Genomic DNA, 55,257 nt, shown 5'->3' on the forward strand with positions numbered 1-55,257 from the left:
AAATAAACTTTGCATATAAAACAGAATTAGGTTTCAGGCTAATTTAATTCTGTCTGGACGTAGTGGTGCATGTTTGTAATCCCAGCACTTGGGAGGCTGAGACAGGAGGATTGAGAGTTCCAGGTCAGCCTGAGCTGTGTAGAGAGACCCTGTTAAACAAATGAAAGGTAATTTTGAACAGGTTTTCATCCATATGAATGTCCAGCATGATAACCAAAGTCATGCAAGAAGTCAAGTGCTGTGGCATACACTACAGGTGCACACCTGCAGTCCCAGGTGTACTTGAGAGGCCAAGGCAGGAGGATTGCTTGAGACCAGCTTGGACAACATAGAAAGACCCTGTTCAAAAAAGGAAATACAAAAAAAAGTCATGGAGAATATGTGATGATTCTTTGCAATCTGCATTGCAGGAAAACGAGTATCCACTACCCATCCACTCAATGTCTGCAGCCATTCAGGTAACTAAAAGCATCTCTACACACTTCCAAAATGCCTGTGGAGGAGTGTAATGCCCTTTTGGGATTTTTCTAGCATTTGATCTCTGCTGTGTGATAGCACATACCATGTTGAAGCCTCAAAACCCGATGAGCAGGCAGTGAGTGCATGGCTTAACCTTGCATTGCTCACAGAGCAAAGTCCAATGACCTGCCTCATGTTGCAACACTAATGAGAGGATTAAAAGGCAGGTCTGGCTCTAATTCTAGCACTCTTGTCATTTCTGTTTTCTCCTTTAGGTTTGCACACTTCTACATCGAGATCACTGGTTTTGGTATACCAATGCAGGAAGTTTGCATCAACTCCAACTGGGAAAAGCCTAGTAAAGCCAGAGCATAACTGCCAGAACTCCCACCACAGCTGCTGCACTGGTGCTGAGAGCACAACTCTCAGCAAACCCTGCACAGTTTGCACATCAGTCACCTGATTCTGAAAATACTGAATGGTGGGGCTGGAAGTGTGGCTCAAGCAGTAGAGCACCTGCCCAGCAAGTACAAAGCCCTGAATTCAAACCCCAATGCCTCAAAAAAAAGAAAAGAAAAAGAAATAGACTGGTATCTCTAGTCACCAACTTTATTGACACCTCCATCTGCTGAGGATCAAACCCAGGGGTTTATGCATGCTAGGCAAGGGCATTACCACTGAACTACAGCCCTGGCCTTATTTTTTCTTTTTTCTTTTTAATATACTTAAGACTGGTAGTTTGGTGTTTTCATTTTGTCTTTGAGATGTTGCCCAACCTGGTCTTGATTTTTTTTTTTTTTTGTGGGTCTGGGGGTTTGAACTCGGGGCTTTGCGCTTGCAAAGCAGGTTCCCTACTGTTTGAGCCACATCTCCAGTCCATTTTGCTCTGGTTTATTTTGGAGATAGTGTCTCAGAAACAATTTCCCCAGGCTGACCTCAAACCTCAATCCTCCCAACTTCAGCCTCCCAAATAGCTAGGATTACAGGTATGAGCCACTGGCACCCAGCTGATCTCAAATTCTTAGGCTCAAGTGATCCTCCTGCCTCAGCCTCCCCATTAGCTAGACTACAGGCATGCATCACCATGCCTGACTGACCTTTATTTCTGTCAACTACACAGTAGAGCCTCAGTTGATCTAGATGTTGGTATCGGTATTCTGTGCTTGAAACAAACACATCAAGCATCCCAACTGGACAGAACAATGGAAAAAATACTGTGAGGTCAGGTGTGGTGCTGCATGCCTATAACCTTAGCACTCCAGAGACTGAGGTAGGAGAATCACAAATTTAAGGTCAGCCTGAGAAGGAAGGAAGGAAAGGGAAAAACGGAAGGAGGGCAAATGGAGGGAGGGAAAGAATGCATTGAGTCTAACCTTGGGACATTAGGTTTGTCCTAAGGGCCCAAGGTTGAAAGGATTAAAGGAAGCACTATATGAGGAACATAGACTGGGAGAGAGGGCCCTTTCATTTCCCAGGATTAGAAAGACGGACCTCTGTCAGTGGCTCTGTAGGACAAATATCTCAGCCTGCAAACTCCCGATCACAGATGTAGTGACCTCTGGTAGCTCTCACCTTCCCTACACCGTTGTGCCTCCCTCTAGGCCTTCCAGAATAGAAACACAGCAGCGCAGCAATGTGTCTGAAATAGGAGAGGGAACAGATCTGCCCCTTCTTCTGGTAGGAGAGCAGAACGTCAAAGAAAGCAGCTGGGACTAATGAGCTCTCCATTAACCGTACTCCATTTTTTCAACTGGAGTCAGATGTCGGTCCCCATTAGGCAATTGGCTTTGACAGGAGCTATGCTAATTTCCACTTACCAACCTTTAATTTCTGGGTAAAAGCAAGAAGGAAAAAACTAATGGGTTTTTCATTTTCCATAGAGAAAGGAATAAAATAGTAGTAGTCTGTTTTAAATATACATACTGCATTAACTAGAATTATTCATGTGCCTTTATTCACCAGATTGTTTAGCTGTTTAATTTCCTAATTAGCTATTCATTTTTTTTCCTTCAGAGTTTCTTTTCATTTTATTAGTAGAGTTTCACCTTGGGTTATTTTGGCTGGATCTTATGCTGCTTGAGGTTTTTAAGAACGCTGAAAATGATATTGTCCAAATACCCACCCACTACCAAATTCTCTATGCAGCTTCTATGGTGAGTTATCCAACCTGTTTGAAAGTTAGCAAGGCCCCCTCTCAACTCTCAACCAACAATCCAGGCTGGTGGTGCATGACAGTGATCCAAGCATAGGTCTCAGGCTACCCTGGGCAAAAAATGAGACCCTCTCTGAAAAACAACCTAAAACAAAAACCAAACCAAAAAGCCTCCAGAGACAGCAAGAGGCTCAGTCCCTTAGAGGCCCATATTTGCTCACGAGACAACACTGTGGAATTCCAAGGAAGTGAAGCAACAAGTTAATGCATAGATTCTGGATTTCCTTCAATATTTTTTTGTTTTTCTTTTTTTGCAGTGCTAGGGAATGAACCCAGGGTCTCATGCCTGTTACCAAAGTGCTCTACCACTGAGCTACATCCCCAGTACTTCATAAACATTGTTACCAAAAAAATTCTAGCTTTTTCCTCCAACATATAATTTCAATAAGGGAAGCACATGTATTTTTTGATCACCTTACATAATGAAAATGCAAAATAGAGGCTGGGAGTATAGCTCAGTAGTAGAATCCATGCTTAGTGTGTGAAAGAAAAAAGCAACATGGGAAGGATAAATTGCTGTTCTTATTATCTTTGAGAAGTTAAAAACAGAAAAAATAGAAATAGTGGGTTGCTTGGCTAGCCTTTGGCTTTTCCTGTCCAGTCTAGAAACAGAATTATTTCCTTCTTTTTGGGCTGGAGGCATGGTTCAAGTGGTAGAGTACCTGCCTGGCAAACACAAAGCTCTAAGTTCAAATCCCAGTTCCACCAAATAAAAATCTTAATTTTTAGTACCTAGATGGTTTCTCCTTTTCTGGTTTGTTCAAGATAGAATCCACCTCTTTACTGAAGCTGTTAGATGGTAAGATGTGGGGCATCCCATCCACAGGTGCTGCTGGAATCAATTATCTCCCTAGTTTATTGGCCCAAGTTTCCAAAAGCCTGGGATGCTTTTTTCTCAGCCCTGAAATATGAACATGATGAAGGGATTTCTGTGGAATGCTTATTATACTCAGTTCTTCCTTACTTAAGGATCTATTCTGGTGCCAAATACTGGAAGTTATAACAAGTGGATGAATTGAAGCTGTCCAGATCCTGATGAACCAGGTCCTTGACTGAACTACAGAAAAAATGTGCTTTAAGAAAAGTCTACCTGGCCTGGGATGAGGCTCAAATAGTAGAGCACTTGCTCAGCAAGTGTGTGGGCTTCAGTTCAATCCCCAGTACTGAAACAAGAAAAAAAAAGGAGATAGAAAGTCAAGTCCACCAAAATCCTGATCGTGGGAAGTTGCCAATTTAGTCTAATTTACTAATCATGAGCAACCAATGCCAGCTAACATGTCATTAAGTCCCCTGAACTAAGGTAGCTTGGACTTGATGGATTTCCTGGCAGTATCACTAGCACAGCCTTATCCTCTAATGCTACTTAGTTAAAAGGTAAAATCCCCAATTTTAAGGTTTCACGTGGAGGCCCCTGACCAAAACTGAAAAACAGTGAGTATGCTTTTCTTCTAGAAAAGTCTGAAAGCACCAAGTTCTGGAGATTAGTTGGCCTTTCTCAGGCACATATCTTCCACCAGTGTACTGACCCCATTCCTAGTCTCCTGAAGCTGCTGTGCTAGGAAATGTGGATGCTATTAAGTCTCTTTCCTCTCGTTAGCTTGTACTCAGCTAGTAATTATAATATAGCTCAGCTCTGTGGAAAACAGAACAGAATGGTCAGCAGTTACACTTGGAGAGTCTGCTCCCCTGGTGTCCAGTGTCCTCCCGCCAGCCTTGACTAGTTTTCCCAATACAATGACCTTCAGAAACTTTCCGGAACTCCAGATTGGATCTCTCAGCTTTAAGCTTTAGCATCTAGGAAGCTGAGCCCAGTCCCTTGCCCCACTGCAAGGCCCCATTGCAGTGGTCCCTCCTGTATCCATTGCCATAGCCTGTCTTGAGTAGTTGGCCTTGCAGACTTTAAAGTTTAGCACTGCAAGCCTTCACAGTGGATGTTTCCTTTAGAGCCTAGGACTCAAGAGTCACAAATATGTATAATCAAGCAAGGATTTCAGTGCTAGAGGGAAAATTCAAGTGTGATGAGTTTTGAAACTGAGCAACTTGTTTGCCCCTAACTTCAATCGAGCAGACCAAAATCCTGCTCAATCAGGGACTGGGTAGTTGCTCTGAGTCACATGTTCTTTGTGCTAATGGAACTCCCCCTCACTTAGCCATTATTTACCGGAAATTACTGAGGAATGGGGAAACTGTATGACAACTGTACACAAAGTACATATCCATTTGTCATTGAATGAAGTCTGGATGAGACTTTAGACGTCCTTGTCTTAGAAGTTAAGGCAAGCAGGCTAAAGGCCGGGCAGTAGTGCTGCTCAGTGTATCTTGTTTGAAATAATAGTTTTATAAGTCAATGTCTTTCCTCACAAAGCAAAACTGAAGCTATAATCCATGAAAAGAATTATAACAAATTATTAAGTTGTTAATTAAAACTGGTACATAACAGCATATTTGAATATAACTTTTATAAGCATGTCAGCATGATGTCTGTTTAATAGCATATCATTTGTTTTAAAATTAATTTTAGGGCTGGTAGAGGAGCTCAAGTGGTAAAGCGCCTGCCCAGCAAGGCCCTGAGTTCAACCCCAGTACTACCAAAATAAATAAGTAAATAAAATAAAGCAAAATTAATTTTACTAAAAGCCAAGGAATAATCACTTTGCTCTTTGAGCACAATGTTAAAAACTTGCTTGTAGAGTTTGTGGTGCTAGGGACTGACTCCAAGGCTTTGTGCATGCTAGGCAAGTGCTCTTTCAACTGAGCTATACCCCCAGCCCAGGAAATATTTGTTAAATAATTCATACCAAAATAAATTGAAATAGAGCCAGGTGTAGTGGAACTGACTGTAATCCCAGCACTCAGGAAGCTAAGGGAGGATAATGACAAGTTCAAAGCTATGCAGTGAGGCCCTGTCTCAAAAAACACCCATTAAATTTAAAAACGAAAGAAAGAAAAAGAAAACCTGAAATAAGATGCTATTTTTATTTTTTTTTAGGGGGGGTGAAACTGGGCTTGAACTCAGGGCTTCACACTTGCAAAATTCTTACCACTTGAGCCATACTTCCAGCCCATTCTGCTCTGGTGATTTTGGAAATTGGGGCGGGGGAGGGGGTAAGACAGAATCTCACAAACTATTTGCCTTGGCTAGCCTTGAACCACAATCCTCTCAATCTCAGCCTCCTAAGTAGCTAGGGTTACAGGTGTGAACCACTTCACCTGGCTTATTGAGAACTCTTAAATATGCAGCCTTTAGCTATTTTAAATCAGAAGGAAGACAAAACCTTAATTTTTCACCACCAGAGTGGAGGTGGGAAGGAAGTCCAGTGGCTGCACTGAGTACAGTCATCAAGAACCATGGAAACCTTTATCAAATGTTCTCTTTGGGTTCCATGTTACTTGTTTCAAAATATTGTTGGCATTGGGTATTATTAAAATTTAAATGTAAACTTCACAGATGACATAGAAAAGAGAAGAAACCGCCTCAAGAAGAAAGATCCCTGCTGCTTAAAACACTTTATTAGGGTCCATCATTGCATTCACAGGCATAACCAGGGTGAGGTTTATTTGCAGGAGGAGAAGGTCTTCCAGAAGAAGTTCTTGCAGGGCGTTTTATCTCGGTGTGGGGACTGCTGAAGGGGTGGGCCTTCCTGCTGCTTGGACACCTTGCTGGCATCCCCTCTGACAAGGGGCCTGGCACTAGCCTGGGAGGTCCACTCGCGCCACCAAGCGAGGAAAGTCAGGAGGCTGTTCTCCTTTACTTCTGCCCCTTCCTGCATATGCTTTTACAGAGAAGCAGATGACAAGAAAAAAGTCAGCCACCAGACTCAGCAGGCATTGAAAGATACCAGATCTCTTCCTTACAAGAGGAAAGAAAAGGTGCTCATTGACAATAAATCACATTTCCATTTAAAAGATGAGAAAGTTAAGCGAATACCTTAAAGAAATTGCTCTAACTAGAGAGAAGGAGAAGTTGATAATTTTCAGACAACAAAAAAAAAACCTGCTGGTTCTGCCCTATCATGTTTGCTGTGGTCCTTAATTAGAAGAGGCCAGGAAATCTGTCAAACCTCCCCCAACCCCCAACACACACACACAGGTGACTGACAACTAAGACGCACTGACACAGGGTAGTTAGCTTTTTTTCCTCATCTCTGGACTTAATCTTGGATGGCCATAAATTGCTCTCTTGAAGACAAATAAGATTGAGATGCTAAATTCTGGTCTTTCATATTTTTTAGGAAGCTTGTAGGAGTAATAACCTGATGATAAATGACTCCAAAACTCATCTGGCAATTTCGGAGAAAAATCCATTTTTAATGGTCAACTTTATGTACTTTTTTCTTGGAACTTTTTCAAAATGGGAAAAAGAGAAAATTAATCACCTCATGAAGTTCCAAATTCTCATGATGGAAAATGTAATGATGTCAATTAATCTGAGCCAGTGAAAACATAGCTGTGCCTATAAATTAAGGCTCTGGAAGTGTGTGTGACAAAAACTGGCAAGAGCCACACACATCACGAGTGCAGTGTGACAGCCTGGAGCAATCACTTAGTGTCTCTCAGATGACTGAGGCAGTCGCTAGCTCAGAGAGGCTCTCCACCCCTCTACCCCTGAAACACAGAGGTCTCTAGCAAACATGGTTGGGACAAGTGAAGGAAAATGAGTATCAGAGGTTTGAGTGGGACATCTAGGGCACACACCTGCACACACACTCTTTGCCATGCAGATGCAGAGGAATCACAGGATGGTTAAAATGCCCTGGAATGAAACAAGCTGAGAACAGCATAGCGGGTAGCCAAATGGGGTCTGCACTCACCGTGCTGTCCTGAACAGCTGGGCCACCCTCCAGGTCAGTGGCTGTGGTGCCCCAGATCAGCAGCAGCAGAGTTCCGCAGATAGCCAGCCACTTTCCTCCAGTTTTTCTGCCGCCCATCCTTGGCAGCCCTGAAGTCAGTGTTCAGTGGACGTGCACCTCTTCTTTGAAGACTCTTTTAAACTCCAGCACCAGCTGTTTTGGTGTGTATCCATGTCGGTCAAAAACCCATACGCCTCTCCTCACACTCATGCATTGACGCACGAGCCCAAGCAATCAGTGCCCACAAAAGCATTCTGGGGCTGGATTAAGCCCCTTAATTAAAGCTTCAGGTCCTTTCCTGTGTTTAGAGTGATTCTGCTCTCATTTTGGATGCATGTGCACTCGCTTCTGAGGAAGTTCGACTTCCTTGTGATTATGCCTATAGCAAGCAGGAAGCCATGAGTACAAAACTAAGTGATTTAACATAATATAAAATTAGCCCTAGACAAGGAGCTAAAAATGTTAAATTTTGTCCATATAAAAGTATGACTGATGGGCCAGGATGCAGCTTAGGCAAGCGTGTGCTTAGCATGCATGAGGCCCTGTGTTCCATCCCCAGGAAGTGAACGGGCACATTTCAGTCTTCCAAAATCCTGATTCACAACCTTTCCCTCACAAAGGAAATCTCCATCTTGAACTTCAGTTGTCACAGTTTTTGCTTATTTTAGATTCTACTTAAACTAACATGACCTGTGGCCTTTTCTTTTGACCTGTGGCTTTTACAACGTATGTTGCTTAGTCCTTTCTATTCCAAAATAATTTTTTTTAAGCGCTCCAAGACTAAATGCTCACATCACATTTATTGTTCTGATGGCTCCCGCCACACCTTAGGTCATCAAGGATAACTGCCATCAGAGCTGCTGCAAGAACACACTTTTCACTGGGGTAGCTTCATAGTTAATTTCTCAGACAGAAGACTGAAAGATATTATTCCCATAAACTAACCAATAAATTTTACAGTCTGCCAGAGTGCTCTCTGAAGAATCTTTTTCCATCCCCACCTCTTCTTGAATCCATATTTTTTGCGTTCGTAGAATAGATCTGTCTGAGAGCTCCCCAAATTGACAATCTTTGGGCAACCGTACCTGTTTTTCACACAGTCCTCCGATGGCAACACCAGCCTGCTTGCGGCAGAAGATCAAATTTGGATGCTGTTTAGCCAGAACTTCTACACTAGCCAGCTACCGGCCAAAATAATTTTTTGCTTAAAGTAATTCCCACAAATGACAGTGCAATTTTAAGGCATTTTTTTGTGTGTGTGTGTGCTGGAGATTGACCCAGGGCCCATGCATGGTAGGCTGGTACTCTAGCACTGAGTCACACTCCCAGCCCTGAGGCTCCTTATAGATTCCATAATTCAACAAAAGGAGTAAACGCATCCTAACGAACCTTTCTTGCTCATCTTGGCCTTAAGATCTCAAATGTAAGTTGCCCCTAACCATGCTACTCGGCCACCTGTGTTTATTTCACACACCTGCCTCTCTACAAGGTTACTCATCTGCAGGTCTAGCGAAAGTTCAGATGAGCTTCTGGGAGCAAGCCACCAGAAAGTGAGCCACCGGCACTTCCGGCCCTCTGTCACCAATGATGGGGTCACAGAGGATGGTGGACATCGCCATGGACCTTAATGAGTAAACTAAAGCCTAGCTGCAATGCGTAGGGAGAGAGGCAGCTCAGGAGAGTATGGGGAGTAGATTCAGCTATTTCCTGCGATGTCTGAGCAGCCCTGTATTGTAATCCCTGAAAACTATGTTACAACACCACTCATTAAGAGCTGCTGGAGTGGCTCAAGTGACAGAGTGTCTGCCTAGCAAGTGCAAGGCCCTGAGTTCAAATGCCAGTACTGCAAAAAAAAAAAAGCTAAAATAGAAACAGTTCATGTGTAAACATGCAAACGAACCAAGAGGTTACATGAATATCAACTCAGTTTCTCATCTGGCCAGAAAAACATCACATCAAAATAGCCCTTCCTTCCTCCTCCCCAGTGCCTTCAGTCCTTTCATCAGACAGGCACACCATTTCTAGTCATGCAGCCTAAGTTTTGGACACTACTAAAATCTGTAAAGGTAACATGTGCTGTAATGATCTTACCCATTTCCTTTTATTATCAAATACAACCTTATTGCAAGTTTGGTTTTGTTTTTCTTTTTTTTCTTTTTTTGTGGCACTGTGGTTTGCACTCACGGCTGCTTGGTGCTTGCTAGTCAGGTGCGCTACTACTTAAGCCCTGCCTTCAGCCCATATTTTGGTTGCGGGGGGAGGGCTGGGTATCAAACCCAGGGCCTTGCGTATGATGTCAGGCAAGTATTCTACCGCTGAACCATATCCCAGCCCTTACAAGGTATTTTTAACACTACTTCTCTGATAAAAAACATAAAAGTTAAGTCCAGTGTGGTGGACAGTAATCCAGCACTAGGGAGGCCAAGGAAGGATTTTGAGTTCAAGGCCAGCCTGGACTACATAGCAAGGCCCTATCTCAAAAACAAAACAAACAAAAAACCCCACAAAAGTTTCAGGAAGTCACACAGCTACTAGAGTTGTTAAACCAAGAAACAAATCTAGATCAGTCAACTTTTGGAAAGTCCACAGTATCCACTCCCTACACCACAATCTATTTATTTATTATTTATTTATTTATTTATTTTTATTTATTATTTTTGAGACAGGATCTCGCTATGTAGCCCAGGCTGGCCTGGAACTCTCAATCCTCCTACATCCACTTCCCAAGTGCTGGATGACAGGCATGTCCCACCATGCCTGCCTCTATACTCTTCTTGATGAAGAGTTTATTTTTATTTGTTTCACTGTTGCTGTGGAAGAGGAGGAATTTCAAACTGCTACCTATGGAATGTATGAGAATGGAGGCTTTATGACTCATTTTTCTCTCACTGAGATGTTACCACTCATACACAGAACCAAACAATGACTTATTTGCAGAACCTAAAACTGCTGGGCGCTGGTGGCTCATGCCCATAATCCTAGTTATTCACAAGGCAGAGATCAGGAGGACTGAGGTTCCAAGTCAGCCCAGGCAAATAGTTCCCAAGACACTATCTCGAAAATGCTTAGCGGCTGGTAGAGTGCCTGCCTAGCAAGTGTGAGGCCCTGAGTTCAAACCACAGGACCACCAAAAAAGAAAAAAACCTAAAACCATCACATTGGAGGTCAGTGCTTGACTCTGACTATAGCCTAGCACTTTCCTTTGAAATTCATATTGTGGGGGTCTTCTGTTGATCATACTGGAGCGTGGATTGTACAAATTCTGCTCTAAATGCTTGCCCTGTCTCTCATGACCACTCAAGAGTCAACACCCCTGAATGCAAATGCCATCTCTACAGATCAATAGCCTAGTGGTCCTGGACCACTGGTTAGCCTCGCCAAGCCTCAGCTTCCTCATCAGTAAAATGGGGACAGTCGCACAGCTATGAAGATCCAGGGAGACATCACAGGAGCACTCAGTGGGAGGGCTTTGCAGATGCAAGTCCCTTTTGTTCACTCCCATCACCCCATAGGGAAAGGCAGGTCCTGAACTTCTGGGAAACCCCAAACACATGACAAAATAATAGAATCAGGACCCTTGGAACATCAACTCTCACAAGCCAAAGCAGAGAACACCACACTCAAGTGTTTTGGAAAAAGAAGACAGATTTTCCCCTCAAGCAAATCTGCCCAGTAGAATCACTGTTTAATTACAAAGTAGCCAGAGGAAGGCCACATAAACTGTATTCTGGGAAAAAAAAAAATCACCTTTAATAAGAAACACCATTACCAAACATCACCTTTCAATCTGGCAATTAAAGTGGCATGGGTTTAAAACAAATAAATAGTGTTATTGACCTAGCCTAGACTGTTAAGAAAATGTCAAACAATGAAGAAATAACTGTGATGGTTGCTTGAAAAGACTGATCATTTTTAACTACTAACACACTTTTATTAGTGGCAGTACATATAAGTCACAAGATACAGCACTCAAACACATCCTTTTCCATGTGCTTGAGTAAGACATGGGAATATTTCGCTGGAATCCCCAGCTCTCTGTCCTTAACTTACAGAATGCAGGACAAAAGGTTGTGTCGTCCCTTCAGAACACCTTTTGTGGCACCACTCACTTCTAGGTGGCCCCACCTGCTGCAAGCTGCCTTTTCCAGGTGGTGAAGGCTTAACCCTCACTCTCCACCACGTCAGCCTCAGCCGACTCCCGGGAATCTTTGTTTCCATCCTCCAACTTCTTTTTCTTCTTTGCCTTTCTTTCTAGGTTAAACTGAGCAATTTCTTCATTTTTCTCTGTGATGTATTTTAGCTATAACACAAGGAGACTATATTTAAATCTGGTTGTAAACCATTTTATAAACAAAAATAATAATAATTACACCCTCTCTCCACTATTCCCACCCAAAGAATCTGAGTGGAAAAGTATGAGTTACATTACTCAGAGTTAAATGCCATTTCAAACTCTTTTCTGGGACTAGGTACAATGGGTCATCTGTGTGATACCAGCTACTTGGAAGGTGGAGGTTGGGAGGAAGTCAAGAGGATCTCAGTTTGAGACCATACTGGGCAAAGAAGTTAGTGAGACCCCATCTCAACAAATAAGCTGGGCATGGTGGTTCATGTCTGCAATCCCAGCCATACAGGAGGCCACAGTTAGGAAGATCATGGTCTGCGCCCAGCCCTGGGCAAAAGCACAAGACCCTATTAAAAAAATACTAAAGCAAAAAGACACTGGGGCTCAATAATAGAGCACCTGCCTAGTAAGCTAGAGGCTAACTTCTAAACCTCAATATTGGGGAAAAAAAAAAATTCCTGGAATCAACTGCAAAAATTAGCTCATGGCATCCACGTCTTCCAAGCAGTATATTTAATGTAAAAGTTCCTTGATGATCAGAAGAATTTAAAATGTGAACCTCAACCAGTCCCAGTACTTGGGAGGCTGAGGCAAGAGGACTGGGAGTTCCAGCTCAGCCTGGGCTATGCAGGGAGACCCTGTCTCAAAATAAAAAGCAGGGAGGGGAGGTTAGTTTGTAGAAGGCACTGCAGTCACACATACACTACAAAAGTACATGTGGATTTCCCCAACTACAGTTTGTCAAGCAACAACCACACAGCAGGGAGAAAGGATTCGAGGTAGCTCAGGACCAGGTCCTGGCCTCACAGGGGACTGCATCAAATGCTAGCTTTAGAGAGTTATACACCTCTCTAACAAGGTCTGTCTGATGGAAAAAATGTGAGAGTACAAAATAACAACAGTATTTTAAGGTGCAGAAACATTCAAGTAGACGATTTTCCAGTGAATATTCTTAAGGGGTTGAACTGACCATTCCTTTGCAACAGAAAGAAATGTTCGCTGAAGAAGACCAAGTAACAACTGTGCACTACAGAACTTAGGAAGAGAACAAGAATGTCTGCCCAATGACACAACATACCCTCCTGAACCCTGACTTAAACTTGGAGAAGAGATATTAGAAGAGGAGAGGAGAACAGAAGACAAGAAGGAAATAGCAGTGGATTCTGGGGTAAGAGGTTGAAGGTTCAGTTGTCAGTCGCAAAGCTGCTGCTTCTTATTCCTTTTCTTTTTTGTTGTGATGCTGGGGATCCAGCCAAGGCCTCATGCATGGTAGGCAAGCACTCTACTACTGAGCTACAGCCCCAGCCCACAGCACTTCAATATTTAATGTTGAGAAGACACCTGACTTCAGTTACTTAAGTCCTCGTAAAATGAGAAAAAAAAACTGCATTATTAAGATCCATACAGGGCAGGCCGAGTAGCAAGCCTACAGTCTCAGCTACTCAGGAGGCAGAGGCAGGAGGAAAGCTTGAGTCCAGGAATTTGAGGCCAGCCTAGGCAAGAGAGATTGATCCTGTCTCACAAAAAAAAAAAAAAAAAAAGCAAAAATAAGAAAGTCTCTGTGAACTGTACAGTGCTACACAAATTCATTTATTAAAAAACTATTTTTTGTGTATGCAAGGATGGTTCTGATGACGGAGATGGAGCATAGTGCAAAGAAACAAAAAACCCTGCCTCGTGGAGACCACACCATAGAGGAGGGCTGGCAAGTGTTTTCTCGGCTAGTGTTAGACTCAGGCAGGACCTGCCATCAGGTAGTCATTACCTGGGATGATCACAGCACTGCTGGGTGTTAACTCTCCTCACCTGGAAACTGAAGACCTAGTCCAAGTGATTTTTACAATTGAAAACATAGAGAATGAGCTTTTTCCTGTACATTTAACCTTGCTTACCTGGTCCATCAGAATTGTGAGTACCACAAGAAACCATCCCTGCAGGCCAGACTGTAACCAGTGTCTGATAACATGTTGTAAATGAAAAAGGGGATCAAAGTTTTGAGATATTACAAAAAAGGCAAATTATGAAATCCAGAGTGCTGATTAGAAAATTTCAAATTGGCTTCACAAGATCCATCATTATGGAAAAAAAGATCGTAAATTACAGGCAGGCCTGAAGAGTTCAACCATCTCCAGTTTTTAATGCAAGGTGCCCTAGGGAATAGCTTCATGGCTTCGAGTGATTAATTGGGAATAATGTATTCTGAAGGGAAAGGGGAGTAAGAAAGAGATTCATCTCTCACCAGTGAATTACTCCTCCTGGCTAAAAGCTTCACATCTTCAGTGTTAATTGTGCTTCTTTTTGCATGTCTGTGGAAAGGGCAGATACAAGTCACCAAAATGTTTGGTGTTATTTAAAGTTTTGATGAAACAGAAAAGTTCATGGTCAGTCTTCAAACTCTCAAGGATCTATAAGTAGCCCATCTTTTTTTTATGAAGGTCATTAAGCAACAATGACACAAAAGTGAGTGATGTTACTAGCCAAGATACCAACTATACACAGAGACTGAGAGGAAGAAGAAAGCCATCATGTCCGCTTGACAATCAACGGTGCTGCAGAACAAGGAAAGGAGTCTAAAGAGTTCAAACCCTTCCAGGGACAACACAGAAAGAGCGAGACAGTCGGTGCACAGCTAAGATTTAATCTCTTAGAATACAAAGATCGCTTCTGCTTAAGCAGACAATAAACAGACCAACAAAGAATTTCCATGAAGCACTGCTTTACTTAAATCAAGGTCCCAAAGCTCTCCTCCAAGGGCTAAGTTACACACAAAGAAGACACAGATGCCTCCTCATATCCCACTTCCCTGCACGCTGTTAATGTACTCCTGCTACAACAGCCTGGGCAGAACAAAGAACAGCTTCTAAACTGGACCCAAATTCTCATTCTAGTCCTCTTATCCTTGCTACAAAAGATAATTTGAAATAAATTCTATTCAATAATTTATTACTCTGATCACACTCTCTCATCATTACTAACTTCTGCCCAACACAAATAAGAACTGTGTAAGCAGCAATAAGTAGGAATCTTTGTATCCTTAAGAACTAGCCAAGTGGTCAGCACATGTTAGTCCTCACTGAACATTTGCTGAGTTAAAGACAAAAATCACACACAAATTAGACTCCATTATACTCTTGACAGTTCCACCTCTGTCTCTGGAGTAAGGCGATTACAAGTGTACCCAGCTCATTTTAAGACAGTTTCTAATTAGAACCTGCAAGGACCAGGATAGATATAGAAGGTGATGTAATAGTACGAGGCTAAGGCATAGTTGTCCTGGGTGGAGCATATCAAGTGCCCCTGGGCCCAGTGTGGCCCCATTTCAATCACACAGTCATGTTACTCTTTATTTACATACTTCTTTTTTTTTTTTTTTTTGCGGTACTGGAGGCTTGAACTCAGGGCCTTCATCTTGAGCCACTCTACCACCCCTTTTTTTATGATGAGTGTTTTGAAATAGGGTCTCATGAATCATTTGCCTGGGCTGGCTTTCGAACCACGATCCTCCTGATCTCTGCCTCCTGAGTAGTTAGGATTACAGGCGTGAGCCACCAATGCCCGGCAGTATTTACATACTTCTTAAAGTACAGTAAAGGAATAAGGAAAAGGAATAACCCCACTGCCTGTTAATAGAGTGACCGCATCTGCTCACAGGAAGTTTGGGGGAAACAACAAACTCCATCCTCTTTTTACCGCTTGGTTTAGCTTGGTGTCTAGTATCTGTGCCAGATTTTAATGTTCACACTGTTGGCTGAGGGACCAGTGGATACCATCCCACCACCTAAGTTACATCCTCAACTCCAGAAGATTAGTCCAGGGAAAGTAACAGCAGCTTTTCATGCTACACTTGTAGCAGCACAAATTTACATTTTAAAGACCATTCCCAAAATGTTTCTAGAATGTATTTACAATAGAATATCTATTTTAAATGTTTTCATCTTTGACATGTTAACAATATTAGAAGGCTAGGGATTTAAAAACCTAAATAAAGGAAATTCACAACTGAAACTGGATCATGGTTTTCTGAAGTCTGCAGCAGAACTGATTATTTAAAATCTAACAATGATACAATAATTAAATAATAAATAAAATTTAACAATGTTATAAACACTGGTTAGGTTCCCACAGCAGGCTGCAAAGACTCTTTAATATACAGTGGGCCTGAAACAGTATGTTTCTGATTTCTCAAACTGTAGTTACCATAATAATCCTGGGATGAGAGACTGTTACAGGGAAAACTCAAAGCCCCAGGATAAGCAAAGTTGACCTTTTGGGAATATCAATTTTATTCAGTGATAAACTTTTTAAAACTGAAGTATCATGAAAACAAGTATAGGGCTGGGGATATAGCTCAGTGGTTTAGGGTTTGCCTCACATGCACGAGGCCCTGAATTCAATCCCCGATACCACAAAAAGAAAGAAAACAAGTATAAAATCCAGACAAAGGATTTTTTTTTTTTTGAGATAGACTTTCGCTATGTTGCCCAGGCTATGTTGTCTGGAGCTCACAATTCTCCTGCCTCAGTAGTGGGATTACAGATGTGTGCCACCATGGTCAGTAAAGGATGATTCTTGACAAAAAATCTTCACTTGTGAATTGTGCCAGGAAAAAGGGGGCACATCCCATCCTCTGGCGATGCCCCACACCTATCAGGGCCTCTCCGCAGAGCACTGCACCACTCAGGTGCTCAGAAGTCGGAGGCACCCAGAAGCACACAGAGGGACCTCAAGGACACTCAAGGTGACAAGGCATCCTTTACAGTAAGGAAAGCCTCTGACAGCCAGGCTCAGGAAATAGCTGCTGATAGCCTTTCCAGAAGCATTTAACATAAAAGGTGATGCCCTTCCTTCTGGAGCCTACAGTTTCTAAGTCACACATACCATCTCCCCCAGTACTCAGCAAACAATTAACCTTTTGTGTAATTATAGAAAACACTAAAGCCAATTAGTGAGATTCTACAGCTGTAATCCCAGCACTCAGGACACTGAGGCAGAAGGATCACAAGTTTGAGGCCAGTCTGGGCAACAAAACAAAACCCTGTCTAAAAAAACCAAGCTGGGCACCAGTGGCTCATGTCTGTAATCCTAATTACTTGGGAGGCTGAGATCAGAAAGATGGTGGCTTGAGGCCAGCATGGGACCCCATCTCAACAGAAAAAAGATGGATGTGGTGTCACATGCCTGTCATCCAAGTAACGGCAGGAAATGTAAAACAGAGGAAGACTGAGGGCCAGCTTGGCCTGGGCAAAAAGGAAAACCCTATTTCCAAAATAACCAGTGTAAAAAAGACTGAAGCATAGCTCAAGTGGTAGACCACCTGCTTAGCAAGCACAAAGCCCTGAGTTCAAACTCCAACACCACAAAAACAAAACAGAAAAACAAGCTGGTGCTGGTGGCTCACGCCTACAATCCTAGCTATTTGGAGGCAGAGGTCAGGAGGATCTTGGTTCGAAGCCAGTTGGAGGCAAATAGTTCCTGAGACTCTAAATTGAAAACACCCAACACAAGAAAGGGCTGGCAGAGTGGCTCAAGTGGGAGAGCACCTGCTTAGAAAGCTTGAGGCCTTGAGTTCAAACCCCGATACTGCCAAAAAAAAAAAAAAAAGTCTACCAAAACACAGAGCCCAGTGTGGTGGCAATTTTGCAGCCTGGGCTGTCTTAAAAAAAAATCAAAAAAAGCCTTACACACACAGAATATCTAAAAGTTTAATGTGTTACTATGCTAAATATTTCTAATATCGTTCCCTTTTTTTGTGTGTGCTGGAGATTAAAACCCACGGCCTCCCACATGCTAAGCAAATGCTGTACCTCTGAGCTACACCTCCACCCTCTAATTTCATTTATATTCCTGTAATTTTTACAAAAGTATTTTACATTTTTCATTGACTTTCACAGCTAACGTGAGCATGGGAAGTAAAAGTGAAAATGACAAATGTACGTCATGGGGCCTCATGGGGGGCTACCTACCAGGGGCACCTTCCTGAATTAACAGTGATGAAGCCACAGGAGCTATCAGCACCCCATAATACTGCCTCATTCCATTTGGCCATGCTGATGATGCTAAGCGGTTTGCAGGGACTGATACATACAGGAGTAGGAAAGATTTAGAGGTTGTCCTCTGAGAACCTACTGCTCTAATTCATTTGAAATATCCACCGGAGAAATGAGGAGCTAACAGGAGCAAGGTGAAAAGTATGGGTGTGGGAGAGGCTGGCACCAGATCAGGAGTGGTAGCAAATTAAAAAGCATCAGCCCTTTCCAAGGAGTCATTCCAACTGCTGCATAAAAGCAATTCTCTGCAACTGTTTCCAGTTACCTCTGGTGCTAATTGAAGAGACAGATGAGCGTAAATCACCTGTAAAAGCTCAAGCTCCACCAGCTGAAATCAACCCCCCCACCTCCCCACCCGCACTTTTCAGAGCATGTCTTCCTCCTAACAAATGTGGCAGTGAAAGTCTCTTCTTGTCATTATCTGTACACCTGCAAGCAATCACAGCTGCACACACAATGTGTGCACCCCATTCTCAGACCCTGAGCAATCAAACCCGCCCCAAGACATAATTTTAAAAATAAGCCCCACACACATTCAGAGTTCTGGAGACATCATTCAGACATTTTCAACCTGTAACTGAATAACTTGGGTTCTTTAACAGAAAATACTTGGAGAACTTCAAAAAGACCAAGACAAGTCTGAATCAACGTGATTACAGCAGATGTTATGTTCCTGCAGAATAGTGATTATCCACAAAACTCCCCCAAAACTGAAGAGCCAAAGCATTCCTGAAATACACCATCAGATGGAAAATATCCATAAAATGTAAACTCAAGTAATCAAGTTCCCTACCTACCTGGCAAACATTTCAAGGTCTTTGGCAAAATTTTCTGAAAGAGAAAAAAAAGATACATTTTAGCCACCCATGCCTGGAGCTTGTCTCACAAGGAGGAAAAGTGAGATCTCTACTCTACACTCAGTGCAGTGACTAATATGGCAAAGCCTTTTAAAGGTGAACAGAGGCACTTCAGGCAGCTCTGTCATCTGATAATAGCCTTAGCTTTTTTAATCGTCATGACCTCCCTGTCTTTCCCAGCACCCTCCACCTTTTATTACAAGTCTTCCGTTAATTGTGACTACACCTCTGGCTTCTAGCAACTATCCTTTAACTTTAAATTCTGCTACAAGTTAGTGCTTGCAAGGATATTAATCTCCTCCAAAGTCAAGCAAGTACCAATACCACAAGTTCAGCTGCCAAATAAACTATGGGTGATATAAAAATGTTATAAAGCGTTGAAATAAAAAAGTTAATGCCTAATGTTCCAGACCCCAGGGCAGTTTAAAACACAATAAAATAAATGTGTTAATGCCCCAGTGGCGTGGTGTAACAGGAAGAAAAACCTACTAGTTCTTTCCATAAAATATCCAAATCTTAAAGCCAAGAAATGAAGTATTTCAAGAGAATGGTGACAATGATGTTTTGTGTGTGATAAGACATGCTACCGCTCCCACCCTCAACCTTTGGGATTTACAAACACAGAGGAAGACCAGGGCTTCATACCGCACTGTCGAAAAGTCACTTCCGAAATTGCTGCAACAGTTTGCTTGCTGAACGACATCTCTTTGTCCAATGCAACCTCCTTGCAAAGACAGCCAACTGTGTAGTGGACTGCTGCCTTCAGCCTCTGGGGAAAAAAATCAAAATACTTCAGTGTACAAATAAGAGCTTTCCATGCCTTAAAAAGTTAAGACCAGGGAGAATGGAATTAGGTCAGTCTAATTCCATTAGTGCGTTCCATAATGGCTGAGTGACTCTTCGACTGTGCTAGTCACTTGAGACCCTCTGGAGTGTGACTTGGAGAAACATTACATGGAAGCTACTGGTTATGATTTGGGTCACATAAAGTTAAGAACCTGTGATGGCAGGTCAGCAGGGAGGAAGCCACACTGGTTTACCTCAGTTATTTCACAGCTATCTACCCAGTTCCTGCAGAGTAAATGGCCCATACTAGATGTCTGGGGAACATGATGACAAACCAGACAGGGATTGTGTCCTTAAGGCAGTTAGTCAAGTAGACAGAGGACCCCAGCTCTCTGCTTCAAATCCCTGCCAGCCCCAGGCCTCCACATCCCAAAGGACAAAAGTACAGGACACAGGACACCACCAAGCAAGGCTGGTGAGGGCACACCTGAATCTCCATTTTTTTTTTTTTTGTTTGCTTGCTTGTTTGTTTTTGTAGTTCTGGGGTTTGAACTCAGGCCCTTCACCTTGAGTCACTCCACCAGCCCTTTTTCCTGAAGGGATTTTTTGAGATGGGGTCTCGAAAACTATTTGCCTGGGCTGGCTCTGAACTGCAATCCTCCTGATCTCTGCCTCCTGAGTAGCTAGGATTACAGACATGAGCCACTGGGGCCCGACTCTGAGCCTCCTTTGACTTGGAGGTATGTAAGCCCACTTCTATAGTCCCCCCTAGTTCTCAGCAATCTCCATCCCCTTTTTTAGTGCTGGGGATCAAGCCCAGTACCTCACATATGCTAGGCAATCACTTTACCACTGAATTACATCGCCAGCCCTTAGCAATCCTTTTTTTTTTTTGGTGGAGGGTTAGTCCTGGGGTTTGAACTCAGGGCTTTGCACGTGCTAGGTAAGTGCTCTACCACTTGAGCCACTCCACCAGACCTGCTTTAGATATTTTTCAGGTAGGGTCTTGCGTTTTTGCCCAGGGCAGATCTCAGACTTCGATCCTCCTACCTACTGCCTCCCAGGTAGAAGGGATAACAGACATGCATCATCATGCCTGACATATTGGTTGAGTTGGGGGTCTCAATAACTTTTTGCCCAGGTTGGCCTCAAACCTCTATCCTTCTGATTTCTGCCTCCCAAGTAACTGGGATTTTAGCCATTAGCCACCAGCCCTTGCTAACCATTTTAGATACTGAAAAATATCTTCCCCATGCACAGGAGTAAAGTACCAAGAGAGAAAGGGGGAAGAAGTTCAGAACAATCTAAACAATGGCCTCGGTCAAGGGTCACAAACTTTTGTCAAGCTTTTATGAGTGCTCTGTCTCTGTGCTGAAGAGGACAAGGGGACAGCTGAACCCAAGACAGCATCATCTACCAGCCAAGTGTCTACTACAGGCAAGATGAGGACAAACTGCAAATACACAAGTCCAAGGACCCCTTGTTACAGGACAGGCAGATGAGTAAATCATCTACTTCTTCAGTTTCAGACATCACAAGATTAGGTAAATTGAGGTCTTTGGCAGGAAGAACCAAAGAACCATCAACCTAGAGGAAAGATGACCCACCAAGATCTTTTTTAGTATAGGTGGGCATGGGAACATAAGACATGGATCCTCCTGAATTCATACAGCTCCAAGAAATTTTCTCTGTCCTCCTCCCCCCGCCCCAACTTCCTGCACTGGACTAAGTGTCTTCTTCCATGCTGCAGACACTGCTGCACTTGGAGCCTAAACCACCAGATTCTAAACTCCTCAACGGCAGGGCCCTGTCTGTTTGTTCACTGCTGTCTACCTAGTGCCAAGAAGAGTTGGTTAAGTGAGCAGTGGGATTCGTTATCAGTTCAGTAGAGCTGAGGTTCAAATTTCATTCCATCTTTGAACCTCATTTAGTTCAGTAAGCATTTATTGTCTAATTAAGAATCAGATTTGTTCTAGGTGAAGAGAATACAAAATAAAAAAAGACAGCCCTGCTCTCCCATTACACTTCTGCCATGAATGGTTACAAAAAACAAAACAACTCCACATCAATGTCACAAAGAGACAGGATTAACCTAGCCCATTATTGGATCTTGGATGAAGGAAAAAAAAAGCAAAACACTAAAAGATCTTTGGCACAAAAGGGGATATTTGAATATGGACTGAACATTAAATAACAGGATTTAATCAATATTAAACTTTCAAAGTGTGTGATTTATTGGATGTAAGAGAGCACCCTTGTTTGTAGGAGACATTTAGTAAAGTATTATAAGTTAAAGGGTCAAGCTATCTGAAATAACTTAGAGCAAAAAGACCAAGGGGGTCTTCGGTAATACTACCCTGAACTTGGTGGATCTCACTTGATCTCTCTCTCTCTTCTCCTCACATAGGCAATTGCTCACCTGATCTCTAAGCAGGGTCTCCCGAATGGGAGACCACCTGTAATACCGGGTGCTGAAGCTAAAAGGGAACAGAAGGAGCAAAATGCTAACAGACAGTGAAAGAAAGCAACCACTTCTGGGTGCTCCTGGAACTATTCTTGCATCCTTTCTGAAGGTTTGAGCTTCTCCAAATAAAAGAGGATGGGGCACACAGCCGCTGAAAACCACCCTCTCTAGGGAGGAAACTTCCAGCCTTGTACTTGCTCACACTTGTGTTTTCCTTTTAAGAGGCTGCAGAGGAGTAAAGTCTGGCTTTCCATCTCTTCACAACACAGTAAAATTCCCATGACATCTTATTACCCTGCAATCCCAGTGAGCGACCAGGAGAGGTGGCTATTCCTAGCCCAATTTTGCAAAGGCCAAAGTCAACACAATCACAGGTTAGAGGAGCTGAGATTCGAACCCATGCACCACTAGAGCCACGTCTCCAGCTGAGATTGGACTCTGGAGCCTGGGCTGCCTAGGTCTGAAGCCACATTGCACACCTGCGTTGTGGAGTGGACGGTTAACAGGTGGGGAGCGGTAGCATTTCCAGGTGCTCGCCTCATACTGTGCACTGCATCCAGTGACTACTCAGATTTCTTGGACTTTCTTTCTTTCTTTCTTTCTTTTTTTTTGGTGGGACTGAGTTTTGAACTCAGGGCTTCGCGCTTGCAAAACAGGCTCTCTACCACTTGAGCCACACCTCCAGTCCCTTTTGCTCTGGTTATTTTGTCGAAGAGATCTGGCAAACTATTTGCCCGGGCTGGCCTCGAACCACGATTCTCCCGATCTCAACCTCCCAAGTAGCCAGGATTACAGGCATGAGCCACCCGAACCTGACTTTTTTTTTTTTTGAGACAGAGTCTCATTACGTAGCTCGGGCTGGTCTTGAACTCCTGCCTCAGCCTCCGAGAGCCGGATTCTCTCAGTAACGCCCACATTCCACCCTCACAACACTGTGGGAAGAACGAGGCTTAGCTCAAAAGCTAAAAGGCAGCCTCCCGCCGCTGTACTCCAAACGCTGGCCCTGCGTCGCAGTCCTAAAGTCGCCGCACGTCAGCCCGCCCCATCCCCAAGTCCCAGCCGCGTTGCCACAGAAACGGCCTCCCAGCACCCCCCGCGGCAGTCACGCCGGCGCGTGCGCAGAGCAGCGGCGGTCAGCAAGGGGTCGGACCCGGAATTCCGAGACCCCGCCCAGGCTTCAGAGCCTTTTCCTATCCCAAGAAATTCGACACCGTCCTTGCCTAGCCGGAACTCCGTTTATGTTGTACCTGCTGGTAAGAGAATCGCTGCTGCTCCTCGGCGTCCGCTTCCTCCTCCATCACGGTGGGCCGCACCAGGCAGGCGAGCGAAGGCAGAAGGAGGCGGCAGCCGGGATGCTTTGGCCGGATTGTCCCGCCGCGGAGCAGGGCGACGGGCCGCGCGGAAGTTCAAAGCGCGAAGCTCCTCCTCCCTGCCCTGCGCACGCCCCCTGGCGGCGGCTGCGGGGAGGAGCCTGGCTGGCCTTCTCCAGCCGGGGAAGGTGGACGGGCGAGGGTGGGGACGTGGCCACGAGGTCGCTACTGTACACGTGCCTGACAGCGAAATGTTTGTGTGTGGGTGTCAGTTTGTTACAGTAAATAGTACCGAGCAAAGGATATAGAGCCCACAATCAACAGCTGACGAAATGCAGTCCTCGGCTGGCGGAGTGGCTCAAGCGGTAAAGCAAGTGTAAAGCCCTGAGTTCAAACTCCAGTGCCACCAAAAAAAAAAAAAAAAAGCAATACTCTGTATGGTGTGTACCTGTGTAACTTTTTGTGTGCCTTACAAAATTCACGAATTTTTATAATTCTGTCGCCAACAGTGGGGTCACAAAAATCAGGCTGGGAATCATTATGCAGAGGTGTAATTTTGACACGAATGTTGAATGAGGCTACTTTATGTTAAGAAGTGCAGTGAGAGGCCTCACTTGCCTCACCTGTAATCCCAGCACTCAGAAGGCAGAGGCAAAAGGATTACAAATTCGAGGCCAGCCTGGGCTACATAGTGAGACCCTGTCTTGGAAAAAGAAAAGGAAGTAGTAAGTTATTTCCCGTGCAGTTTCTATGGCTTTTTGTTGTTGTTTGTTTGTTCTTGTTTTTCTTTGTTATTTTTCAGGGTTTTGTGTTTATGCCAGGGCCATAATCTTCCTTCCTGTGGCCTCCTGCATAGGAGGTGCCACACCCAGATCATGGATTGAGATGGGGGTCTTACTTTTTGCTGGACTGACCTTGAACTGTGATCCTCCTGGTCTTCATCTCCCAAATAGCTGGGATTACTGGTGTGAGCCACTACACCCAGCCAGTTCCTACACTTTGTACCTTGCATGCTTTCTGTTCTAGAGCAGTTGCTTCCCAGGGTTAATGAGCGTCATTGTGGTGACGTGTGTGGAATATATAGGCACTTAAGGGTCTGAGAGAAAGGCCTCCCCCTGCCTGAAGTACGGTATTACATTGCAGAGCATGGATCTACACTTGGCAGAAAGTATGCTGACTTGATGAAGTGGTAGTCCTATGGGCTGCCACCAGATGTCTCCATTGATCCACAGTGTAAATGACTGCTCTCTTGTACAGTAGGTCACAGAGGTGCCTCCCGGCCTTTTGTGGTGTGTCCCTGCTTGGGAGTGAGAGCTCTGAGTCCAGGTGGGGTGAACCTCCTCCCTCCTGCAGGGTGATTGGTCTACTGCTGGGTGGGATTTTTGAGTCTGAGACCAGCAGGAAGAATGTGGGGTTGCTTCATTTGTCCCCTCCAGTACAGTTCTCAATGCTGTTTGCTTCCCCTGCTCCCCCAGGCACTCGAGGACACCCCTAGACTTGAACATTTACCATCCCTGGGTGTACAAACTGCGGGCCTCCACAGGAAGAGGGACCTGCCTGGCTCTCTTGCAAAGCTTATTGTGGCCAGTATAGCGGAAGGGAACTTCCAAAGTGAGTGCAGTCCTGAAGCTGAAGGCCTGAGACAGTGCCCTGGGCCCACTGCAGTGCCTGTGTCAATAGTAAGAACTACTGGGACTCCAGCCAGAACTCTGTCCCCACAGCTGGCAGACTCCAGTCTTAGAGGACTCCAATTCTTTGTCCCTTTTTAAAACTTTTTTTAAAAACTTTTCTTATTATGGTATTTTAGTAGTTTTTACTTTGTTTTTAAAAAAAAATCTTTTATCGTTTTTAGGACTGGCAGAGTGGCTCAAACGTTAAGAGCACCTGCTTAGCAAGCAGCAAGTATGAGGCCCTGAGTTCAAACCCCAGCGCTGCCCACCCCCCCACTGCAAAAAAATCTTTTATCTTTTTAAAATTCCTCTTCTTAACTTTATATAATTTTATTTGCTTTTTTTTTTTTTTTTTTTGGTATTTGGGGTTTTGAACTCAGGGCCTCATGCTTGCCAGGCAGATACTCCGCCACTTGAGCCCCTCCATGAACAATTTTGTAATCAAATTTTTTAACTTTTTTTTTTTTTTTTGGCAGTATTGGAGTTGAACTCAGCACTTCATGCTTGCTAGGCAGGCATGCTACCACTTGAACCACACCTCCAGCCCTATCTCTTGCCCTTTTCTCTTCCTCTTCTTCACATCCTTCTTTTTCTTTTCTTTGACCTTCTTTCTTTTTTCCCTTTCCCCATTCTGTTTCTTTCATGTATTATTATTTCTACTTTAGTGTTTAACGTCATAGTTTATCCTACATTATTCTTAACATTTTCTTTTCTAGGACTATCAATGGTATAATACTTGGCTTTAATTATATTTCCACTTCTGGTTTGTTTTGGCGTTGTTGCTGAGATGGAGGTTTGTTTTCTCCTTTCTGAATGGTATTGGGGATTGATTCTCCAAGAGAAAGCTGCTCAATAGGAAGACCCCCAAATAAAACTGGAGGAGATAGCCATCTCAACAGAAGTGCAAATCGCAACTTAGAAACACAAGGAATGCAACATGACTCCTCCAAAAGTTCACAAATCAGGACTGGAGGCATGACTTAAGTGGTAGAATGCTTACCTATCTTCAATAACTGGACCCAAAGACAATGAAATGGTTGAAATGCTAGGCAAAGAATTCAAAAATCTCAATTTTAAAACCAATCAATAGCCGGGAGCTAGTGACTCATTCCTATGAATCCTAGCTACTTGGGAGGCTGAGATTGAGAGGATTGTGGATCATGGCAAAGCCTGGGTAAGAAAGTTTGTGAGACCACATCTCAATGGAAAAAAAGCTGGGTTGTGGTAGTTCTGGCCAGTCATTCCAGCAATGACAGGTAGCTTAAAATAGGAAGATTGAAGTCAAGGCCAGCCTGGGCAAAAAGCAAGACCTCCATCTCCAAAATAACCAGAGCAAAATGAACTGGAAGGCTGCTCAAGCAGTAGAGCGCCTGCCTTGCAAGTGTGAAGCCCCGAGTTCAAGCCCCAGCATCACCAAAAGAAAAAAAATTGGCATCCATGAGGAGGCCCAGATTGTTTAGCAACAACCTGCAGGAAGCAGGTATTAAATAAACCCTTAAATAACACTTACCATGTGACAGGCACTGTTTAATCCTCCAGACAGCTATGTGAAATAGGTATTATCATCCCTTTTTTTTTTTGCTGGTGCCAAGGACCAAACCCAGGCCCTTTGGCATGTGTGACAAATGCTCTACCAATAAGCTTCATCCCCAACCCTTGTTTGAGATGGGGGTCTCACTGGGTAACTCAGGCTGACTTGTAACTCCTGCCTTCTCCTCTAAGTGCTGGAATTATGGGTGTGCACCACCATACCCAGTTTATTATCTTTCTTTTCAAAGATGAGAAAATACATGTGTAAGTAACTTGTGAAGCAGCAGAGATTTTGTGGTGGAGCCAAGATTTGAGTTCACACAGGATAGATTCAGAGTCCAGGCTCTAGTCATTAGGGAAGTCTTTACTAAAGCTATCCAAGTGGTAGGTTTTAATCAATGCATTTTTGAAGTAAGTCCTAGGAGACAAAAGCATGTTTAGTAAAAATAAAGTCTCCCTGTCGAGTACTTAAATGGACTATTCTGTTGTTTAACTACAAGAATAGCTTCCACTTGTTGTAACCTTACCCTGTGCAAGTACTGAGTGCAGCACTTCACATTACCTAGTCGTCTGTCCTGATCAGTGCTTGCCATTCACACCAAACCCTCTATATACAGCAATACACTGCTGTCAGTTGGTACGTTTGTTTTTTTTTTTTTTTTTTTTTGGCATTTGTGGGGATCGAACCCAGGAGCTCACACACGTTAGAGAGTGACCCACCACACTCTGGTACATATTGTGGCACATGCAGAAAACTGCATGCCTTCCACTCACAAATTTATTGCTGGGCACAGTAACTCACACCTGTAATCCTAGCTGCTTGGGGGGCTGAGATTGGAAAGATTTTGGTTCAGGTCCAGCCTGGGAAAAGAGTTTAAGAGATCCCTATCTCCAAAATAACTAGAGCAAAATGGACTGGAGGTGTGGCTCAAGTGGTAGAGTGCCTGCTTTGTACTTGCAATGTGCAAACCCCTGAGTTCAAACCCCAAGCCCACCAAAAAGGAAAAAAAAAAAATGCCTTTTCTTTCTTCTTTTCTTTCATCAGTGATCTGGCTTGAACCCAGGTCTTCATGCCTGCTACGCAAATGCTCCATCACTGAGCTGCATCCCCAGCTCTTCCATCTTAACTAAGCAACATATCACAATGCTGTGGTAACTCTTACGGTTGAGGTATGCCAGATTTCTCTTCCCTTCAGTTTCACAGACAGAAGACTCATTACCATGGATTGTAGGCACCTCCATGTGTGATTTTATTTTTCTTTCCTTTTAAGTTGAAAACTTTCACCTTTTCGTTGAAGTGAAGTGTTTTATAGCTTCTCTTTGGAAAATCCAAATTGCCAAGTCATTCCTTTTACATTTTGGGGCCATTGTGAAGTAAAACTAAGGGTCACATGAGCACAAGAACTTCCATATTGCAACAGTCAGTCTGATAACTGAGACAGCTACTTAGTGACTAATGAGAGGGTGGCATTCATCACACTGGATTATAGGCGTATGTCACCGGCACTCAGCTGCTTTCTCTTCTTGAAGTATCATCCCTGCCTCAGAACAAGGACAATAGATGATCTTCAAGACCCATTGGCAGCCCTTAGAGGAATCTCAGGTTTGCAGCTGGGGCAGGAAGGGGGAGGTGAGACCTGGTCTTGCTAAGTCCAGGCAAAATGTTTAAAAGCTGATCATTTTGCTTGGGCATACTAGGATATGCCTATAATCCCAGCACTAGAGAGGCTGAGGCAGGAAGTTAATTGCCCATGACAGTTTAGGCTACCTAGCAAGACCCTGTCCCAAAAAGCCAAATAAATAAGTTGATTTAATGACATAGGTTTTCTCCCCCATGTCAGCTCCACCTGCCCCTGCAACTCACTCTTCTGAGACAGCGGCCAGAGGTCAAATTATAGAGACCAGCGTCCAAACAGGCACTATTTGCTGTCACTGTCCTTAGGACTCTTGAAAGATTCAAGAAAAATCATTATGGAGTGGAGTTAAACTGCTTGTATAAAGCAGGCCATGGCCCCAGGGCACATAACACTGTCAGTAAACAAGGCTAAGTGAAAAGGCAGTCAGGAGCAGGCCCTGACTGAGACAAAGCTAAGCCCAACATTTACATGTAATTCTCTAAAAAGTTTATTATGACAGACAAGAAGGCATAGTTACAGTGAACATCCATGTACCAACTGCTTATGAAAGAACACAAAACAACACATTAAAGCTGCTGCCCTCCCACTCCCAGCTGCCTCCTCACCCCCAAGACACAATCGTGATCCTTGATTTGGTGTTTCTTGTATTATTTGCAGTCAAAAGAAGAAAAAATTAATGAGGCTTAAAGGAAAAAAATTGATTTGAATATAACAAACTCACAGCACACCTTTCTCTGGTGGGATAATGGCCTGATGTGGCCAGGTGAGAGCAAGAGTGTGGAAGAAGTGCACGATAGTATGTAGCTTTTACTGAGAAGGGGAAAGGGGAAGCTGCATGATACAAGGATCCAGTGTGATCAAATCCTACAAACCCCCTCCCCTCTGTGCTAGGAGCTGCAGCCTCACTGACAGCTTCAAGGAATGGTGGCATGATCAGTTCCTAGGCAGTCCCAGGAGGCCAGGTTCAAAAACACAGTGGCTCATAACCACTTTTCTAATAGGCCCTGTGTGACTTCTTCAGGAGTCGCTTCCAACACTTGCAAAGATCTAACCAGGAACTAGGGCAAATGGCCGTGAGGAGTGCTGTGTGGCACACGGAATGTTCGGTCTTTGGAGTCAAAGGGTGAGCAATGCCCATTAGGCATTGTATGAGGAGGATGACACACTGCCACCGTGGCCTGTCCAATTAGTGTGGAAAAACTGTCCCGGTTTGGCTAAGAGTTCATAGGTGTGAGCCCCAAAGTAATCTCGCTGAGCCTAGAAAAGAAATTTATTTGGTTAGGGGAATAAGTAGTCACACAACCCTCAGAAACCAGCCAGGTTAAAGTTCACGACCTGCTTACCTGGATGAGGTTGGCTGGCAGCATCTCGTGTCTGTATCCGTCATAGAAGGAGAGGGCAGTGGTGAAGCAGGGCATGGGAATGCCTGCCTGGACCCCGGTGCTGACCGCCCGCCGCCAGGAGTCCTAAACACAAAGCAAAGCCAGGGATGAACGGCTGGGTTTGCCCCAGAGATGCATCGGTTCCATTTCCACAGGCATCAGTGTGGGTAAATGGATCACAGATGCCACCGGGCAAAACCCACTGGGAGAATTCTTGTGCCACCTGGTTCTTGGTTACATACCTGGCAGTTTTCAACAGCAGATTTAAAGAAGTCATCTAGCAGTAGGTTCTGAAGTTCTGGGTTTCGATCAAATGCATCTTTTATCTTTCCCAGGAATACACTGAAATAGAGAGGGAAGAAATCAATGGATCCTAACTTAAGCAGGCTGAATGCCTGGACAAAGCAGGGGAAATAAGTCAATGTATAATATAGAGAGGCTCAAAGTTACAGTCCTCATCCCTCAGTTACCTGAATGAAAGTGCAGAGGGAAAGGCCAGAGGCAAGACCAGGGGCGTGGCAATTCTCACAGGGCTACTTTAAAAGGCATGGTGTAGACAATCCAGTTAGAGTGGCTGAGTAATCAGTCTACACAAGGCCGCACCCCAAATCCACAGCCACTCTGTTCTTCTTATGAAAGTAACAGTATAGTATTTGCACATCACCTACACAGATCCTCCTGCACATTTTATGGGTTTTGTCTTGTTTTGGGTTTTGTGTGCGTGGTACTGAAGATTAAACTCAGGGCCTCATGCTTGCTAGACAACTGCTCTATGAGTCACACCTCCAGTATTTTTTAAGTCATCTCTAGGTCTCTTGTAATACCTGATACAATGTATATGCTATGTAAACAACTGTTACACTGCATTGTTTAGGAGGTAAGAAAAAAGAACACCTGTGTGTATACAGTACACACTCGGGCGTTTTTTTTTTTGGTGGTGGTGTTAGGGATTGAACCCGGGGCCTTGCGTACAACAGACAAGTACTCTACCACAGACAAGCATCTATACCTCCAGCCCCAGACATAGTATTTTTCCAAAGATTTTCTATTTGCAACCAGTTGAATCTGTGGTGCCAATACAGAGGGCAAGTGCATAAGATTAAAAGTGAGCCACGACAATGTTGTTCCCAGTGTCTGGTGACAGGGCTGTCACCAGTTACAGAGAATTGTATGAGCAGGTGTCCTGAGATCAGTTATCTGGCAAGGCAATACAGTGTGCCTATGGTACCAGACCCAAGACTGCCTCTCACTTACCTTCTTATGATGCAGCCCCCTCTCCACATCAGGGCAATGCCACCATAATTGAGGGTCCAGCCAAATTCAGCAGCTGCCTGTCTGAGCAGCATAAAGCCTTGAGCATATGAGATTATCTTGGAAGCATAGAGGGCCTGCAGAGAGACACCCAGACAAATGAGAGCTGCACTTAGCTGAGCAGCCTCCTCCCATCTTTTCCTCACCTTATGGAGACCCCAGGGAGGACAGTATAGGAAAATGCTGGAAATCAGATCAAGGGAGAGGCTGAACTGTATTCTGCCTGCCACCCCAGGGCCTCAGAGCTCCCCCACAACCCCTACCCACTGCCTTCCAAAGGGCCAATGAAGCCTATGGCCAAGGACTGCCTACCTTTCGAATGTCTTCAAGGAATAACGTTTTATCACCTTTAAACTGGACCTTCTGAGGGCCCTTAAGCTTTCTGCTGGCTTGAATTCTCTCATCCTTTAGAGATGATAAGCACCGAGCAAAGACAGCTTCTCCTACATGAAGATGTTGAAGGAGAGATGGTCACAAATCACCAGAGTTCACACAAAACTATATGAAATGCTTACACACAGCTGGAGCATGGGGAAAGGAGAGGGGGCAGGAAACCCAAGCTTTAGAAAGAGCTCAAAGTTCCAACCTGAGGCCACAAAATTTAATTGAGGTCAGAAAGAAACTTTTATAAAAGCTCTAAACAATTAATTTGATAGCTAAAACTCCAAGTCAGTCTTTCAGCATGAATTCAGGTATTCAGCTGTAAAGATATACTAAAAAAAAAAAACCCTCAAAATTCAAAGGAAGTTTGAGGGAAAACATAACTATTCAGAATTATTCAATATTAGTCTATAGTTAAATTTTAAGTTTCAATTTTAAGCCCTTTATTTTTTAATTTTACTCATTTTTGTTTATTTTTGCATTACTGGGTTTTAAACCCAGGGCCTCACTTCCTTGCTGGAGCTATACCCTCAGCCCCTTTATTTGTTTTGGTGCACTGGAGTTTGAACTCAGGGCCTCAACTTGCTACGCAGACACCTTGTGCTTAAGCCACTCCACCAGCCCTTTTTTGTGATGGGTTTTTCAAGATAGGGTCTTGAGAACTATTGAAGCCAGGCTGGCTTCAAACCAAGATCCTTCTGACCTATGCCACCTGAGTAGCTAGGATTATAGGTGTGAGCCATCGCACCTGGCTTCCTTTTGTTTTTTTTTGTTTTTTTTTTAGATAGGGCCTTGCTAATTTTGCCAGGCCTGACCTCAAGCTCTTGGTGTGTGCCACCATACCCTAGAGGACACTAAAGACTTTTATTTTCTTTTCAAGCACTAGTTTCATAACAACTTGAAATAACTAGTACATTAAGAAGTTATTCACAGGACTCCCCACTCAAAATTTCTTAATTCTGACATTTTACAGTTTTCAGTACACCTACAATCATTAAGTTTCATAATTTTACTTCATGCAAATAAACATTTCAATGTATGCAGTATTTTAATATTAAGACATTTAGTATCTTCAAAATTCCCTTTTAAGAGACTATTTGCTCAATTGAGAACTTGTGTAGTAAGAATCTAGCCTGCAGCTGGTGGCTCACACCTGTAATCCTAACTACTTGGGAGCCTGAGACTGGGAGGACTGCAGTTTAAGACCAACCCAGGGAAATAGTTCCTGAGACCCTATCTCCAAAAATAAGCAGAGCAAAATGGACTGGGGGAGTGGCTCAAGCAGTAGAACTCCTGCTTTGCAAGTACAATGTAAGCCAAGTTTAAACTCCAGTTCCACCAAAAAAATAATGGTATTATTATTCTCTCTCCTTCCCTCTCCCCCTAGACAAAATGGGTTGAAATCTCTGGGAACTAACAGGACTTCAGTTTTAAATAAAAGATGCCAGTCATAAACTAGAGAATACAACTGAACTTCACACATGCCAAGAGCAAATGTCTTCCTGCCATTACCCAACCATTGTCCTTCCCTGTGACAGAGGATGACTGGACATTTGTGGAAGGAAGCACTGTAAGACAACTGTGCAAGAAGTAAGTGTGGCAATCCCTCCCGTGTTACGTAAGGACGATCAGACTAGGACCAGCTTCCCCTGAGTTCACCAAGAATGACACCACCCAGGGACGGTGGGCCTGCCCTGGCAGGAAGGGAACAGAGTCTGTAAAATAAAGGAGTGGAAAGGAGCATGCTTCTGGAGACAGTAATACACTGATACAAGTCAGAGGGTGGCTAAATGCTCCTTGCTTACATTGCCATTTGGATTGGCTAAAAACCAGCAACTTCCTTCTACACAGAGCAGGACTGAAAAGCCTGTTTCCCTCTTTATATGCCTTACACCATGAAGTGCAAACAGAGTGAGGCATTACTAATCAGGAAGTCAAAATGAGGAAGGAGAGGGAGGTAAAGGCAATGCGCACCCTGAAAAGCGAACAGGAAAATGAGTTATAGGGAGAACCATTTTGCCAGGAGCAAGGTCTGCCTCTCAGCAACTGTGTGAGGCACCTACTTTCATTCTCTTTTTTCCAGTCTTTTCAGAAGTGCATCTGTTTTATTGTTTTGGGCTTTTTTTGGTATTAGGATTTGAACTCAGGGCCTTGTACTTGCCAGGCAAATGCTCTACCACTTGAGCCATACCCTAGTCCTTTTTGCAATAGTTATTTTTTGACTAGGGTCTCACATTTTTTCCTCAGGCCAGGATCCTGGACTGTGATCCTCCATTTATGCCTCCTGAGTAGCTGCGATCACAGGTGCATACCACTGTACCCAGCTCTTACTTTATTCTTAAAAGAGCAAGTGCCGGCAGAGCATCAGTGCCTCACACCTGTAATCCTAGCTACTCAGGACGCAGAGATCAGAAGGATCCCGGTTGGAGGCCAGCAGGGGCAAATAGTTTATAAGACCCTATCTCAAAAACCCATCCCAAAAAGGGCTGGTAGAGTGGTTCAAGGTGAAAGCTCCGAGTTCAAGCCCCAGAACCACAAAAAAATAAAAATAAAAAAGAACAATAGCTGGGCACTGGTGGCTCATGCTTGTGATCCTAGCTATTCAGGAGGCAGAGATCAGGAGGACTGCTGTTCAAAGCCAGCCTGGGCAAATAGTTCCAGAGACCCTATCTGGAGCGAGCTTTTTTCTCACTCCCTTGTTATTACTGAACCTAACTGGGCAGCAATGGGAGATGCAGAAAGGACACAAGATAGACAGAGAGTTGGGGCCAGGTGTGTTGGGCACTTGGGTGGAGCTGCACAACCCTCATTACTTTATTCTCTTCATTTACTTTGTTTTTTTTCTCTATCTTTACTCTTTAAGGCCTTACTCCTTTACAATTCTTTAAAACCTTGCTTCCCTATTCTTTAAAACCTCTTTTCTTAAGACTCACACTGTCCCATGTTTTCTTTAGCATAATCTCTCTTAAAGTATTTGCCCCTAGACTTGCACTGTCCCATGTTCTCTCTTTAGTTTTCTTAAAGCCTTGGTGCTCAGACTTGCACTGTCCCATTTTCTCTTTAGCTTTTCTTTAGCTTAGCTTTTCTATGTATAAAGTTCTCAGTGCAGACTTTCTATCAACCCCTCTTTAGCAATTCATTCCCTTCAACAAACCTCCCTTCAGCAATTGATTTTCCCTTCAGTAATCCTTTTCCCTTCAGCCAAAAGCCTCCCTTCATCAAAAAGCCTCCCTTTACCCGAAAAGCCTCCCACATCCAAAAGCCAAAAGCCCAAAGCAAAAGCCTCGTATCCTCCTTCAGCAAATCTTTTATACACAATGGTAAACAAGGAGGTGGAGCAACAGTTCTTGGGGAGGGCATGACACTGTAACAAGAGGAACCTGCATTCTACTTCTCTGAACTGAAAATAAACATCTTAGGAAAAACAGCTGTTCTGCATCTTATTCTCACCTTATTCTGTGGCCAGGGCTGTGCCGAACTCAGCCTACAGAACATTGGGTACAGCTGTGCTAATGTCTAGTTCTCACAGGCTTCTCATAATCCACACCTATCTCAGAAAAAAAATCACAAAATAGGGCTGGTGGAGTGGCTCAAGGCAAAGGTCCTGAGTTCAAGCCCCAGTACAGCAAAAAAAAAAAAAAAAAAAAAAGCTTTTTATTTCTGTCTGAGTGTGATACTTAGTTCATTAATAGAAGATAACCTGAGTAGTGGTTTTCCTGTAAGTGACAAAAGGGAAGGAACTTAAGAATGTTCAGAGACTTCAAATATATAGGTTATGTTCTATTTTTTTTTTAGCATCTTGGGGAGAACCTGCAAAATATTAACAAATCCTGAATGTATAAACAAAATGTAAACTTTTCTATGAAAAATTTCTCTCTGGTTACTTCCCTATTAAAGAGATCTTAATATCACTGACTATAATTAAATCATGGAGCTAAAATATTCCAAAGGTAATACCAGACAGGAAGGATGGTAATTTCTGCCTTTACCTCCAGGTCCATAAGAACCATTTTTTCATGTGCAGAAAGACCAAGGGCACTCGGAAAGCTAATTGAGATTGAACGGATTGTCCTTAAGACCCATCTAGATCGATACTCCAGGACATCAAGATCAGAATAGTGGGGGCTGGTGGAGTGGCTAAGTGATAGAGCACCTGCCTAGCAAGCATGAGGCCCTGAGTTCAAACCTCAGTACTGCCCAAAAAAAAAAAAAAAAAAAAGAAAGAAAGAAAAGATCAGAATAGTGGGACCAATAGGGCTCAGGTGAAAAGCAGACCATTACCAATGAGCGTGACTGGAATGCCATACTCCAGGGCTGAGATGGCAGTCCATTTTCCGGTGCCCTTCTGCCCTGCACTGTCTCTGATCTTTGGCAGCAGGTGTTGGCCATCAGTATCTCGGAATTTGAGAATATTAGCAGTGATTTCGATCAGGAACGAGTCTAGCTCTGTCTTGTTCCATTCCTCAAATGCCTACATGCAGAATGGAAGAAAGCAACGTGAGAGGCAGGTCCTGCAGTGCACGCCCCTCATCTGCCTCAGGTGCTCTGATTCACCTGTGTCCTCTGTAGGTTGACCACTATGAACACCTGGGGCTAACAAGCTCTTCCCAAGGCAGTCTGTGGACTTCATTCTGATCACTGAGTCTCATGCACACCAGGTCAATCAGCTGTATATGGTGTCAACCTAGTTAATTTTCTCTTCAGCAGAATTGCTCTCTCGACACCAAGAGCCTCACTTCATTTGGGTCTCTATGTGCACCCTACCACCTCCCTGGAAGCCTTCAGTGATCACCCGATCTAACACCAACTTCTTGGGGTTTGGGGGTGTATGTGGCAGAGCATATGCTTAGCGAGAATGAGGCCCTGGGTTCCATCCCCAACATGCAAGAATAAAAACATAAAAAAATAAAACCTAAGCCAGGTGATGGTGGCTCACGCCTATAATCCTAACTACTCAACAGGCAGAGATCAGGAGAATCGAGGTTTGAAGCCAGCCCAGGCAAATGGTTCATGAGACCCTATTTCGAAAAACCCATCACAAAAAAGGAGTGGTTCAAGGCGAAAGTCCTGAGTTCAAGCCCCAGTACCACAAAAAAAAAAAAAAAGTAAAACCTATCACTTCTCAGCCTTTTGACTAAGATCAAGTGTAAAAATAAAACTGTTATCCCAGTCTAATTTTCTTTGTAATAATTATCACTGTTATAACTAGTATTATACTATGTATTAATAATTATGCCTATTTTCCAGCTCATGAGGGCAGGAACTTTTGTTTTCTTCACTATTATATACATTTTTTTTTCTTGTGGAGCTGGTGATCAAACCACTGTGCATGACAGGCAAGCACTCTACCACTGAGCTCTATTCCCTTCACTGTTATACTTAACATTTAGAACAGTGCCTCACATACAATACTCATGTATTTGTTGAATGAATACATTACTGTATTCAATTAAATATGAACACAAAAAAAGTTTCTATGAAAACTAAAACGTTTTAGACAGAATAAAAGCAAGCCAGTGAAACATACTGCTGTCAAGATAAATAAGGTTGAAGGACTGGAGGAGTGACTCAAGTGGTAGAGCACCTGCTTAGCAAATATAGGGCCCTGGGTTCAAACTCCAGTACCACCAAAAAATAAAAATAAAAATAAAAAAAAATAAGGTTGAGGGCTGAGGATGGAGCTCAATGGTAGAACACATGCCTAGTATGCACAAGGCCCTAGGTTTGATCCCTAGCACTGCAAATAAGTAAATAAGGCAAAATAAAATAAAAAGAGAATTCATTTTTTTTCTTTTTTGCAGTACTGATGTTTGAACTCAGAGTTTCACACTTGCTAGGTAGGTGCTCTACCACTTGAGCCATACCTCCAGCCAAAGCAGCAGAATATTTTTGACAGGACACAGTGCCTGACACAGCAAGGCTCACTAACTGAAGGCAGTGACTGCTGCCAAGTCTCCTTGGGAATGTACAGCCTTGGGACTGCTATCTTACTATTTATTTATTTTTGGCCGTACAGTGGTTGAACTCAGGGTCCTGCACTTGGTAGGCAGGTGAACTCAGGGTCTTGCACTTGGTAGCAAGAATCCTATCCCCTTTTGCTTATTTTTCACATGTGGTCTCACTTTTGCCCAGGGCTAACCTCAGATCTCAATCCTACTATCTACAACCTCCTAAGTAGTTGGAATTACAGGCATAGGACACCACACCCAGCCTGGCTATCTTATTTTATGGTTCCATTAACTGATAGCTTCTCTTAAGTTAAGCTGAGTCCATGCAGGCCGTCAGAAAGCCAGGGGAACAGGAAAGAAGAAGGACTAATTGTCAGTAGCAAGTCCCTTTTCATCTGAGTGTGGTTACTCCCTCCAGGTGGAGGCAGTGTCTGGGGCTCACCTGGGCCATCTCCTCATGCCCCATGCCCAGAACATCCTTCATCAAGTGGTAAGCCTCGCAGATCAGCTGCATGTCACCGTACTCTATCCCATTGTGCACCATCTTCACAAAATGTCCGGCTCCCTCATCTCCCACCTGCCAAGGCAAAAAGCACCTTCAGAGAGGCAGACTGTGCACCAGAGAAGTTCCATCGGACCTGATGGCAACCTTTGCTAAGGCTCTCTCTTCACAGGAAAACAACAACTGTGAAGCAAATTTAGTACTTGTGAACAAGACCCTCTCAATGTACCTGCAGGTCTTCAGTCTGTATTTTCCATTGTTTTTCATCATTCTCAAATCCATTCCCTACCTCCCAACCCCATCTGAAAGTTTAAACTCTTCTTTTGTCCAGAAGTCACCATTTTTCTAGCAACTGCAGGTTAAATAAAGTGGTCAATTAAGTCACTTGTTTTTTTCTAGATACAAATGTATTATAGTTGTTCCTAATGGCTGAGAGCAAAATGGCCTTAGCACCAAGGTCTGGCCCAGCCCTTCTAAGTCCAGAAATGCATTCTCCCAAGGCCTATAGTTGCACTTATATAAGCTGGCAAGATACAAAATCAGAATAGTTTATGGGTTTATGATGGGATATTAATGGCTACAAGTGTTCTATGACCAACACATTCTGCCCCTAGAGATAAGCTACCCGGGAAACCAAATCTTCTGAAAATTGTCCAGTGGGCAAGGAATCAGAACAAAGTGACAAGAGTCAAATTTTTCATGGCACCAGGCTCTACAGTCATTGCAGCCATCTCCATGACGGGGATGTACCTGCTTATGGGCATATTAGTGACCAGGAAATTCTTTCCTGACAGTTACTGTAGCATTGATACTGTGCACATTTACACCAGAGATTTCCTGCTTGAGTTCACTGTTACCACTATGACTATTGCAGGTCTGTGGCTGATAACATCTTACTTCACCCTTCCTATTGCCTCAGCAGTGAACTAAGGAGCAACTGCTTTTCATCACAATACCATTTTTTTTTCAGTGACCTCAGCCTAAGCCTGGAGGCATTGGAAAGTCAACTCTGGCTTGATCAAAACACTAAGGGCAAGTCTGCTTTTTCATCATGACATTGTCATTGGTGGATCAAAAGGGAAATGACTATTACTGCACTTTTACTGTAGTAATCTACTATCAAGGAATAAAGTCCCTTTCCAGCCCTTTAGACTAAGAAAGATTGAGCAGCCCTTCATGTCACAGCCTTGGCCACCCTCATCAGAGTCTGACTGAACTCCATGCTAACCCCTGGGGAAAACTAGGCACCAAGTTAGCTGCTGTAGTGACAGCAACTAGGCCTGGCAGGCCTGGGGGAAGGGCTTCCCTGTGCCTCATGTGCCTGAGTCCTTATTTCATTCCTACTCTTGACTGCATAAAAAACTTAAAATAAGCATATAAAACAGCTGATATTAAAAAAAAAAAAAGAGGACTAAGAGCTAGAGAGCTCTTGGAGACCATCCAGCCCAATTCCCACATTTTTCGGATAAAGCAGCTGAAGTCTACATGGAGAAGTAACCTGCCTCGTGTCACACTTAGTGATGTTTTTCCATCCATAGTATGGGTAGAAGTGAGAGTTTATTCTCACAGCAACACCAAACCCAGGAGAGCAGGTATCTGGGAACTGACCCCAGCCTCCTGTTCTTCCATGATGGTCCAAGCACTGAAAACTTGAATCCCAGACTATAGGTAAAAGGAATTCTTCCATAATTGTGGCTGAACATGTGACATAGCAAAAGTCCATTCAATCCTTTTCCTTCCACCCACAGAGCAAACCCCACTTTGATTTCAACAATCTTTGGCCATGAAGTAACATGGCTAAGAACATCTTACTTCACCTCATCCTTTCTACTCCTACTTATGAACATCATCTTTTAGCTAACTGAGGCTAGCTTCTGCTAGCACACTGACCTCCAAGCTCTGGACAGTCAATTAAGACACAAAGACATTAAGACACACACTTTAGGCACAGCTTGGGTAGCAAGTTAAGACTGAGAAGCTTGTCACAAAGCTAATCACTGGGACTAAGGTGGTCTTTGCTCAGCTGTGCATTTTGTCACTTAGATGTGCCCATGTGGCCAACTGGCTTCAAAGGGCAGCCCAGCTACTTAAAAAGCTGGACATTGATCTACCATTTGATCCAGTAATACCATTCTTGGGGATATACCCAAAAGACTGTTACTCCAGAGGCACCTGCACATCCATGTTTATTGCGGCACTATTCACAATAGCCAAGTTATGGAAACAGCCAAGACGCCCCAGCACAGACGAATGGATTAAGAAAATGTGGTATCTATACAGAATGGAATTCTATGCAGCCATGAAGAAGAACGAAATGTTATCATTCGCTGGTAAATGGATGGAACTGGAGAACATCATTCTGAGTGAGGTTAGCCTGGCCCAAAAGACCAAAAATCGTATGTTCTCCCTCATATGTGGACATTAGATCAAGGGCAAACACAACAAGTGGATTGGACTATGAGCACATGATAAACGCGAGAGTACACAAGGGAGGGGTGAGGATAGGTAAGACACCTAAAAAACTAGCTAGCATTTGTTGCCCTTAATGCAGAGAAACTAAAGCAGATACCTTAAAAGCAACTGAGGCCAATAGGAAAAGGGGAACAGGTACTAGAGAAAAGGTTAGATCAAAAAGAATTAACCTAGAAGGTAACACCCACGCACAGGAAATCAATGTGAGTCAATGCCCTGTATAGCTATCCTTATCTCAACCAGCAAAACCCCTTGTTCCTTCCTATTAATGCTTATACTGTCTCTACAACAAAATTAGAGATAAGGGGAAAATAGTTTCTGCTGGGTATTGAGGGGGGGGGGAGCGGGAGGGGGTGGAGTGGGTGGTAAGGGAGGGGGTGGGGGCAGGGGGGAGAAATGAACCAAGCCTTGTATGCACATATGAATAATAAAAGAAAAAAAAAAAACAAAACAAAGGGCAGCCCAGAACTTGCCCAGTCACAGCAGGGTTCTCCAGTTCCGACTTTTGCAGCAATGCCTTGGAAGATTGCCTTGATGTGGGGCCTGTGGAAAGGAAAAGTGAAATTCAGCTCAGAGGACAAGATGGGTTGAAATATCAGTTCAGTACTCATGGACATGATCTCCAAGTTTTTGCTTTCTAACGGGAGGCGGAAGTACTCATAGAAAGTACTGAAAGTGCTGAGCTCTCCAGGTAAACGCCGAAAGAAATGTGTGTATGTTTCTTTTTTTTTTTTTTTGCCCGCCCGCCCCTTCCCTGTTTCTTTTGTTTTGTTATTGTTTATTTTGTTTGAGACAGGGTCTTGAAATGTAGCCCAGGCCGAAAAGTGTATGCTACCATGCCTAACTGAACTGTGTTTCTGATAGCCCATGGGCCAAGTGCCCTATGATAAGTATTTTTAAATTTCTGAGAAGTAGAAAGGCTCCCTACCTCTACATTTTTATGTACTAAAGAAAATCCCCAGTATTCATCAGAGTTCTTCACTTATTTATTTATTTGGCAGAACTGGGGTTTGAGTTTTGGGCTTGCTATGAGAGGTAATTTAAAGATAATCTTGAAATAAACCCTTCACCTTTTGGGGTTCGGTTCATCACTCCTATGCTTCATTACCTAATACAACTCAAATGCACTCAGAAAAGCATGTCACCTTCCCACATCTCCCTCAAAAGGATGTTTCCTTTGCTATCTTTCTCTTCCGTCCACCACTCTCCCTGTCTGCCTTTCTTTCTGCGACCTCAGTAGCAGTGTTTCCCTCAGTCTAAGTTGTTCATAATCCACCACCTGCCTCTTCCCATTCTGATTCTCCCTCCCCTCCCACTGCCACCTCCGCGTTTATGTTTCACACATCCCTACTTCACTCACCAAGGCAATCATTCCTCTAACACAGAGCACAGTGAATAATGTAAAGTTCTTTTTCCCTGAAGTTAAATAAAATGTCACCCTCATTCCTAGGTCCAGTGATTATTTCCCACTACTCACAATTATTACAGTTATTTTAGGACCATACATATACCAGCTAACAGGGACAGACCTAACTCTAAATGCAGTCAGTGCAGCGGACATCCTCTGCACTACTTCTTCCAAACCTACGTGGACCTTTCACTATCAGTCTTGTCCACTACCGGTAGCAGGATAAAGGCAAGAGAGGAGCCTGCATATACTTCATGTCAGAGCAAAATGTCTAGATGAAAGAAACTTCCTCAGCATCTTCTGGCTTTCATACCACACAGGGGGCCCCACTGCCAGGACCACTTCTGCTAATGCCTAGGCTGCCCTGGGCCAAAAGGTAGTGGTGCTGAGGGGACTCACCAGGCTTCTTTGTTCCCTCCTGGCATAAGTGATGGGCCATACCGGGCCCCTTCCTCACCACCACTGACTCCACTTCCCACAAACAAGATTCCCTTGGCCTTGAGGTCTCGACATCGCCGCTAAAGGAGAGAAAAACAATGCCATGATTCTTTCAAAAAGTAAGTTCCTCCCAGTGAATGAGAGGAGGTATAAGGCAGGTATGGAGATCCCACATTTGCCGGAACACCACACAAAGATCTGGGAAAAATCAATCATTCAAGAAAGCTTATCCCTTCAGCATAGCAGCTAAAAAAAACAAACAAAAAACCTTGGATGTTCAAGAGGCCTGCCCTGTCCTCAAGAGTAAATAAGACCAAACATACATTCTGATTTAATGGAAAAGACCTTGCACAGTAAGACTCAATGAGCAAGGTGGGGATTTAGCTCAGTGGAAGAGCGCTTGCCTGGCAAGTGCAAAACTCTGATTTCATTCTCCAGCACCGAAAAGAAAAAAGAAAAAAAATGAAGAGTTTGTTTAATATGCACTTCAGAGCATGCAGGACTTCCCCCAGCATCTAAGACCATTAGAGCAGTAGTTCTCAACAGCATGATACACTGACATGGCATGGATTATACAAGGGGATGGGGACAAGTTAAGCATAAGTTCTCTGTATCTAAGCAGTCGTCAACCTACATAGTGTGACTGAGAACCTCATCTATCATGTATATCTTAGTAGAACAAAGCTGAGAACTACCATACCTGTACCAATTCTCAAAGAATCAAGACCACAGGACAGTTCACTCTTTTATCTCATGTGCAATGCTGATACTTCTTTCTAGAATGTTCTTAGGACCTGAAAGAATTTAGACTGAGGAACACTTACTGTAGTATCCCGATATTCAGAATTTCCTCCATCAATGATGATGTCACCAGTGTCCAACAACGGTACCTGAAGCCAGACACTAGCATTAGGATGGGCCAAAGACAGAAATAAAACAAACACTGGCCATTGAAAAGAAACAGGAATTTATCCTAAACAAACACAGTCTAAAAGCCTATATCATATAATCTTCAGTAATCCTCTTTGGGGCTACAGTTACACATGATTTAAAAGCTTAAGGCTACCAAAGCCAGTCAACCCCTCCACAACTGACACAGTTCTTTAACTGCTCTAAGATTTTACAACAAACAAAATCTACATGGGAATTTTGTATTTTCCACATGTACCACCTGCTATGTTAGGACTAGCTGTGAAAATTAAAACCCTTTCTATAAAAATCTGTGTTTAGTTCACAAGAAGGGTGCACTGAACATATATCCAATAGTTCAGTGTATAAATGGATGATTTCAACTCCACAGCCTGGTGAGGGCAAAAAGAGACCAAGCCCTGAATGTCTTCCCAAAGCATACCAATCAGACAGGTAATATGCCCGTATGGTAAAAAGATTTGAGGGAGGCACGTGACATGCAAAGATGTGAACACTCAATCATTACGGGCTTTACTCTTTATTGCTCAGTCTTCAGGGCTCCACTTAATATCACTAATACTTTCCCACGTTGGAGAAGAATTAACTGGTTTTCAATCCACTGTGTGAGAAGTTGATCATGAGCAGTTTGGCACCTGGCTACACAAAAAAAGCTTAGCATGTCCTTTCTTATCACAGTGTCCTTCCTTTCTAGGCCGTTCATTTAAACGACCATAGCATACTGGTTACAAATTCTCCCTGTGGAAACAACCCCACTGTTAATACTGCTCTCCAAGAGGTACATTCAACCGTTCCCTTTATTGATTCTCACTGCATTTCTATGACAAAACATTTCTTCCAAATGGCTACTGCTTTGGTTTTTTCAGTGTGGTAGCTGTAGAGTTATGATTATTACTATTACTTCGGGGAGGAAGTACAGGGGTTTGAATTCAGGGCTTTGTGCTTGCAAGGTAGGTGCTGGGGTCATACCTCCAGCACTGTAGAGTTATCTTCAAATATCTAAATAATTTCCACTGGTTCCCCTCCACTCACAAGCTTATTTTTATTTCCAAGAAATATATACTTGGCTCAAGTGTGGAGTGCTTGCCTAGCATCCAAGAGGACCTGGGCTCAATCCTTAATACTGTGAAGAAAAAAAAAGATATCATCATACTTTTGTCTCCAAGCAAATAAGAGCACCTTGAAAAACACTGCTTAAAAAAAAAAGAAAAAAAAAGAGGCCGGGTACTGGTGTCTCACAGGCGTAATCCTAGCTACTCAGGAGGCAGAGGATCAAGAAGACTGAGGTTCGAAGCCAGCCTGGGCAAATAGTTCATGAGACCCTATCTCAAAAAACCCTTCACAAAAAAGGGCTGGCTGATGGAGAGGTTCAAACAGTAAGAATGCCTGCCTATCAACTGTGAAGTCCTGAGTTCACCCAGTGCTGCCAAAAAAAAAAGAGTGCTCAGATGTAGCTCAGTGGTAGAACACTTGCCTAGCATGCTCAAGGCCCTGGATTTCATCCCCAAAAAGACAAAAAACAACAAATTAAAAAAAAAAACCCTTGAAAAAGTCAACAAATTGGCACAAAAATAAATACCCAGTTCCTAGGATTCCATACAGATTGCTTGTCATTCATATTAAATTATACAACCATTTGAGAATTGTAGGAACACTAAAAACAGAAAATCTACTTTTAAATTTAAACACTAAGATTTATTGGTAAATAGCACTAAACATTTATAAATATTTACACAATCAAAACTAAGATTTCCAGGCTGGGAGTATAGCTTAGCATGTGTAAAGACTTGGGTTCAATCTTCAGCACCAAAATAAAAACAGAAAACAAGCTGGAAATGTAGCTTAGAGGTAAAATACTTGTATTTAGCTATCATGCACAAGGCCTGGGTTAGATCCCTAACACTGAGGTTGAAGGGATGGAAGGGGAAGGGATGGAGCCACCACCACACAGACTGCAAGCATCAAAGACAGGGAAGCCATTAACAGGTTACTGTTAACAAATTCTTATTGAAATGTCTTCTTAGTGTCCTCAAATTGTTACTACCCAAGGACATACTGTTACTTAATTAGTAGTGCAATCAAGTTAACCAAGACTGCAACATGTAAGCAATTATTTTGTCAGAACTGACCAGTTCCTATCTAGAAACTGAAAACAGAAATCTCTGAAGTAAAATAGCTAGAGGAAGGAGCACAGAAAAAGCTCTGTTGTGTTAGCAGGAGCTGAAAACGGAGCTGGCCTCACCAGTTTTTCAATGAAATCATCCACAGCTTGGCCGGCCTTCACAAGAAGTATGATCCGCCGCGGCTTCTTCAACTTGGAGACCATCTCCTTCAAGGATTGTGCACCAACCACTTTGGTGCTCTTCGCCTCATTGGCCAAGAAATCATCAACTTTGGAGACTGTCCTATTAAAAGCACAGACCTAAAAGACAGAAGGCCTGTTTAGAAGATCTAGGACACACACAAGCCTTTCAGACTGTGGGCCAAGCAACACTATTCAGCCTAAGACTCCAGGAGGGCCCACCTGGTTGAGCCTGTCAAGTCACCCGTGCAAGATGAAACAGCAGAGAACTGAGGCAAAGGGCAAGTGCCCACAGTATACTGCACCCCAGGTGGAGCCTTGTCACTATGGCCTAACACTCAGAATCAAATCTAGGAACCCGCCACTTGCACATTGGGTATGTTCTCTTATCCCCATAATCCTGGCATCTAAGCCACTTTAGAGCCAGCAGTGATCTATAGTCCCAGCTACTCAGGAGGCTGAGCTGCTGGGAGGACCATTTGAGCCCAGGAGTTCAAGGCCAGCCTGGGCAACCCTGTCTCAAGGGGGAAAAAAAGAAACAAACATTTTTTTCCCCACCTTCCCCAGATCTCACTAAGCAATAAAGTTAGAACTCTGCAACAGCAGAATCTAACAAACACACCCCATTCATCTCTACTTAAAGTGCAGAACCTCTTCCTCCAGATGCAGGAACAGCTCTACCAAAGTGGCACTTCTTTTACAAAAGTGTTATAAGCAGCGACAGCCGGTCGCTGGTGGCTCACGCCTGTAATCCTAGCTACTCAAGAGGCAGAGATCAAGAGGATCGCGTTTCGAAGCCAGGCCGGGTAAACAGTTCCGCGAGACCCTATCTCGAAAAACCTTTCACAGAAATAGGGCTGGTGGAGTGGCTCAAGGTGAAGGCCCTGAGTTAAGCCCCAGAACCGCAAAATAAATAAATAAAAATACGCAGCGACAGAGCACACTGAATGAGCGGCACGTTCCGGATTTGGTGGAATCTGTGAAACTGGGTCCCCAACCACTTACCACAAAGCCATGGTCATTCATGTTCAGAATTAAATTCTGGCCCATGACAGCCAATCCAATCAGTGCAATGTCAGCTCTGAAGCCGAAGAAGAAAGAAACATGTCAGTGCCACTTGGTGGCTTTGGACAGATAGGATAAGCAGCTATCTAGTCTCTTCCTCTGCACCCTCCCCATGCGCTCCAGCTTAGCTGCGCACGCTCGCTCCACCACTGCACCTGGGCGGCCGGCGCCCTGCGGCTCCACGGAACCACGACTGGGTCCCGCCGACTCCCCGGCATGCGCAGCCTCCCCCGCGCCCGAACGTCCTCCTCGGCGAGTCCGTGCGCGCCCCTCCGCCCTCCCGGGGCCTGCGCCGCGGAGGTGGGAGGCCGCGCGTGCCAGCCCGCGACCCTCAGGCGCGAGGTCCCCGTCCCGCGAGGCAAGCCCCGGGCTGAAGAAACTAGGGAGCAGAAGCAGGCAGGGACTGCCCCGCACCCCGGAAGGCCCCCCACGTCAAACCCGAGCCCGGCTGCACGGACAGGCCACTCACTGGGCCATGGCGGCGGCGAGCAGAGCCGAAGAGAAAGAACAACCAAGGGCCTTGGGACTCCCGGGCGTATGCTGCGGTGTCCGGCTCCCCCTGGCCTACTGAGCTTGGCTGCTGACCGCCCTGCTTTCTGGCGCCAGCCAATAGGAAGGAAGGGGCGGATCTGTACTCCACGCCATTGGTTCTCGCCGGCGCCTGTTAGACCACCTGAGGGCAAACGGGCACGCCCACCCCCGGGGCCAGATCAGTAGAGCGCCGAGCACACTGATGACGCCATCGGCGCGCCGGCCTAGAGCGCGGCGCAGGGGCAGGTGGAGGTGTCCCTGTTCGTGAGCCGGGCTTCGCTTTCGCGTACCGGCCTGGGCCCGTGCTGGTTCTTCGGCGCGGCGGTAGAGATGGAACTCCAGTTGGGCTACATTTACAGTGTACTAGGCAAGTGCACGCCTTTTTCCCGAGTCCGTGGTTGCTTCCTCCCATCACTGCGTGCACTATGGGGTATATTCCTAGTCCCTCAATTCTGAGGCCGCCGGCTGTATTCATCCTGCCGGTCACGAAATGTTGATCCTCACAACCACTCAGAGTGGGAAACATGAGCCTGCGGACCGGAGAGCAGGCAGTGGGTGTACTTGTTGGAGTGTGATGGGGCCAGGACTTGGGTCTCCTGATCCAGACTTGGAGATCATGATGGCATCCAGCCCTTTCCAGGCCACGTGATACGGATCAGATTAAATGCAAAGGCCAATAGGACAACCCAGATGTCCCAAATCGGACAGTGATTCCCGCCAACACTACTACTTAATTAATGTCTTGTTCTGCGAAATTGCTATGCAAGAGTTTCTTAGTTTTTAAAATATACTGATGTAATTTAGGTAAGCAATTTCATTGGGTACTTAGTTTTTGAGTTACGTAAAGGGGTACTGAAACCAAGAAGTTTGAGAACCACTGATATAGCCCAGCTCATATTTGAGAGATGGAGACTAGCTGAGTCCCACAGTGACCAAGCTAACTTGGAACTACCTCTTGGAGATTGGGTGCTAAGGTACGTGTCATCAAATCTGGGGACTCAGACAGGACCATCATATTCAGAGAAGTCAAATCAGCTTCTGGAGTGAGCTGCTACTTACTACTTGGAGAGTGCCTGATAGAGGAAGGAATGAGTTTTGATGTCACACTTACTTTGGCTCACTCTGGTTTCATTTTTTTCAAGCTGTGCAATTTGGGGCAAGTTTTGTTTTTTGGTTTGGTTTTTATTTATTTATTTATTTATTTTTCTGTACTGGGATTTAAACTCAGGGCCTTATGAGGCTTGCTAGGCAGGCACTCTACCCTTTGAGCCAGGCTCTCAGTTCTAGGGCAAGTTTTTATGGGGAGAGGGGTCTTTTGTTTCTGTTTTTTAGTGCTGGGGTCTGAACCCAGGGCCTTGTGCAGCATACATAGGCTCTCCTACTGAGCTACACCCCATAGGCAAGTTATTGAGTCTCAGAATTTCTCCTTCTGTAAAAGAGGAATGACAAAATTTCACGGGGTAGCTGTAGGATTAAATAAAAGAAATGAGACCTTGCATCTAGCATTTGGTACCCATCCACTAGTGTCTATGGCTAGGGCTTGGAGCACAGGGCCCCAAAGGGTGGCACACTGGTGTGCTAAATACTTTGAATGCAGGACACTGGAAAGGCCTCAGAAGCAATGACCCATGCAAGTCCTTCTTCCTCTCACCTCTTTCTCCCCTGGAGCCAAGGAAGCCAGAATTCCTCTTCCCTAAGACAGGTCATAAAAACTATAACCCTTCTTCCCCCAAACAAGCCATAAAAACCTAGAAATACTACTCGAACCTTCCTGCACCTCCCCCCACCAGACCCCCAACCTTGCTGGGGATGCAGTCCAGGGCCTTGAACATAATGGGCAAATGTTCCTCTTTCCATCCTTTCTGTGTAGAATCTGTGAAGAATTTCCCTGACCTACCTTGTCTGATAGTAGGTCATACACCTTTATTCCAGGGGTTCCTGATCCATATCCAGGAGGAAAGAACATTGCACAGAGGGGCCAAGACGAGTCTGGACAGGGTCTCCCCTCAGGCTATCACCATTAGGTCATACCCTTTGGTCCAATCGCATTTCTGCGTGGCTGTCCATTCCTCACTGAACCTCAGCATAAAAATAGCAGTTTTCCCTGGATCTCTGAGGTCTTCATTTCTGAAGGCCCCTGTGTCATGTAAAACTCGGATTAAATAAATTCGTTATGCCTTTCTCTTGTTAACCTGTTGTTTGTTCTAGGAGGTATATGTCATGACCCTTATGATAGAGGAAGATGAGAAATTGTTTTACCCTTTCTTACCCCTTACTCTTTTCTTTTTGTACTGGGGATTGAACTCAGGGCCTCGTGCTTGCTAGGCAGGTGCTCTACCACCTGAGACAAGTGCCCAGCCCTTCTTGTTTTAGTTACTTTCCAGATAGGGGCTCACTAACTTTTTGTCCAGGCTTGGACAAAGATCCTTCCAACCTCTGCCAGTCAAGTATTGTTTTTGTTTTATGAGATAGGCATCACGTAGTCCAGTCTGCCTCGAACTCACGATCCCCCTACCTCTACCTTCTGTGTGCTGGGATTTCAGGTGTGTGACACCAAACATGACTTACCCGCTCTATTTTTTGGCAGTACTGGGGCTTGAACTCAGGGCCTTACAGGTGCTAGGCAGGTGCTTTACCACTCGAGCCACTCCAACCCCTTACCCTCTCTTTTTAATGGAAAGAACTCAGGAAGAAAAGACACAAACTGTACTGGGAAAAAGACTGAATTGAAAAAACCAAGCTTCCTAGAAACCTTCCAGAGACAGAGGGAGGTAAGGAAGCAACTTTGCAAGAACATTCAGGAGTGTGTCCCATGGCTCACTGTTCCATTACCTGAACTGTTTTCTAATTAAAAAAAAAAAATCCCCATTTGACAATGACATAAGCTGTGAATTTGGTAATTATCTATTGTCTTGATCCAAACACACATAAGCCCAGTGACTTACCTCATCCCCACAGGCATCACCTTTGTTCTATACTCCTTTGGGAATGGGGTCCTGTGCACATCTAATTACATATATCACTGTTTTTTCCCCTTTTTTGGGGAGGTGGGAGCAGGCACACAAGGTCTTACTGTGTTGCCCAGAGAGGCCTTGAACTCCTGGGCCCTAGCGATCCTCCTACCTGAGCCTCCTGAGTAGCTGGGGGTTCAGGCCACACTGCTGCTTACCATCACCTTTTTGTTTTCCTAGAGCATCATGGACCCCAGCCTAAATTTAGGTCTGATTAGAGATTAGCCAACCATTTAGACTCAGCCAGGGTAGAAGAAGAGCCCCGTGCTAGGTTCCCCCATGATGAACCTTGATTGTGTCCCCCAGGTGACAACCCCTACCATTTCTTCACTGTACCTGGTAGCGAAGACAAGGACTCATCTCTGCCCTCACTCCCCAGCCCATGACATTCTAGATGCCGAATTGCTGTCTGCTCCAGGCCTGGGGCACTGTTTTTTGTTGTTGTTGTTGTTTGTTTTTTGGTGGCACTGGGGTTTGAACTCAGGACCTCACACTGGCTAAGCAAGCACACTTACCGCTTGAGCCACTCCACCAGCTCTTTTTCTGTGATGGGTATTTTTGAGAAAGGGTCGCACAAACTATTTGTCTGTGGCTGGTTTTGAACCACGATCCTCCTGATCTCTGCCTCCTGAGTAGCTAGGATTACAGGCGTGACCCACCAGTGGCACCATGAGAGAACAGTGACTATGTTGATCATACTCCTAAGTGTACTTCTGTCATCTTCCATATACCTTGCACAAACCAGATAGGCACTAAATGTTGCTGGCATATGACTGGTTTACACCAGTTTCTTAAAAGGGGTGCTATACATTCAAATTGGCCTAAACAGTCTTGAGTTCACATCTGTCTTCTTGTGTAGCTATGATAAATCTTATGGGCACCCTACTTTAAAATATGTCACAACTTCACAACAGTTTTTGTTTTTTAAAGAAAATATAGAGGGGTGGGGGAAGAGGGAGGGGGTGGGGGGAGGGGGAGGGGGTGGAGGGAAGTGGGGAAAGATGGCCCAAACAATGTATGCACATGTGAATAAATGAATAAATAAAGCAAAAAAGAAAATACAGATTTGAAGAATAATTTAATTGCCATACAATCCATGAGCTGTAAGTACACAGGAGCAACTGTTAACTTATCTACCTGTGTGGCCATCACAATCAGTGATGACTGAGATCTCAAGCTACAGCTATGGGTTTCCATTCATTTCTTACCAAGTTTGTCACTTTCAGCTGGTGAAACCATACAGGTTTCTGCATGGTCCATCCCCCCACCCGCCCAATGCCCCAACACAGTCAGGTTTGTCCCTCACCCTGAACTGGTGTTACCCTGAGGAGGGGGGAGGGGCAGGGAGCACAGTGGGAGTAGCAGGTGGGCACCCAGGCAGACTCCCTGCTTTCACCTGAGGCTTTTGCAGTTCCCCAACTCCCTGCCTAGTGTGCAAGGCCCTGGATTCAATTTCCAGCACAGGCAAAACAAGAAAAAAAAAAGGAAAGGTTCTAATTTTATGCTTTTTAAAATTTTGTTGCAGAGAGCATCCCGTCTCCTACACTCACAAACTGCAGTCCCTCCTCCAAATATTGGGTTTTTTGTCTTTTTTTTTTTTTTTTTGTATTAGGGTTTGAACTCAGAGCCCCAGGCTTGCGAGATAGGTGGCTTTATCATTCCCAAATCCTTTTCCAGGTAGGGTCTCCCTTTTTGCCCAAGGCTAGCCTCTGTGAACCTGTGAACTGTGAACCTGCTACCAATGCCTCCCAGGTAGCTGGGATAACAGGTGATACCACCACAACTGGCTTGTTCAGATTGGGTCTCCCTAACTTTTCCCTTGACTGGCCTTGAACCATGATCTTCCCCGTTTCCGGCTCTCCAGTAACTGGGATTACAGGCATGGTCACTGTACCTAGCTGGAGCCTTCCTTTTTTCTTTGCAGTGCTGGGGATTGAACCCATGGCTTGCATATGGTAGGAAAGTGCTCTACCACTCAAACACATTTCCAGAATTTTTGAAACAGGGTCTTGCTATGTCATCCATGTTGGCCTCGAACTTGACATCTTTCTGTTACTGCCCAGCCTTGCACCCCAGGCTGGCTACCAGGCCCTCTTCTTAAGTCTACCAGGGAAGAGTGAGTCACTAGGGTCGAGTTGGGCCTGCTGGCTCTATCTGCCAGTATGGGGCACTCGGCAATAGATCCTGTGCTGGGTGCCACCACCCCTGGCATTTCTCTCACAGGCTGAATTGATACCACAGACTCAGAGTCCCAGAATCCAAAAGCACAAGGAAACACTTTGGTGCGACTGTTTTTGTTTTGTTTTTTGTTGGCACTGGGGTTTGAACTCAGGGCCTCATGCATGCTAGGCAAGGGCTTGTACCACTTGAGCCCCTCCTGCAGCCCTTGGAAAACACTTTGAAGAGGACCTAGGGATGGTGCTCCATCAGTTCCTGAAGATCTCCAGGCTGCCTGACTGCAAGATGCTGCCTGCTGCCTGCCTCACCTCCTGCCCAAAGCAGACAGACCGAGCGAGGTCCACAAAAGCTCCCTCCCTGTAAACTGACAAGGGCTCTAAAACCTGAAGATGCCATCCTTCAGTCACCTTACCAGATGTGACAAAGAAATGGGCTCAGAAGGCTGACTTTCCCAGCAGTCAGTAGCAGAACTGAACTTTAACCCTGGTCTCCTGATGTTGGCCCAACACACTCTCCTCACAGGATTAGAGGGATCCCATCATGCACTCACCACTACAGGTACCTGGCAGTACCTGTGCCTATCGTGTTCAGTTGACTGTAAATGAAAAAAAGAATTGAAATTCATTCTCAATGACTAGCTTTGGAGAACAAACAGCAGGTTGTAGAAACTCTGGCTCCTTCAAGAGAACCTTGGTGACAGGCACGCCTTTCAGCGTTGTGCCAACTACTTCCTCTTTCTGCGGGCTGTTACAAGGAGAGCCCGCCACCCGATGGTGTTGCAGGAATAAATTGATTGCTCGTGTCTGAGATTTAGCAAGGGAAGAATTGTGCTGAGTCAATGTGACTAAACATCTGAACCTTCCCCCACTCACCACGGGATGGGCACCACTTCGTGCAAACATTCGACATCTAATCACATGGCCAGTTTTTTCTTCCTTTGCTGGTGTTAAGGAACTAACAAGCAGCAAAACAAAACAAACCTGCTTCCCAGGGGATTGCCGGAAAACCACAAGCAAAGGCAAGCCAACCGGGGGACACTCTTGGTGCTTGAGCCAGGGCTGCACGCTGACCTGCAGTTTTTAGAAAACTTGTAAAACCTTGGCCTGTAATGCTTAAGACAGTCAATCCACATTACTATTCACTTTAAAAACTCTCTGGCTTGTCGTGACCCCACAGCAAGAGCACGAACTCTATCAAGACAGCTCTCTGTGCAATCCTCCAGAGTTGGAGCCTTTTGTTTGACTTAGATAAAGAGTATGTAAGAACATACCAGTTAGCTCAGATTAGGAAATTCTAGCTCTGCCACTCCCTCACTATGTAATTCCTGTGACTGAACTAGAATGGCTTGAACATGCTGGAGAGAAACAGCAATTTTGGAAAAAACAAAAAACACACTCCATGTTACCCAAAAACCAGAGGAGTAACGTGACGTACTCACAGTAGCCACAACGGGCTGTGCAAGGACGGGGAGTTCCTAAGGGGGACAAAAATCTCTCCTTCCAATCAGAAATGAAATGACAACAAAAGTCATATAGAAAAGTAACCAAGTATGCACACCCAGCTCCATGGGCCACCTCACTCTGCCTGCGGTCAACCTGGTGAGAGATAGGGCGCCGGTGGATGAGGTTTAGTTGTAGGTTACAACCAAGTTTATAAGAACTAATTCAAGGATGGTTATCCAGTTCAAACTGGAAGTCCAGCATAGTTTAAGGAAGACATGGCTTGACATAATTCCTAGAGGCCAGATAACTTTTAAGTTGGCCTGGCTCCCAGGCCCTCTGTCCTGTTCTCCTCCCACTGCCTGGTTCTCCCTCCCAGTTCACTCACTCCAATGAGCACAGACATGCTGAGCCCTTCCTTTCTTTAAATCCCTCTCCTTGACCTTCTTTCAGTTACCCCCTTTGCAATAAAAATCTTTGAAAGAAGTATATCCAGGAGGACTGTAAGTTTGAGTCTAGCCTGAACTACACAGTGAGACCCCATCGCAAAAACAAAGAATTGTCTGTCCTTCCATTTCCCCTGGAACCACTCTCTTTAGGCTTTCTTTGGCACCCCCACGAACGTGCTCTGCTCACCAGTGACCTTGCTGGGACTCCTGACATCTTCTTGAACTGGACGTGTACTCCACTGGGCCCCATACCAGGACCTTCCTCGAGGGTGGGAGGAGCTCCTGGGCATAGGTAGCCTAACACTTCTTCCCTTTCCCAGGACCTGACTGACTTCAGTGATCATACTAGACTGGACTGCTCTGATTTTGCTACTCAGAGAGTTGCCCACAATGGCAACACTGATGTCACCTGGCAGCTACATTGAGGGTTTGGGTGTAGCCCCGTGGCAAAACACCTGCCTGTGCAAACAACCCCTCCCCATTCCCAGGTAATTCTAGTGCCTCTTAAGAGTTCCAGAAGTACCACTCCACACTCTTGACTACTAAGGTTCTGCCTTAGACAATCCATTTGCCCACAAACCTAAGCTGCACATTCTTTTTTTCTTTTGTGGGACTGGGGTTTGAACTCAGGGCTTTGTACTCACAAAGCAGGTGCTCTACCACTTGAGCCACACCTCTAGTCCATTTTGCACTGATTATTTTTGAGATGGGGTCTCAAGAACTATTTGCCCTGATTGGCCTCAAACCATGATCCTGCCAGCCCCCCAAGTAGCTAGGATTACAGGTGTGAGTCACTGGTACCCGGCTGCCTTGTTCTTTTGTTTCTCACTTGTTGTGAAATTGGCTAATAGTGATGGTATTTGCTGCTTTCTCAAACCACTTATGCTCCGCCCCCATTACCAAAGCCCGGGGTCACTTCCCCATCCTTGACTTTGGCCCATCAGTTGCACTGGACAAGACAATTCCATCTTCAATCTTTCAATACTTCCTTTACTGGGTGGCCAAGTGTCTCTCTCCCTCCATGGCCACTCACTTCCTCTTTGACTGACTCTGACCTCTTTTAGACTGACTCTGACCTCTCCTCCTGACCTCTACTGTTGGAGTGCTAAGACTCAACCCTTGGTCTCAGCAGTGACACTCACCTCCCAGGTCTCTTGCCTGTCCCAAGCCTTTGCCTTCAAAAAAGACCCTGACTCCATGCTGACAACTCCCCAAAGTGTGTCTCCAGCTCTACGTGCTCCCCATGAATACAAGTAGTTTATCCAGCTGTCTCACAGGCCACATTCAGGTGGAGATGTTGGCATCCCAAACCGAACTCCATCCCAAAGTGACCAACTCCTCTGCTG

General features: G+C 44.5%; 3 protein-coding genes, 1 long non-coding RNA gene and 1 other non-coding gene across 5 annotated transcripts; 1 reads left to right on the forward strand and 4 right to left on the reverse strand.

Annotated features, from left to right (window-relative positions):
- Nucleotides 1-6,163: 6,163 nt before the first annotated feature.
- Cort (cortistatin) lies at nt 6,164-7,858 on the reverse strand. Its single transcript, XM_020186163.2, has 2 exons — nt 7,483-7,858; nt 6,164-6,444 (listed from the first exon to the last, which is right to left on the reverse strand). The coding sequence occupies exons 1-2, from the start codon at nt 7,597-7,599 to the stop codon at nt 6,226-6,228; spliced, it is 336 nt and encodes a 111-aa protein (XP_020041752.1). The 5' UTR covers nt 7,600-7,858; the 3' UTR covers nt 6,164-6,225.
- Nucleotides 7,859-11,427: 3,569 nt separating this feature from the next.
- On the reverse strand, nt 11,428-23,450 carry Cenps (centromere protein S). Its single transcript, XM_020186151.2, has 5 exons — nt 23,268-23,450; nt 19,416-19,539; nt 18,711-18,744; nt 14,106-14,172; nt 11,428-11,821 (listed from the first exon to the last, which is right to left on the reverse strand). The coding sequence occupies exons 1-5, from the start codon at nt 23,316-23,318 to the stop codon at nt 11,681-11,683; spliced, it is 417 nt and encodes a 138-aa protein (XP_020041740.1). The 5' UTR covers nt 23,319-23,450; the 3' UTR covers nt 11,428-11,680.
- Nucleotides 23,125-38,071, forward strand: LOC141425041 (uncharacterized). Its single transcript, XR_012450123.1, has 3 exons — nt 23,125-23,273; nt 32,629-32,831; nt 37,608-38,071. It is a non-coding gene; the product is annotated as an uncharacterized lncRNA (long non-coding RNA).
- On the reverse strand, nt 28,637-46,913 carry Pgd (phosphogluconate dehydrogenase). Its single transcript, XM_020186117.2, has 13 exons — nt 46,773-46,913; nt 46,244-46,319; nt 45,179-45,358; nt 42,834-42,899; nt 41,971-42,089; nt 40,637-40,706; nt 37,632-37,766; nt 35,523-35,712; nt 31,173-31,303; nt 30,804-30,937; nt 29,792-29,891; nt 29,511-29,633; nt 28,637-29,424 (listed from the first exon to the last, which is right to left on the reverse strand). The coding sequence occupies exons 1-13, from the start codon at nt 46,778-46,780 to the stop codon at nt 29,305-29,307; spliced, it is 1,452 nt and encodes a 483-aa protein (XP_020041706.2). The 5' UTR covers nt 46,781-46,913; the 3' UTR covers nt 28,637-29,304.
- On the reverse strand, nt 43,362-43,464 carry LOC141425407 (small nucleolar RNA U13). Its single transcript, XR_012450452.1, has one exon. It is a non-coding gene; the product is annotated as a small nucleolar RNA U13 (small nucleolar RNA).
- Nucleotides 46,914-55,257: the final 8,344 nt, after the last annotated feature.

This window comes from Castor canadensis, chromosome 7 (genome assembly GCF_047511655.1).
Source record: "Castor canadensis chromosome 7, mCasCan1.hap1v2, whole genome shotgun sequence".
Lineage (NCBI taxonomy): Eukaryota > Metazoa > Chordata > Mammalia > Rodentia > Castoridae > Castor > Castor canadensis.

What these genes read in the sequence shown, in the direction of transcription:
- Cort (XM_020186163.2), bottom strand. Translation starts at nt 7,599, where the DNA reads ATGGGCGGCAGAAAAACTGGAGGAAAGTGGCTGGCTATCTGCGGAACT. An exon ending in CAGCTGTTCAGGACAGCACG is followed by an intron (nt 6,445 to 7,482) that starts GTGAGTGCAGAC and finishes TCTCTGTAAAAG; the next exon opens with CATATGCAGGAAGGGGCAGA.
- Cenps (XM_020186151.2), bottom strand. Translation starts at nt 23,318, where the DNA reads ATGGAGGAGGAAGCGGACGCCGAGGAGCAGCAGCGATTCTCTTACCAG. An exon ending in AGTGACTTTTCGACAGTGCG is followed by an intron (nt 18,745 to 19,415) that starts GTATGAAGCCCT and finishes TTTCTCTTTCAG; the next exon opens with AAAATTTTGCCAAAGACCTT. An exon ending in GACCTTGAAATGTTTGCCAG is followed by an intron (nt 14,173 to 18,710) that starts GTAGGTAGGGAA and finishes CCCTTTCCACAG; the next exon opens with ACATGCAAAAAGAAGCACAA.
- Pgd (XM_020186117.2), bottom strand. An exon ending in CTGAATATCGGGATACTACA is followed by an intron (nt 42,090 to 42,833) that starts GTAAGTGTTCCT and finishes TCTCTCCTTTAG; the next exon opens with CGGCGATGTCGAGACCTCAA. An exon ending in CATTCCAGTCACGCTCATTG is followed by an intron (nt 31,304 to 35,522) that starts GTAATGGTCTGC and finishes ATCTTCATGTAG; the next exon opens with GAGAAGCTGTCTTTGCTCGG.